The 63,527-nt window shown below is 36.2% G+C and overlaps 3 protein-coding genes and 1 long non-coding RNA gene across 6 annotated transcripts; 1 reads left to right on the forward strand and 3 right to left on the reverse strand.

Annotated features, from left to right (window-relative positions):
* Positions 1-220: 220 nt before the first annotated feature.
* On the reverse strand, positions 221-8,514 carry LOC106131016 (uncharacterized). Its single transcript, XM_060952834.1, has 8 exons — positions 6,227-8,514; positions 4,136-5,983; positions 3,612-3,725; positions 3,082-3,192; positions 2,905-2,940; positions 2,159-2,224; positions 1,605-1,725; positions 221-672 (listed from the first exon to the last, which is right to left on the reverse strand). Exons 1-8 carry the CDS (start codon positions 6,510-6,512, stop codon positions 630-632), a joined length of 2,625 nt encoding a protein of 874 aa, XP_060808817.1. The 5' UTR covers positions 6,513-8,514; the 3' UTR covers positions 221-629.
* A 78-nt stretch (positions 8,515-8,592) lies between these two features.
* Positions 8,593-23,157, reverse strand: LOC106131015 (carcinine transporter). Of its 3 annotated transcripts, none has more exons than XM_060952835.1 (13): positions 23,009-23,157; positions 17,998-18,162; positions 16,593-16,812; positions 16,012-16,192; positions 15,553-15,682; positions 14,673-14,801; positions 13,976-14,168; positions 13,187-13,292; positions 12,248-12,495; positions 11,336-11,415; positions 10,222-10,397; positions 9,120-9,289; positions 8,593-8,784 (listed from the first exon to the last, which is right to left on the reverse strand). In XM_060952835.1, the coding sequence occupies exons 2-13, from the start codon at positions 18,080-18,082 to the stop codon at positions 8,760-8,762; spliced, it is 1,743 nt and encodes a 580-aa protein (XP_060808818.1). In that variant the 5' UTR covers positions 18,083-18,162; positions 23,009-23,157; the 3' UTR covers positions 8,593-8,759. The 3 variants fall into 3 exon arrangements, with proteins under 3 accessions (XP_060808818.1, XP_060808819.1, XP_060808820.1); XM_060952836.1 differs by lacking the exon at positions 23,009-23,157 and adding an exon at positions 18,545-18,668; XM_060952837.1 differs by lacking the exon at positions 23,009-23,157 and adding an exon at positions 18,397-18,419.
* Positions 23,158-27,363: 4,206 nt separating this feature from the next.
* Positions 27,364-57,313, reverse strand: LOC106130975 (organic cation transporter protein-like). Its single transcript, XM_013329938.2, has 12 exons — positions 57,181-57,313; positions 49,329-49,767; positions 37,582-37,774; positions 36,419-36,548; positions 35,183-35,311; positions 34,456-34,648; positions 33,782-33,887; positions 32,400-32,650; positions 31,163-31,242; positions 30,603-30,778; positions 28,883-29,055; positions 27,364-27,679 (listed from the first exon to the last, which is right to left on the reverse strand). Exons 2-12 carry the CDS (start codon positions 49,709-49,711, stop codon positions 27,469-27,471), a joined length of 2,025 nt encoding a protein of 674 aa, XP_013185392.1. The 5' UTR covers positions 49,712-49,767; positions 57,181-57,313; the 3' UTR covers positions 27,364-27,468.
* Positions 27,441-29,945, forward strand: LOC132903792 (uncharacterized). Its single transcript, XR_009657486.1, has 3 exons — positions 27,441-27,516; positions 28,945-29,061; positions 29,827-29,945. It is a non-coding gene; the product is annotated as an uncharacterized LOC132903792 (long non-coding RNA).
* Positions 57,314-63,527: the final 6,214 nt, after the last annotated feature.

A 63,527-nucleotide genomic window follows, 5' to 3' on the forward strand; every position in this document is an offset into this window, starting at 1 on the left:
TCACGCTGTTTCTTATCCTGTTAGTAACACCGATCATTCTTCTTAACGCTCTCATTTCTACCGGATTTATTCTGTTCTTCTATACATTAATTTTGGGACGAATAATACGATAAAATTATGGAGACAACAATTATAATTCAAAATTTGTTTCTTATCGTTTTATTGTTTATAATACATTCATTTAAGAAGTAAATAATAACAAAACTCTTATTTTGTTCTATATACAGCTACTTAAATTACTTAAAAAGTAACATTATTTATTGCATTTGATGTATGTATGATAAAAAAAATTTGTTAATACATTTTATTTAACATATTGTATAAAATAATGCATTAGCTTTTTTGATTTTAACCTAGAGTTGACCAAAAATCGATAATTTTGATATCGATATACATAAATTACTAGTAATATTATTCAAAATACTATATAAAAAAACGCAGTAAAAATATTTATTTTAACATTGGTTCTCTATTTTAAGGTAAAATGCTACCTTTTAGTCAAAATCAAAAACCGATCATTTAGCGAATCAATACCTAACTACAATTTTTCATAGGTCCTAATTGAAATATCTTTGGGCATTTTATAATTGTAATGTAATTTTATACAAATATAACTAATTGAGGAAAACTTATACTATTCCTATATGTTTCTTCTGTGTTATATCGTTCATTCTGTAACAAATAAATGTAAACATAATCACTTTGCCAATTTGGTCCAATACGGGTAAGGTTCTCCTGCAAAGGTTTCGGAGGTAAGACGAGAGCCTCTTTGTGTAAAAACCTACATACATACATATGGTCACGTCTATAGACCTTGTGGAGTAGACAGAGCCAACAGTTATGAAAACCTGATAGGCCACGTTCAGCTTTTGGCTTAATGATAGAATTGAGATTCAAATAGTGACAATTTGCTAGGCCATCGCCTAAAAGAAGAATCCCAAGTTTATAAGCCTAACGAGATGGAGTGGTCCTATTTTTTTAAAAATAATAACCAATTTATCATTTCTGAAGTAATTCTTCTCTGAATAAACTTAGAATTCATCTTGTAGGCGATGGGATAGCAACCTGTCACCATTTGAATCTTTAAGCTAAACAGGCGAACGAGACATTTAAATCTTTTCGAGACTATTGTATCTGTTTACCCCGTAAGGGATATAGACGTGATTGTATGTATGTAGGTATTAGGCGATGGGCTATTAACCTGTTACAATATGAATCTCAAGTATATCAGAACGTGGCCTTTCAGTTTTTTCGAGACTGTTATGTTAATTGTATCTGTCTAGCCCGTAAGAGATAAAGACGTGTTTTTATATGTATATGTATCACGACGACTACCAATATACATACATACATACATACATAAAATCACGCCTCTTTCCCGGAGGGGTAGGCAGAGACTACCTCTTTCCACTTGCCACGATCTCTGCATACTACCTACTATATAAAAAAACTCAGTAAAAATATTATTTTAACATTGAATCTCCATTTTAAGGTAAATTTTAACTTCTCCTACTACTATCAATATGTAAATAACAATTGCTTTAGAAATTCAAATGACTCGAATGTACCTATGTATTTATATAAAGAATTTACGTTTTTTTTACCTTCCAACCGAAGAGAGTCTCATCGTTCGAAGGTCGAAGGTCAGGGGGTCAGTCGCCGTCCTGGAGTGGCTGTCTACTCCCGGCATGATGTCTGAAAACCCTTCATCACTCTCTCTATGACCTGAAGAATGGTAAAATATCTATTAATAAACACATCTCTTCTACACATGCGCTTTGGAAGCGGTAGAAGTTATAATTACATTTAAGTGATGTGACGTCAATAAGTGATACCTTGTATCCAATTTTGAAAATAAATCTATTCTTTTCTATTCATCCGGACTCATTGTTCACCGCGCGACGCCGTATTGATGCGCTAAAAACTATAGACGTTTCACTTTTCATTTTATTTTTATGGTGTGGTGCAGCGGTAGTAAGTACGCTTGTCTATGACACCGGAGGTCCCGAGTTCGAATCCCGGCCAGGGCATTTCAGTCTTTTGAGACCTTTTTACTGAAGCTGAAACATTTTTACTGTTGACTGACTGTTGGCTCTGTCTGCCCCGCATTGGATATTGACGTGACTATATATATGTAGGTATGTATTATATAACTTACCAAGAACTTCACTCGCATGTAAGCTACCTTCGTAGAATACTGTGCCTTCATTGTCAGGTTTTATTACTGAAAACAATATAATTATTTAATAAATAAGAACAAATTATTAGTGTCGTGTAGTTTCTGATACATTATTAAAGGATATTACATGTCTTTTCCATGGTGATCGTAAAAGGCGAGTAAGGGAAAGTCTAATAAACTTGAGATTGGGGACGGGCTATGGCATACATACATAAATACATACATAAAATCACGCCTCTTTCCCGGAGGGGTAGGCAGAGACTACCTCTTTCCACTTGCCACGATCTCTGCATACTTCCTTCGCTTCATACACATTCATAACTCTCTTCATGCAAGCTCGGCGGTTTCGGGTACTTTTGACCTGACCCTTTACCAGGATGTCCTTAATATGATCAAGATACGTTCGTCTAGGTCTTCCCACTATATATAGGGCTATAGCAACCTGCCACTATTTGAATCTCAATTCCATCTTAAGCCGAACAGCTGAACGGTGCTTTTCAGTCTTTTCAAGACTGGTAGCTCTTTCTACCGAAAAGTCTAAAGGCACACCCTGGGCTCCTCTCCAGGTAGATGTGGATGTAACCAGGACTAACGCCACGAGGAAGAAAGTTTATCATCTTTAACATACATACATAAAATCACGCCTCTTTCCCGGAGGGGTAGGCAGAGACTACCTCTTTCCACTTTTTTTTCTGATTTAATAAGAAAAAAAATTAAAATCTCACCATATTGCTTGAGGTTCGCTTCTAATTCGTCATTATCTGTGAAAAAAATAAATATATACTAGCTGTGCCCGCAATTTCTTCGCGATTTTTAATTTTTTTTAAACTAGAAATTACTTATAAGTTATTTATATGGCAAAACAACGTTTGCCGGGACAGCTAGTGTATGTATGTATGTACCTGGGAAGAACACTAAAGACGTCGATTTTGAGGTTACACTCGGAGATGTCTTCGGCGCTTTGGTTGGTGACACTGTCACCCCCTGAACTGACACAACAGCCGGGGTAGTCACTGTAAGTAAGGAAAAGTGGGTTCAGTTATGTATGTTTAGATTCTATGCTTATTCTATGGTCCCGGTTTCGAATTCCGGTCAGGGCATGATGGGAAACGATCTTTCTCTGATTGGTCTTGGATGTTAATCATACACACATACATATTGTCACGTCTATATCCTTTGGGGGGTAGACAGAGCCAACAGTCTTGATAACACTGATAGGTCACGTTCAGCTATTTATCTTAATGATATAATTGAGATTCAAATAGTGACAGTTTGCTAACACATCGCCTAAAAAAGAATCCCAAGTTTATAAGCCTATCGCTTAGTCGCTTTTTACGACATTCATAGAAAAGAGATGGAGCGGTCCTATTCTTTTTTGTATCGGTGCCGGGAACCACACGGCACAACTTACTTACGGTAGGCAGTAACTTACCGGGACTTATAGCGGATAACGATGGGTTTGTGATCGGCGTCTGGACGGCGATCGGCGCATGAGTCGATGTCACAGGCGCGATCTGCTGTAGCGTTGCCACTTTTGGTATTGTTTCTGGGGGAATAACAAAACATTTCAAGTAAATCTTTATGGCCCGTAAATCCTAACTAAGTAATGGTACCTATATTAGTCTCACTATCAGTCTTTTTAAGACTGTTGGCTCTGTTTACCCCGCAAGGGATATGGACGTGATAAGTTAGGTTAGGTAGTTATGGACGTGTCGTGGCAAGTCAAAATCCATGATTAGGCCACATAGCTGAACGTGGCCTTACAAGCTTTTCAAGATTGTAGGCTCTGATAGAATAATATAGATTTATTTTCAAAATTGGATACAAGGTATCACTTATTGACGTCACATCACTTAAATCTAATTGTAACTACTATCGCTTCCAAAGCGCATGTGTAAAAGAAGCGGCGGAACAAACTACACTGCAGCATTTGTTTGTATTACTATTATTACATACCCATATTTTGCAGTCTTCTCAAAACTTTTTCTACGCACCAGCCAAGCATTAGTGGATTTTGATTCTGACCAATCTGGTTGCAAAAATTTGCAGCCATTGATGTAAAGGGGTTTAGTTGTCTCTCTATTGATTTTGACAATTTCTCCAGCGACATAAATGGATTAGCCATATTTGCTTTATCGATATTAGTTTGACCAATATTTGTTGGAACCATAAGTTCTGGCATAATTTTATTTTCAATTGTTGTCGGAGTTGGTGTATTTTTCTCTGTGTTTTCAATCAAATTATTATTAATGTTCGGATGAGAGGTTTTGTCATCTTTCATTTCATAATCGGCAGCAATTTTGCGATGTCTCCTCCTGGATTTACCTTTTGCATGATGGCGTATCCATCTTTTCGCTCTAATGTTATTTTTCCCTTCCATATCAGTTACTTTACTATCAATTGCATTATTATTCACCGGTATTAATATAGTTGATTTAATTTTCCTCGCTTCATTTCTCTTTGATTTTGCATTGCGTGTTATATATTTGTTTCCGTGCAAAAGTCCTGTTAGAATTTGATTCTTCATTAGTTTGTCTATGAAAGTATTATTGAAATAATACTTGTAGACTAAATCATCGACAGGATGTTCATCTTTATCTTTTAAAATTAATTTGTCATTATCTTGAAGGCGGACAGAATCCGATGATGGTATTGAAAACAAGTCTATCTTTACAGATTCCGTGACGAATGGTCTAGAAGTTGTAGTCACGGATTTTGAATCAATCTCGCTGCTGTTTACAATTTTAGATTGTGATTTAGGATTGTAAGGCGTTCTGTCTATGTACACTTGTTTAGCTTTCTTTAAGATTCTAGCAAAATTATTCTGCCGACGTGATATTTCACTCTGAGTTTTTGCAATTAAACTTTGCTTAGCATTAATCTTTTCATTTTGAGACAGCATTAGTTTCTGTATATTATAAAACTGACGTTGCTGAGTTAAGAATTTCTTTTGTTGATTTTCGAAATCCATCAGATTGTTGGACATTTCTGTTTCTTTGTTTTTTAGGTATTCCTCTTTGGCTTCCAATCTCATTTGTAAATCTTGTATTTTTTCATTGTATTCTTTCAAATCTGAATACTTAGCATCGAAATCTTTGAATTTGCTGATTAAAAGGGATACACTTTTGTCTATATCTTCCTTGCCGGAGAACATTTCAGCGTGTATTTTTTTGATTTCTACGTGCTGTTTCATTATCTTTTTGAATGTTTTTGTTAGAATCGAGAGCAATTTCAATAGACCTTTTTCTGAGACTACTGTATGCTCTTCAGATTTAGGTATAACTTTATATACATTGACATCTGGAGCTGATTGCTGCCAACTGCCCGGTCTATCATCAAATATGTTTCTATCATATTTTGATTTTGATTGGTTTAGGCCTTCGACTATTTCGATTTTCTTTATAACTTCAGACTCGTAATCTTTATTCATGCTACGCTTTGGCAGTTTTGTACTATTCAAACGATTTTCTGAATTTTCAACCAAAATTTCATTTGCCATGATTACTTCAAATGTTTTATTTGTTTGATTACTCTGATTCATCTCATTAGTTATATTATCAATTTGATTAACACTAATAGTTTCAGTAGATTTATCTATAACTTCTTCAACCATAACTTTGTTATTATTTTTCATGTTTCCGAGTAATACAGCTATATTATAAGGATAGACAGACAATACGGAAGGATCTTTTTTCTTTTGTAAAAATTTAGATTTTATTATAGGTTTATTATTGGCCATGTGTTTTTTGTTGCAATCTTTCTCTTTGCAATTTTTCACACTTTTTGGAAATCCTCTTTCGAGTACTGTAAAATCACAAAAAAAAAAAGATTTGACAATTATTTTTATGCGTCGGGAATTTTAGATCTTATTACTGTCAGCGATCAAAAGGCAATTTACTGCAATATACAGGGCAAGTGGACTGAATAATTTAAGATTACTTTGTCATCTGACTTACACGGGCTCGTGAAGGAAGCATTATATTTCAGCTAAAGATTTACTGAAAGTATGCGCTAGCTGAATTATTAAAGTGAATTATAAGAACTTACCATTCGGGGACCTCTTTGACCTCTCCATATAACCCGGAATAAACGGTACATCTTGCACGTGATTACCTCCAAACGAATAAAAGTCATCTTGAAACAAATCATCGACATTTACCGAGCTGGGTTTAAAAATGAAATCACCAAACGCAGCTTTATCGTACAATTTATCGCGATCCGTTTTAACCCAAACACCTTTATTCACAACATTATCTCTATGTCGCGAATAATCAGATTTGACTAAATTGAATATAGTTACAAAAATTGCCAATGTCGATATAATTTCTGACATCACTAGTGATTGTATGTCATTGGAGAATTGTGAGTTAGTGAGCGGATTATTAATGGTATTTGGAATGTATTTGAATTTGTAATCGGAGTAAGATTCTTTATTTGTAAACACTGTTTCGAGATATAGTGCTGTGGTCGTGTACCGTGTCGATGAAATTTTTTCACTGCATGGCTTTTTATCTGTAACTTTTTATTGTACATTTTCAACTTGGAAAACCCTTGTTTATCGTCTATCTGTCACGATTATTTCTCAGAAACGTTAAACGTTTCAGCATTAAAAAAATATTACTTTGGAGAATCTTATTACTATTTTGTATTTAGAAACAATTGAGGAATGTAAATATACGGCCCATGCCTTAACTTGCCCTTTTTATTAGAGGGTACAACTAGAACCGCTTTTCTTCAAAGCTCGGGGTTTTTAACACTTGGCTATTAATCAATCATCAATCAATATATATAAAATTCTCGTGTCACAATGTTCGTTCCCATACTCCTCCGAAACAGCTTGACCGATTCTCATGAAATTTTGTGAGCATATTGAGTAGGTAGAGAATCGGACAAATTCTATTTTTCATAGCCCTTAGTGATAAGGGTTGCCAACGCTAAACATTAATTTTTTTACTAAAAATTACTTATAAATTTTAATATAGCAAAACCACGCTAGTATCATTTAAAAAAGAACACGAGGTAGAAAATTAAAGTAAGATAAAAATACAACTTACAAGTGAACTCAGCGTCACCTTCTAACACATAAATATATATAATCACGTCTATATCCCTTGCGGGGTAGACAGAGTCAACAATTTTGAAAAGACTGATAGGCCACGGTCTGCTGTTTGGCTTAATGATAGAATTGAGATTCAAATAGTGACAGGCTGCTAGCCCACCGCCTAATGGTCCTATTCTTTTTTTTATTGGTGCCGGGATCCACACGGCATATAACTTATTGCGATGCAATAAACAGGAAACGTATAGTATAATCTTAGGCGCTTAGTTCACTTAAGCGTAGTGCTAACGTAGGCATTTCGATACTTCATGAATTTTATCGACACACCAACATCACTAGCCTTTTCCCGTTGTATGATTCTCAGTTATTGTTTACACTCATGGAATTTCTTTATTTTCTAATAATTGGATTCCTTTTTTTATCGCCGATAAGTTTCTGACCTCTTTATGAGTCGATAACGGATGTTATTGGATGAAAAAAAAGGTTTTGTCAACAATTTACTATTATATTTACTACGTATGGGCCGTGTGGTTCCCGGCACCATTAGAAAAAAGGAAAATAGGACCACTCCGTCTCTTTCCAATTTATGTCGTAAAAGGCGACAAAAGGATAGGCTTGTAAACTTGGGATTCTTCTTTTAGGCGACGGGCTAGCAACCTGTCACCTAAAAGATGGATTCACCCAATACAGTAGCCATCGTCAAAGGCGCACCCCGGGCTCCTCTCCAGAGTGGTGAGGATGCTACCGGGACTAAGGCCAGGAGGAAGAAGAAAGCTGATCCTTCAATGCTGGTAGCAAAGGAAATAATACATTGTGCCGTGTGGTTCCCGGCACCATTAGAAAAAAAAGAAAAGGACCACTCCATCTCTTTCCTACGGATGTCGTAAAAGGCGACTAAGGGATAGGATTATAAACTTGGGATTCTTCTTTTTGAATCTCAATCGTATCAACCGAAACAGCTGAAAATGGACTATCAGTCTTTTCCAGACTGTTGGCTCTGTCTACCCCGCAAGGCATACAGACGTGATTATATGTATGAACACGCGCGAATTTAACGCTACCTACAAAAGAATACAGGTTTTTCGCAAATCCCACGGAAAAGTAGTTTTTAATAGGATTAAAAGTGTGTGTATGAAAAGTATCTACGTACACATGTCGTTCTCTACACTCTTTTTACTATATTTACATTTTAAGAAGAAAGGTTCAGTAGCTAACGCGTGAAGACACAACAAATAAACACACAAATGAACTAACTTTCGCATTTATGATATAGATTGGGAAGAATTCACTTTAGAAAAAACAAAAAAAAAAATATTTGTCTCGAAAAATTTAAATTTATTAAAAAAAATTGTGATTAAAATCATTGAGTTTAATTAAAATAAATAAATTTGTTACAATATAATGAAAAAAGAATACTTTCAAATAAATAATACGTAAGTACATATGTTTAATTAAATTTACCAGAATAATTATAAGATATTAAATAATCTAAATTAAAATAATTCTATGTTCAATTTTTTTCTACGCAGTCACATCCTTTTTTTGTCTGTGAAATAAAATAAAAAATTTATTAAATCCATATCCTTTCCCATGGATGACGTAAAAGGCAATAAGGAAAAACTCATAAACTTGGGATTCTTCTTTCAGGCGATGGGCTAGCAACCTGTCACTATTTGAATCTCAATGCTATCATTAAGCCAAACAGCTCAACATGGCTTATAAGTCTTTTCAAGACTGTTGGCTCTGTCTACCCCGCAAGGGATATAGACGTGATTATATGTATGTGAGATCGTGGCAAGTGGAAAGATGTAGTCTCTGCCTACCCCTCCGGGAAAGAGGCGTGATTTTATGTATTTATGTGTATGTATGCAATTTACTTACTTAATACAAGGTATGTTCCAAAAGCTTTGGTCTCTGCCGTACTCCTCGCCATCTTCTATTGTCTGTGGCATATCTTTGCCCGTGGACTCTGGCAGGAAGAGGCATAGACAACCACCCAAAATTCCCAGCGCGCCGAGAATAAGGAGGGGTATTATTGTGTTTATTGTTGCCTGAAAAGAAATACAGACAAACATACACATAATCAGTTCTGTATCCTTTGCGGGGTAGACAGAGTCAAGAGTGTTGAAAAGACTGAATGAGACTAATCAATTTGAATTGAGATTCGAATAGTGACAGGTTGCTAGCCCATCGCCTATAGGAAGAATCCCTAGTTCATTAGCCTATCCCTTACTCGCCCTTAACAACATCCATGGGAATGAGATAGAGTGGTTGTTAACTTTGAGGCTTCACTCTTTTAAGAAATTTCAGGAGTTTTCAGGAAAATGAGATGCTTCGTTATTACTTTTGAATCTCAATTCTATCATTATGCCAAACAGCTGAACGTGGCCTAACTCTGTTTGCGAGACTGTCGGCCCTGTCCACCACGCAAGGGATATAGACGTGATTATATGTATGTTTAATATGTATTTACTTGTATGTATGTGTGGAGGGAAAGGTCGGAGTGGGAAGACCTAGACGAACGTATCTTGATCAAATTAAGGACGTCCTGGTAAAGGGTCAGGTCAAAAGTACCCGAAACCGCCGAGCTAGCATGAAGAGAGTTATGAATGTGGATGAAGTGAAGGAAGTATGCAGAGATTGTGGCAAGTTGAAAGAGGTAGTCTCCCCCCCCTCCGGGACCGAGGCGTGATTTTATGTATGTATGTGTGCCGTGTGGTTCCCGGCACCATTACAAAAAAGAATAGAACCACTCCATCTCTTTCCCACGGATGTCGTAAAAGGCGACTAAGGGATAGGCTTATAAACTTGGGATTCCTCTTTTAGGTGATGGGCTAGCAACCTGTCACTATTTGAATCTCAATTCTATCACTAAGCCAAACAGCTGACCGTGGCCTATCAGTCTTTTCAAGACTGGTGGCTCTGTCCACCCCGCAAGGGATATAGACGTGATTATATGTATGTTTAATATGTATTTACTTACCAAATAAACGATGTAAGGCACTAATATGGTCGCAACATAACCCATTATGTGTATAAACGCCAACCCCTGCGCTCTGACCACGGTCGGCAGGAGTTCAGCGGCGTATTGCATGCCAATGTTGAAGGAAATGTTGACGGCGAAGCGACCGACAATAGCTAGAGACGCTGATGGTATACCTGGGAATCGAAGCGATTAATTAAACATTATTCTTCTGTAAGCACGTCTATATTCCTTGCGGGGTGGACAGAGTTAACAGTCTTGAAGACTACCAGTCTTCAGCGCGCGCTTCCGCGTTCAGCTGCTAGGCTAAATGATAGAATTGAGTTTTAAATTGTGACAGGTTGCTAGCCTATCGCCTATTATTAAGCCAAACAGCAGAACGTGGCCATTCAGTCTTTTTAAGACTGTTAGTTCTGTCTACCCCGCAAGGGATAAAGACGTGATTATATGTATGTGTGTAAATACAATTAAAATCATCCACAAGAGGAATGTAATTCTGTATTAAGACGTGAATCAGACTGCATTATAGTATAGAAAAATAAATCAGTCTTTTTAAGACTTTTGGGTCTGTCTAGCCCGCAAGGGATAAAGACGTTATTATATGTTTGTTTGTAATAGTTACATTGCATAGAAATTTACACAGCAACAAGAAAATAGTACAAAGGTAGTTATAAAAGAAACAAATCACTTGCAACGGCGGACTTATCCAATGAAGGGATCTCTTACAGTCAACCGATGTATATGTATGTATGTATGTGAAATTGGTGTGTGTACGGATAGCGGCAAATTTTCGAAAATGTCGCTATGGAACTTACTACTACTTACTACTAATGGAGTGTCGTGTGGTTCCCGGCACCATTACAAAAAAGAATAGGACCACTCCATCTCTTTCCCACGGATGTCGTAAAAGGCGACTAAGAGATATGCTTATAAACTTGGGATTCCTCTTTTAGGCGACGGGCTAGCAACCTGTCACTATTTGAATCTCAATTCTATCACTAAGCCAAACAGCTGAGCGTGGCCTATCAGTCTTTTCAAGACTGGTGGCTCTGTCTACCCGGCTAGGGATATAGAAGTGATCATATGTATGTATGTATGTATGTATGGAACTTACCAATAGGTACCGCTGCGGCCAAGATGCTGAAGACACCGCTGATGACCATAGATCCAAATGACATCCAGCGACGACCGATCCTGCAATAACAACAGCAGAATAAATAAATAAATATATATATACGGGACAAATTACACAGATTAAGTTAGCCTCGAAGTAAGTTCGAGACTTGTGTTACGAGATACTAACTCAACGATACTATATTTTGTAATAAATTCTTATATACATAGATAAACATCCAAGACTCAAGGCAATCAGAAAAAGTTCGTTTCTCATCATGACCTAACCGGGATTCGAACCCGCGACCTCCGGTGTCACAGACATGCGCACTACCGATGCGCCATTTAAAAACTAATACATACCTACTCTGACCAAGAGTATATACTGTACAAGGTTCTAAATATATGAAGGAAAATTTACATCCATGGTCAAAATTCTTTTTCATCATGACAAGACCAGTTATTGAATCCCAACGTTACGGAAACCAATAAAGAAATAAGTACCTACACTTACATAAGGGGTAGGCTTACAAACTTGGGATTCTTCTTTTAGGCGATGGGCCAGCAACCTGTCACTATTTGATTCTTAATTCTATCTTAAAGCCAAAAAGCTGAACGTGACCTATCAGTCTTTTCAAGACTGTTGGCTCAGTCTACCCGCAAGGGATATAGACGTGATTACATACATACATACATAAAAATCACGCCTCTTTCCCGGAGGGGTAGGCAAAGACTACCTCTTTCCACTTGCCACGATCTCTGCACACTTCCTTCGCTTCATCCACATTCATAACTCTCTTCATGCAAGCTCGGCGGTTTCGGGTACTTTCGACCTGACCCTTTACCAGGACGTCCTTAATTTGATCAAGATACGTATAGACGTGATTATATGTATGTATGTCTGTACACTTACATATCCAAGCTCAGAATGAGCAGGATGTCAGCTGGGAACTCGGTAGCCGTAGCCACTGTGAACGTAACAAACATGTCCAGCCCCAAAGACCCGACATTCCTGACGTGGCCATCGAAGACCATGGCTATGGACATCCAGATGATGACCAGAAGAATGCTGTGGCGGCGCAGACGAGGAGTCTTGAAGAGGTCTGCCGCGGAATAGTTCTTGATTTCTCGCTCTGTTCTCGCTATTTCTGCGGCTGTCTCCTGGGTAATAAAGAGAAGATTACGTGGTATCCTCTTGTGGGCAACTTTAGTTGTAATTACATACATACATATAATCACGCCTATATCCCTTGTGGGAAAGATAAAGATAACAGTCTTGAAAAGACTGATACGCCACGTTCAGCTGTTTGGCTTAATGATAGAATTGAGATTAAAATTGTGACAGGTTGCTAGCCCATATCGCCTGAAAGGAGAATCCCAAGTTTGTAAGCCAATCCCTTAGTCGCCTTTTATGATTTGCATTTGATTCCCCTGATCTATGTGACAGGTACTTGAAGATCCAATGGAAATCACTTTGTGAAATTTACCGCATTACCCTTTTCTAGATCATGGTCAAAGACAGAGTCAGGGCTTCGTTCCAGGGGATTTTAACTAGAATAAAGACCAGGGGAGATGAGGTCAAATGGGAGTCACTTCGTGTAAAAACCTGACTCACCCAATCCAGGATACATGGTCAATGGTCTCCGAATAGTGAGGATGGAACCAGGACTAAAGCCAAGAGGAAGATCAAGAAACTCCTGAGGATGAGTTTATAGCTGAACGTGGCCATTCAGTCTTTTTAAGACTGTTGGCTCTGTCTACCCCGCAAGGGATATAGACGTGACCATATGTATGTATGTATGAGTTTACATTCCTGAACGTAATTTACCTTAGCACGGAAATGAATACTTACCCTGAATTCTTTTATAATTTCATCAGGTATTTTCTTCTTGTTTATCGTTTCAACCCTCTTCATAATTTTAATGGCTTCTTCGGTACGACCTTGAGAAATGAGCCACCTGAAATTAAAGATATTTTTCTTTACAAATGCAGTCTGATTCACGTCTTAATACAGAATAACATTTCCTTTTTTTGGGGGTTTAATTGTATTTACACACATACATTAAATCACGTCTATATCCCTTGCGGAATAGACAGAGGCAACAGTCTTGAAAGGACTGATAGGCTAAGTTCAGCTTAATGATAGTACTGAAATTCAAATAGTGACAGGTTGCTAGCCCATCGCCTAAAAAAGAATCCCAAGTTTGTAAGCCTACCCCATAGTCGCCTTTTACGACATCCATGGGAAAGAGATGGAGTGGTCCTATTCTTTTTGTATTGGTGCCGGGAACCACACGGCACAATGGACAATGCGATCAGCATTTTGGGCACGCCATCAGATTTCGAAGATCGTTTGACCTATCCTTGACATTTCATCTACTTCCTCCTGGCTCCTGGCAAAAAAGAATAGGACCACTCCATCCCTTTCCCATGGATGTCGTTAAAGGCGACTAAGGAATAGGCTTACAAACTTGGGATTCTTTTTTAGGCGATGTTCTAACAACCTGTCACTATTTCAATCTCAATTCTATCATTAAGCCAAATAGCTGAACGTGGCCATGCAGTGCTTTCAAGACTGTTAGCTCTGTCTACCTCGCAAGGGATATAGACGTGACCATATGTATGTTATGTTATGACTCACCTGGCACTCTCAGGAACAACCCAAGGTGTCAGAATAGCCAGTCCTAAAGGCACACTAGTGATGAGGGTGTAGACCTTCCAATCAGCGACAGCCAAGGCTATCCAAGGCAGCAGGCAGGCAGCGAATGTGAAGTAGACGGCAATAGACATATTGGCTACGAAGGTACGCCATTTTGGACCAACGTATTCGACAACTGTAATGATCAGAGATCGGAATAGGTAGATTTATTTTATGTACTTGCATCATGAATTAACATAGAAAGCATAACATGGATAAGCCTCTTTTCCGGGATTCCATTTCAGTACTTACACTTACAGTAAACTACATTGTCCGCGGGTGACAGGACTACAATTTACGTGAACGAAGTCGGGGGAAAACAGCTACCACTAATATACTATTCTTCATCCCACTTGTAAAAATTCCGAAAAAAATCTTAATAATTTACAAATCCCGCAATCCCGGACGAGGGTATGTCCATATTAATATATACGTTTCAGTTCATTGACCCCAATTCAATCTACCTATTAAGATTTTTAGTAATGATAGATAGATAGATAAAACTCTTTATTGCACCATAAGAGTAAAACATACAACTTATTTTAAAATATGGAAGTGAAAAAAAAAAAAAAATTTCTAAAAAAAAAAAAAAATTAAGAAATGTTTTTAAATTTTGATTACAGACAGTTAATAGTCTTACCGATGATGTACATGATGATGAAACAGTTATCATAAGCTATGCCCACTAGGAACCGGCAGAGGCAGAATGACCAGAAACTGTTGCTGAATGCCGTCCCGACGCCCGCGGCGAATCCAATCAGGTTCGTTCCTGTCAAAAAATATTTTACTCATACACCGTTTATTATAGAAAATTCTGATAAAATTTCGCTATATAAAAATATAAATAATTTGTGAATTGTAAATATTGTTTGATGTACCCTACTCATCTCATTTTAAGTGGAATGTAATTTCTTTATGAGAATAAAGTTCTTTAAACCTAACCTAACCTAAAGTCCTTCAAGGTCTCTGTCTCTTATTCTGTCGTATCTAATTCAGAAGAGAAATACTGTCGTAGCTAATTCAGAAGAGAAATTCTGTCGTATCTAATTCACAAGAGAAATACTGTCGTAGCTATTTCAGAAGAGAAATTCTGTCGTAGCTAATTCACAAGAGAAATACTGTCGTAGCTATTTCAGAAGAGAAATTCTGTCGTAGCTAATTCACAAGAGAAATACTGTCGTAGCTATTTCAGAAGAGAAATTCTGTCGTAGCTAATTCAGAAGAGAAATTCTGTCGTAGCTAATTCAGAAGAGAAATTCTGTCGCAGCTAATTCAGAAGAGAAATACTGTCGTAGCTAATTCAGAAGATATTTTTAAAAACTATAATGTTAAACTTGAGATTCCTCTTGTAGGCGATGGGCTAGCAACCTGTCACTATTTTAATCTCAATTCCATCATTAAGACATACAGTTGAACGACTGAACGTGTCCTTTCACACTTTTCAAGACTGTTGGCTCTGTCTACCCAGCAAGGCATATATACATATAGAAGTGACTTTTATGTATATTTAATTATCTTACCCAGTAAAGCAGGAATCCTCCCATATTTGTCAGCAATCCATCCGAATACCAGGCCCCCGACTATGGCACCTCCAAAGAAAACAGACTGAGCGGTCGCTGGATAGTTGTCTCTCTCGCACACCCATCCTAACTGAGGGCGAAAAAGCGAGAAGAGATTGAAGCAATATTCTTAGTAACATTATAAATAATAAAGGAAGTTTTAATAAATAAATATATATAGAACAAATAACACAATAAATCACATTCAAATTTTTGTTTGCATCATATAAGTACAACAGTTAGTCTCGAAGTAAGTTCGAGACTTGTGTTACGAGATACTAACTCAACGATACTATATTTTATACTAATACTTATACAGATAAACATCCAATACCCAGGTCAATCAGACAAAGTTCGTTTCTCATCATGCCCTGGCCGGGATTCGAACCCGGGACCTCCGGTGTCACAGACAAAACTCACCTGTGTAGCTATAGTTTCGTATGGTATATCAGTGAAATTAAACTCCCAGGATTCACATTTCTTCACTGGCCAGGAGTCATCGGGTGCCGATATACCTTCGTTTAGAATTATCTTCCAATCCACATCATACACGTGACACTTATCGTACATGCCATTGGTTCTAGGGATAGACAGATGACGTCTGAAATTAGAAAAGGTATATGAAAAATTAAAGCGTGTCTGAAAAAGCGACTAAGTATAAATTTTTCTAGCTAGCTAGCTAGTAACCTGTCACTTTTTAAATCTCAACATACATACACATGGTCACGTCTATATCCCTTGTGGGGTAGACAGAGCCAACGGTCTTGAAAAGACTGATAGGCCAAGCTCAGCTATTTGGCTTAATGATAGAATTGAGATTCAAATAGTGAAAGGTTGCTAGACCATAGCCTAAAAAAAAGAAACCCGAATTTGTAAGCCCATCCCTTAGTCGCCTTTAACGACATCCATGGAAAAGAGTTGGAGTGGTCCTATTCTTTTTTGTACCGGTGCCGGGAACCACACGGCACATTAACTTGAATTTGAACAAAAGTCTATCTCACCTTTCCTCCACGCTAAGATTCTTCAACTCTCCGACATAGCACCAGTGCTCGCTCGGAACAACTGTCATGAAAATCTGAGCGAAATAGACGAAAGCGAAGAAGAACGAATAAGGTATCATCATGAGGAACAGGAGGCGCTGGTACCAGCCGAAACCGCCCACGTAAGGGAGGAGGTCGTCCAGATCTTTGATTTGCTGTTTGGATGGTGGAACACCGTTTTCTGGAAAAACATACATACATACTAGCTGTCCCGGCAAACGTTGTTTTGCCATATAAATAATTTTTAAGTTATCACTACATATAGTATAAAACAAAGTCGCTATTTTAGTCTGTTTGTCTGTATGCTTAAATCTTTAAAATTAATTACGCAACGGATTTTGATGCGGTTTTTTGTAACAGGTAGAGTGATTCAAGAGGAAGGTTTTTATGTATAATTTCCGAATTTTGCACCCGTGCGAAGCCGGGGCGGGTCGCTAGTTTCTAGATAAAAAAAAATGTCAAGTGTGGACAACCCTTATCAATAAGAGGTATGAAAAATAGATGTTAGCCGATTCTCAGACCTACCGAATATGCATGCCAAATTTGGTTAAAATCGGTAAAGCCGTTTCGGAGGAGTACGGAGACAAACATTGTGACACGAGAATTTTACATATAAGAAGAAAGATAGTCACGTCTGTCTCCCTTGCGGGGTAGTCATAGCCAACAAACAGTCTTGTAAAGACTGATAGGCCACGTTCAGTTTTATGGCTTGATGATGGAATTGAGATTCAAATAGTGACAGGTTGCTAGCCCATCGCCTAATAGAAGAATCCCTAGTTTAAAAGTTTACGACACGTTTACGTTTTTACGACATCCATGAGCAAGATAAGGAGTGGCCCTATTATTGTTTTTTATTGGTGCCGGGAACCACACGGCACTGGAAAAAAGTGCAACTTCTATGATGGAAATTAAAGGGAAAGGCTTATAAATTTGGGATTCTTCTTTTAGGCGATCTCAACTCCATCATTAATCCATCCAGCCTTTTCGAGACTGTTGGCTCTGTCTACCAAGCAAGGAATATAGGACGTGATTATATAAGTATATAGTGTTTTTGTCTTTCTAGATCTTTTTTACATACATACATATAGTCACGTCTATATCCCTTACGGGGTAGACAGAGTCAATAGTCCCGAAAATACTGAATGGCCACGCTGCTCGGTTTAATGATAGAATTGAAATCCAAATAGTGACAGGTTGCTAGCCCATCGCCCGATCCAAAAGGATCGCAATTTTATAAGCCTATCCCTTAGTCGCCTTTTACGACATCCATGGGAAAGAGATGGAGTAGTCCTATTCTTTTTTGTATTGGTGCCGGGAACCACACGGTCTTTTTTATTAAGAGGATATACATAAATAAAATACTTACGCCCATTTTCATTTCTCAGTTCCAAGGTCGAGGTCATCGTGTCACAGACTGCACCGACCTTTACCTCCTTCTCATGTGATTCCATTTTCAAATTGGGTTTTCCCCTTAAAAGACACTTTTCCCGACGTTTTTACTATTTCGTAAAGGCGACAAGGGAAAGCTGATCTGAAACAAATGAATAGAAATTTTAGTTTGAAATTGTGTTAGGTTAGGTTATATGTTAAGTATTATTTCTGATCATTCCTGTGGGAGTTATGAGTAATTCTCTCTTAAAACATGTTCTTCAGAAACTTAATACATCACAATTTCTAATATACAGATAACATTTTTTCTTAATTTAGTATTTTCTGTAAATAAGATGTACATTTTATTAAATCATAAAACACATTTGAAACATACTATAAAATACTTATGTTTTCCACAAATTCATTATTTGATACGATCACATCAAATAATTTATATATTATCATCTTAAATAACAGATTCCACATTTTTAAGGTTAAGTTTTAGCAAATCGAGAAGAAATTATGATAAAATAAGTACCTACCCTCTTATATTAAAATAATTTTGAATGTCACTATTAAATTAACTTCTTGACGTGTTTTTTTATTGTAATAACGAGATATCAAATTTGTAAGACTGAATGTATTTTATTTGATGAGTTAAATCTTTTATATTAATTATATTTGCCATGATAATTGAGATGAGAGATAAGTTATCACAAGATGTAAACAATAAGACTTATAATAAATATGTTGCAATACACATTTTACATAACTCATTCTATATAGTGCCATGGTTACCGGCACAAATAATAAATTATATGACCATACTTTATCTCTTTCAATGGCTGTCGTAAAAGGCGATGTAAGGATAGAGTTTTAAACTTGATATCGTCTTTAAGGCTCACTATTTCAATTTCATCTCTCATCATGGAATCTCAGTTCTATCTTAAAGCCAAGTAGCTGAACGTGGCCTGCCAGTCTATTCAAGACTGTTGGCTCAGTCTACCCCGCAAGGTAATATAAACGTGACTACAATATGGAATAATAATATAATAAGTATATAGGTATGAAGATAGATTTAAGGTTTACTTGCATACATACCTACATACATACATATAATCACGTCTATATCCCTTGTGGGGTAGATAGAGCCGACAGAGATTCAAATAGTGACAGGTTCCCAAGTTTATAAGCCTATCCCTTGGTTGCCGTTAACGACATCCATGGTACCGAGATGGAGTGGTCCTATTCTTTTTTTTTTGTTGCCGGGAACCACTCTAAGTCACGCCTCTTTTCCGGAGGGGTAGGCAGAGACTACATCTTTCCACTTGCCACGATCTCTGCATACTTCCTTCGCTTCATCCACATTCATAACTCTCTTCATGCAAGCTCGGCGGTTTCGGGTACTCTTGACCTGACCCTTTGCCAGGATGTCCTTAATTTGATCGAGATACGTTCGTCTAGACCTTCCCACTCCGACCTTTCCCTCCACAGTGTCCTTGTATATCTTGTATGAGCACCTTAATAAAATATATCAATCAGGCTTTTTCTGGTTTTGACTAACATTCAACAGTATTTATAATTACTTATCTAGAATTGCTCACTCAATTAAATTAATGATAACTAGTTAAATCTGGTATGACGCAAGTGATTTTAATTACTTTTATAATACTTTCATCTTAACTGGTCTTAGTATGTGCCTACAGAAGATTTACCTATCCTTTTCATTCATATATTCACGTCTATATCCCTTACGGGGTAGACAGAGTCAACAGTCTTGAAAAGACTGATAGGCCACGTTCAGCTTTATGGCTCGATGGAAGAATTGAGATTCAAATAGTGACAGGTTGCTAGTCATCGCCTAAAAGAGGAATCCCAAGTTTATACGCCCATCCCTTAATCGCCTTTTACGACATCCATGGGAAAGAAAAGGAATGGTTCTATTATTTTTATTAATTATACATGTTATACTTATATTATATACATATTATCACGTCTCTTTCGCTCACGGGGTAGACACAGCCAGAGTCTCAAAATATAGTGACAGGTTGCTAGCCCATCGCTTAAAAATAATTGTTGATTTATTTAACCTTTTTATAGCTATACTAGAATAGTTAAGTATAGTTTCCATTTTTTCTTCGCTCCTCATAGTTGCCGCGTGTTGTTATATAGTCTAAAGCCTTCCACGATAAATGGTCTATTAAACACAAAAATATTTTTTCGATTCGAACCAGTAGTTCCTGAGATTAGCGCGTTCAAACAAACAAACTCTTCAGCGTTATAATACATACATACACATACATACATAAAATCACGCCTCTTTCCCGGAGGGGTAGGCAGAGACTACCTCTTTCCACTTGCCACACCCTTTACCAAGTCGTCCTTAATTTGATCAAGATACGTTCGTCTAGGTCTTCCCACTCCGACCTTTCCCTCCACACTCTCCTTGTATATCTGCTTAGTCAAGCCTTCATTCATCCTCTCCACATGACCGAACCATCTTAACATACCCTTTTCTATTCCTGTAACTACATCTTCTTTCACATCACAACATTCCTTTATCACGCTGTTTACGCTGTAGCTTTATAATATTAGTATATACCTATTCGGAATGGTAGAATAAATGTATACTTATCTCTTGGATAGATAGGTATGTAACAAGTTAATCTTCATCGTCATTTTAAATCAGGCCAAAGTAATGACTTTATAAACGGCTATAGTCCATTTCATTAAGCTCTGAATTTATTTAAACAATATTGATACGTCTTTTTCGATCATGAGAAAAAAAGCAAAAATAAAAAAATAAATTATTATAATAATATCTAACAAATTATTATTGCTGTTACCCAAACTGTTTTTTACAAATGTATTTTTGGTTACAAGCCTATTCCTCAGTCACCTTTTACGACATTCATGGGATGTAGATGGAGTGGTTCTTATTTTTTTTTCTATTGGTACCGGCAACAACATTGCTTTCTCATGGATATCGCAAAAGGGATAGGATTATAAACTTGGAATTCTTCTTAGGCGATGGGCTAGCAACCAGTCACTCTTTGAACTGCAATTCTAAAATTAAGCCAAAATCTTTTCAAGATTGGCGGCTATGTCTACCCCGCTAGCGATACAGACGTGATACGTATGTATTTTCTAATTAAAAGACATTTCAAGATTACATAACCTTACAGTACCTACCTATCTAAAAAAATGGAAAATTACCTATTTCAAGATTCACCTGTTACATTTATGTATATTTTATATACCTACATATATATATATTTATACATGTATACACATGAATATATATATTATTAATATATATATTATTATTATATATATACATGTATACATATATGCTTTATTATATTATGTATACTATGCAATATATTTTAATATACTAGATAGACAATGTATGTTTGTTTATCTGTATGTTTGCGTGGCGCACGTTGTTATTTGTAGAAGATTATATCATTTTATTGCAGCTATGTATGTCATAAAAAACATTGTTCTTATATATAACACTAACTGTTAACCGCAGCTTCGCCCGCGTGACATTAGCGCCACCCACGGAAAGCGGCGAAATTCGCACTACCTACAAAAAGAAATAGACGTCACCTACAAAAGAATACGATTTTCGTAAATCCCACAGGCGGAAGACCAGCGTCGTGTTAAAATGCCACGACAAAAACTGGATGGATGTCGGATTAGTAAAATAAGAAATAAATAAATATATACCTACGGGACAAATTACACTGATTGAGTTAGCCTCGAAGTAAGTTCGGGACTTGTGTTACGAGATACTAACTCAACGATACTATATTTTGTAATAAATACTATCAGAAAAACTTCGTTTCTCATGCGCCACAGAGACTGTTTAGTTAAGTATTACAATTTAGGCAACTGTTCTTTTTTTACTTAAACTAATGTACGATTTAGTCCTACTAATATTATAAATGTTTGTGAAAGGTTTGTGAGAAAGAGTAACAAACATCCATAACAAACATGTCAGTATGGATGTTTGTTACTCTTTCACGCAAAAACTACAGAACCGATTACGATGAAATTGGATATGTAGGTAGCTGAAGACCCAGAATAACACATAGGCTACTATTTTGCTGCATGCTATTTTTATCTCGTAGTTCCCGCGGGATTGATTGTTACGTTATGATAGGGTTTTAAAGCGGACGAAGTCGCGGGCGGCCTCTAGTGTAAGATATGTTTGTGTGATGCTAATAATCTTTTATTCATGCGTTTATTCATTCAACTATAATTTTTACCGGGAATAGATGCACCCTATGTCCTTCTCCAGACTCTTTTTTATAAAGACATAATATTTCAAAAATAATTCAGTAATCCGTGAACAGGTAACAAACAAACAAACTCACTAAATTAAATTTTTTATATAAGTTGGCATATAATGTTTCCTTAGGCCATTTTTTAATTTCGGAGAAAAGTATGCGACAGATTTCATTTAAGACACTTCTTCCTCCTGACTTTCAGTCCCGGTTTCATCCTCACCACTCTGGGGACAAGCCCGAGATGTGCCTTTGACCATGGACTCTGGGTGGGTGAGTCAAGTTCTTACACGAAGCGACTCCCATCTGACCTCCGTAACTTCCTTGCATCAGGGGAATAAATCCAATTATATTTACGTGGATGAAGCGAAAGAAGTATGCAGAGAGCGTGGCAAGTGGAAACATTTAGTCTCTGTCTACCCCTCCCGGAAAAAGACGTGATTTTATGTATCAATGTGTCGATATTTAAAAGTAATTAATTAAATTTTTTGTAAAATTTTTTTATTAATTAAAATTAAGTTAAAGATTTTTTAATTAGGTAAATTTATTATTATAATACTTCAGAAATAGTAATAGTCATTATAAGGTGTAATCTATTATATATATTTATGTAATGTTATGAATATTAATTTGTTTTCTGGTCTAAATAATAAATTAAAAATAAGTAAATCATCTTTCAAAAAAGAAATTAACACTAATATATCAGTCACTTACCAATATAATATTTATCTCTCTCAAAAAGACGGCAAATGCAGATCACGAAATGATCTAAATTGTAACAGGGCTGCGTGCGCGCAGAACAATTAACTAAATACAAGTGTCGCTGTTTCATATCGGCCATTGTGATTCATTTTAATTATCGTCAATATGGTCAATTAGGGTGACTGGAGATGAACGACTATTTGTCGGCACGCTTTGTTTTATAATAGTGATGTCATCGTTACAACTTAGTTACGAACAATTACAAAACAGTTATTGGATTAAGAAGTATATGTACAATGGCGGACTTATCCCAAATGGGATTTCTTCCAGTCAACCAAAATGTAAAGGAAAATCCATAATTAAAAGGATTACTATTGATTAAACAGCGCACATAAAAAGCATTGAGGATGCGTTATAATAAACAATACATTTCTACATAATTAAAGATAAACATACATAAATTATATATATATATATACATATACTCATATTTATGTATATATATATATATACATAAATATGAGTACACTCAATCGTTAGATGCATCAGAATACAGTCTTTTGATTAGTGTTTTAAAAGAACTAAGGTTAAGAACAGATATCGTATTCAAATTCAAATTTTTTTCTAAATTCAAATAAGCCATAACTCCGAGAATAATAAGGAGGAATAAGTAATTTAAGATTGTTATGAGATCTGATGATGAACTTTATGAGTCATCATAATTTTTTTCTTCCTTCAATTTAGATTCCATCTTCATCTCTCGCCCGGAGCCTTGAGCGCTGCTGATGATGAAATGACTTTCATATTTTTTTTATCTTTATCTTTCCCTGATGCATTTGTGAAGAAAATAAATATCTGAGAATGCATTACTTATACTCTGTTACGCCGTGTGGTTCCCAGAACTTTAGAGTAGGACCACTAAACTCTCTTTGCCATGGATGTTGTTAAAAGCGACTAAGGGACAGGCTTAATAACTTGGGATTTTTCTTTAGGCGATAAGCTAGCAACCTAAGAGTATCATCATTTTAATTTCAATTCTATTTCATTGAGACAAACAGCTGAGCGTGGCTTATCAGTCTTTTCGCGACTGCTGGCTCTGTCTACACCGCAAGGGATATAGACGTGATATTTTTTTTTATATTTATTTATCCAAATGTAGTCTATCTTAACATTTTGAAACCAACGCGATAAACCAGTTATATGTATACGTATGTATGAATGTGACAAATAGGTAGGTACCTACCTAATTTTTAAAACCTGAAAATCGAACCCTGGACTTTTGGTTGGAATGTGTGTAACCTGCCTTATTTGCAGTCTGCACGTGTTCCTTTTAAGGGCAATCGGGTTGTTACTGAACGATGGGCGATGATTGGAAAAACATACGGCGTTATATGAGACAATATGTACATACATACATACATATGGTCACGTCTATATACCTTGCGGGGTAGACAGAGCCACCAGTCTTGAAAAGACTGAATGGCCACGTTCAGATATTTGGCTTAATGATAGAATTTCAAAAAAAATTTCAGTACACTCTGTACATAAATCTTTTTAAAATTGGCAATCCATAAAATATATATATATATATTTACATTCAGTCAGAAAAGTATCGGGAATGGATTATTTATTTATGGTTCCAAATTCAAATTTTTGTTTTTTTTGTTGTTGTTAGATTGGCACAACTGTTTTCCATTTTGGCGCGGAGTTTGAGTTGCATCTGTTGTTTACATTAAATACAGTGCTATTTTTAGTTATATCATATCTAGTGTGTATTGCTAATTTCAAAATGGATAAAAACATCGAACAAAGAGTTTGTCTATAATTTTGCATTGCCAATGGAATATCGTGTTCGGAGTCACTGAAAATGTTACAGAAGGCTTACGGTGAATCGACTTTATCAAAAACTCGTGCTTATGAGTGGTACAAAACGTTCAAAAGCGGTCGAGATGTGATGGAAGATTTGCCTCGCTCTGGTAGGCCATCAACGTCTGCAACTGAAGTTAACATCGCAAAAGTGAAGGAAATAGTGACTGAAAATCCTCATCCAACTTTGAGAGAGATAGCCACCGAACTTTCTGTATCTCACGAGTCGATCCGTACCATTTTAACTAATAATTTGGGTATGAAACATGTTGCCGCTCGGCTAGTCCCAAAAGACCTGAATTTTTTTCAAAAACTCAATCGCATGAGAGTCGCTGAGGACATGCTAGAACGAGTCAATTCCGACCCAACATTCATGAAACGCATTGTTACTGGTGACGAGACGTGGGTTTACGAGTTTGACATGCAAACTAGTCAACAAGCTTCGGAGTGGCGCCTTCCAACTGAACCGAAACCGAAAAAACCACGCCAAAGTCGTTCAAAAGTCAAAGTCATGTTGACTGTTTTCTTTGACAATCGCGGTGTTGTGCACTCGGAATTCTTGCCGGAAGGTCAAACGGTAAATAAGGAATATTATTTGAGTGTTATGCGGCGTTTAAGAGAGCAAATCCGACGAAAAAGGCCAGATTTGTGGAAAATTCTTGGATTTTGCACCGTGATAATGCACCTTCGCACAAGGCCATCATTGTGAACGAATTTTTAACCAAACACTCAACAAATACCATCGAGCAACCACCATATTCACCAGATATGGCTCCAGCCGACTTTTTTCTTTTTCCTAAACTCAAATTACCACTTCGTGGCACCCGTTTTCAATCGGTAGAAGACATAAAAGAGAATTCGCGGCGAGAACTGACCTCAATTCCGGAAACAGCGTTTAAAAAATGTTTTGATGATTGGATTATTCGTTGGCGTAAGTGTATCGTTTCTAAAGGAGCATATTTTGAAGGTGATAAAATAAATTTTGATGAATAACAAACAGTTTGTGTATTATTGATCTTTTCCTGCTACTTTCTTGACAGAGTAGTATATATATTTATATATATATTTATATATATATATATATATATATATATATATATTTATATATTTTATGGATTGCCAATTTTAAAAAGATTTATGTACAGAGTATATGTATATGTATGTATATATATATATATTTCTTTTTTCAATATTAAATCTCATAAATATATAAAATTAAACAATGTATTCTCTCGTCCACATTCTATTCTAAGTATTCTAAGTATAATTTAATATTGTGAAGTTGACGTTGTTGAAGAAAATGCTGCAGTGCAGTTTGTTACCGCTTCTTCTGCACTGACGCCTTGGAAGCGGCAGTAAACTTAGTTTTTAAGTAATTTATTTGACGTCAACCAATGTTGTTAAACCATACGACAATTATTAAGCGATATAATAGTATCCTAAAATAATGAATAAAAATTTTGAAGTTTTTTTTGAATTGAGATTCAAATAGTGACAGGTTGCTAGCCCGTCGCCTTGAAGATGAATCCTAAGTTTATAAGCATGTTGCACTAGACTAAATAATTATTCCCTTAATCGTCTTTGTAAATTTTCCGAAACATTTAAATTACAATTAATAATACGTATATTTTTTTATTCTTACATAATCACAGGGTCTGAAAAAAATACGGCATGTTTATGTATCAATATTATCATTTAATTTTTTATCACAGAAATTTAATTTATATTCACAATTGTGAGATGCTCATTCTAAGATGGCAACATAAAAAATACTGCTACTTTCAATTTTCGCAATTCAAAATCAATAACTTATAATAAAACTAATTAATTCAAAGTAAAACTTAAGTGTAACTTACTATTACTATAAATTAAACTTAAAAATTATTTTTGTTAACTTAAATGCAACCTAATTAAAATTACCTTACATATTTTTATTAACAGAACTCACAAATCAAAATTTAAATTAAATAAATATTTTTTTAAGAATTATCATAATTATTTTTTTTTTATTTGTGTGAATGAAAGATTTTTATTTATATAACCTAATTAAAATCAAGTTGCATTTTGAACACATAAATTAAATGAGCAAAGATAATAATTTACGCACACACAAGCATAGACCACAAAAAAGAAAAATGTTGCCAATAAGTTTATTTTACAGAAATTGTTTTTTTTTTCTGACATATACAGTATGAATAAAGACACTATAGTAACTTAAAAAATAAACACTAGGCATGACAAAATCACATTTTTTTAAATTATCTGGTATTATTATTTTTGTACTAAACATTTTATAGGAGAATTTGAGATTAATAATTATTTTTAAAAAGTCAATTAATACTATCCAATTTAAGTACACAATTTGCACAATATATCACAGTAATTTTTCGAATACTGTCATTAAAAAAAAACATTTAATTTTGTACTCTTATTAACATCAATTTCGCATTTACAATAACATTAAATTTTTCATGAAATACACACAGCCATTCACATTTATCTCCAGAACGAAATGTCAATATTTCAACAACATCATGACAATGTCAAAGTACTTAATTTGACATTGTCAAAATTAAACACAAAATTCAAAATGGCGCGTGCACTTTTCATACGACATTTTCGCTAGTTTCGCCCCCATTCACGTCTCTATTTCGGTAAGTGGACCTGTTAGACCTGGCTGAGGCCCTGATGGAAGCCCTAAATGAGGCCCGGGACCCTATGGCACTTGGGGCAGCCCTCAAGAAGTTATCCTGATCCGCTATCGACGCCCGTTTGACGTAACGTCCTGGATTTTCTTCGTCTTCCTCTTGTTTTTTCCTGAAAAAATATTATAAATAATACAAACATCCATACTAATATTATATCCACACTAATAATATTATAAAGCTGAAGAGTTTGTTTGTTTGAACGCGCTAATCTCAGGAACTACTGGTTCGAATTGAAAAATTCTTTTTGCGTTGAATATACCATTTATCGAGGAAGGCTTTAGGCTATATAACATCACCCTGCAACTATTAGCAGCGGAGACATAAAGGAAAATGTGAAAAGAACGGGGTAAATTATTCATCCTTGAGGGTTTCAATGATGCCCAAAATGTGTATTCCACGCGGACGAAGTCTCGCAGGCACAGCTAGTATGTTATAAAAGACCAAATTATACAAGAACAATTTCTTTCTTTATTTAATTACAATGTATCTTATTAGCTCCACCTCACTTCTTTTTTTAATAGCTTCCACCAAAAAAACGCGACTAATTCTAAACGTCAAAATCAAAATCTGTGTTGCCAACAAATAAAAATACTATTTTTTATAAGTAATGTTAACACATATAATCAAGTCTATAGCCCTCGCGAGGTAGACAGAAAAACAGTCTTGAAAAGACTGAAAAGCCACGTTCACCTGTATGGTTTTTTGATGGAACTGAGATTCAAATAACAGGTCGCTGTATCCCATCGCCTGTAAGGAGAATCCAAAATTTATAAGCCTTTCCCTTGATGGACTTTTACAATCTGCACGGCAAGAGACACACAAACGCACTCGCTTTATTTATATTCACTAATAAACCAATATGGAAGCATACACACGAGAGAGAGAGAGAGAGAGAGAGAGATTTTTTCACTAGAGAATTGACAGCCTGTGTGGCGCAGCGGTAGTACGCTTGTCTGTGACATCGGATCTCCCGGGTTCAAATCCCGGCCAGGGCATGATGGGAAAAGAACTCTTTCCGATTGGCCTGGGTCTTGGATGTTTATCTATATAAGTATTTATAATTATAATAAAATATAGTATCGTTGAGTTAGTATCTCGTAACACAAGTCTCGAACTTGCTTCGAGGCTAACTCAATCAGTGTAATTTGTCCCGTTTCCCGTATATATTTACTTTATTTATTTATTTAAATGTGGTTCTATTACCTCAATCGCCTGTTACGACGCCCATGAATAAAGATATCTAGTGGTCCTATTCCACAGTGCCGGAAACCACACGGCACTTGCCTGCTAATGTCAGAAGCATTCCACTTACTTAGGGAAACAAGGCATATCCCAGAACCTCTGGTCCTTCCCAAAGTTCTCTCCATCCTGCAGGGTCTGGGGCATCTCCGTGTCCATAGTCTCTGGTAGGAACAGGCACAGCAACCCCCCGGCAATACCCAGGGCACCAAGAATCAGGAGTGGAAGGTCCTGGGAGATGTTCGCCTGGAGGTGGAACAGAAATTGTTTTAACCATGAAATTGTAAACGATGTGAAACTTTCGCGTTACATTATACATACATACTTAAAACACGCCTCTTTCCTGGAGGGGTAGGCGTGGCAAGTGGAAAGAGGTAGTCTCTTTCCCCTTGCCACGATCTCTGCATATTTCCTTCGCTTCATCCACATTATACTATTTATTATTACATTCTACTATTTGTTTTTATGTTTGTTTGTAATATCTTTATTACGCAGAAACAAGACAGTACTCGTACATAGTTATAAAAGGAACAACATACATACATACATACATATAATCACGTCCATATCCCTTGCGGGGTAGACAGAGCCAACAGTCCTGAGCGGACTGATAGGCCACGTTCAGCTATTTGGCTTTAAGATAGAATTGAGATTCGAATAGTGACAAGTTGCTAGCCTATCGCCTAAAAAAAGAATCTCAAGTTTGTAAGCCTATCCCTTAGTCGCCTTTTACGACATCCATGGGAAAGAGATGGAGTGGTCCTATTCTTTTTTGAATTGGTGCCGGGAACCACACGGCACTAAAAAGGAACAAATAAAAGGAACAAATCACTTGAAATGGCGGACTTATCCCATGAAGGGATCTCCTCCAGTCAACCGGTATTATCTATACATATAATAAAAGAATATAAATATTTGTAGTATTTTCGACTGAAATGAATAGATTAAATTTTTTTTTGCCCAAATATAAAAAAGGCAAAAACAAAAAACAACTACATTACACAATCTTTTTGACAGAACGAGGTTTGTCGGATCTATAGCGGGAACGATGATTCGGCTCGACCGCCACCAAAGGTAAGATCTTCCGCCAGGCTGGTGTGATGTCTGAGGAACCGCGCGACAGACGATGTTGTGTCGGAGGTTGTATATATGCTCCAATCCGTGAAATCTTTGCTTGCGCGATTTAGGTTTTTCGCTGTTTTTGACTGACAACGTCGCGTGATTTTATTTTTTATTTCTGTGATTTCGCTAGGCCGCTAGTTTTAAATAAATTAAGCTCAAAGATTCCGTTACATACATACATACAACCCAAGCTAATAAAAGCGTAGTAAAAAGGACACATTTCACATATAATCACGTCTATATCCCTTGCGGGGTAGACAGAGCCAACAGTTTTGAAAAGACTGTTAGGCCACGTTCAGCTATTTGAGTTATGATAATAAAAAAATAATTAAAACTGTCCCAATTTAAAAAAATAATTAAAATTTATTACCTCTCCAAGCCTTGCTAATTTGGTATATATTGTATTTACTTTATGTAAGTTTATTATTTTGTATTTATATTATGTATTTTATTATATTTTATTTATGTATTTGTTTATGTATGACTATTATTAGTTGTGTGAGTGGAGTGCACGCCTGTCACCCTTTCCATCATGTCTCCTATCTCGGGTCTGCTGGAAGAGATTTCTTTTGAAATAAGCAGAACCTTTGTAATTTTGTTTCTTGTGTTTATCAGTCTCGATGTTTTCTGTGTACATAAATTAGTAAATAAATAAATAAAAAAGTACCAACCAAATAAACAACAAAAGGTGCGACAATAGAAGCCACGTAGCCCATAATATGGATTAGGGCGACCCCTTGAGCTCTGACCACGGTGGGCAGTAACTCCGCGGCGTATTGCAGACCAATGTTGTATGATATGTTGACAGCGAAGCGACCCAAGATGGCGAGCGACGCTGATGGGCCACCTGGGAAGGAAAATAATACATACATACATACATAAAATCACGCCTCTTTCCCGGAGGGGTAGGCAGAGACTACCTCTTTCCACTTGCCACGATCTCTGTATACTTCCTTCGCTTCATCCTCATTCATAACTCTCTTCATGCAAGCTCGCCGGTTTCGGGTACTTTTGACCTGACCCTTTACCAGGACGTCCTTAATTACATAATATAGTAATACCTATAGTAATATAGTGATATACCGTGTGGTTTACGGCATCTCCATCTCTTTCCCATGGATGTCGTAAAAGGCGACCAATTGATAGGTTTATTAACTTGAGACAGAACTTCAGACATTCAAAATTTGGTCCTTGAAAGTGAAGAAAGAAAAAGAATGTTAATGATATTTACCAACTGGAACAGCCGTGGCCAGTAAACTGAAGATTCCACTGATGACCATAGAACCACAAGCCAACCACCTTCTCCCCCATCTGTGAAGAAAGAATAAATAGTTATATACATATTTATACTGACTATCTAATATTATACAATGAAATAAACTAAAAGTGCCGTGTGGTTCCCGGCACCAATAGAAAAACAAGAATAGGACTACTCCATCTCTTCCCCACGGATGTCGTAAAAGGCGACTAAGGGATTGGTTTATAAACTTGGGAGTCTCCTTTTAGGCGATGGGCTAGCAACCTGTCACTTTTTGAATCTCAATTCTATCAAAAAGCCAAACAGCTGAACGTGGCCTTTCAGTATTTTCAAGACTGTTCTCTGTCTACCCCGTAAGGGATATAGACGTGATGATATGTATGTAAGTAAACAAAAATAAATAAATCTATACTAATATTATAAATGCTAAAGTTTGTGAGTATGTCAGGATGTCAGTATGGATGTTTGTTACTCATTCACGCAAAATCTACTGAACCGATTACGATGAAAGTTGGTATGTAGGTAGCTGAAGACCCAGAATAACATATAGGCTTCTTTTTATCCCGAAGTCCCCGCGGGAATGATTCCACGCGGACGAAGTCGCGGGCGGCCTCTAGTAAGGCATAATTATGTGATCTGGGCCTCTGTGGCGCAGCGGTAGTGCGCTTGTCTGTGACACCGGAGGTCCCAGGTTCAAATCCTGGCCAAAGCATGAACTTTTTAAAATCTTTTTAAAATTGGCAATCCATAAAATATATATATATATATATTTTTCTTTTTTCAATATTAAATCTCATAAATATATAAATCTCCCGTGAACAATGTATTCTCCCGTCCACATTCTATTCTAAGTATAATTTAATATTGTGAAGTTGACGTTGTTGAGGAAAATGCTGCGGTGCAGTTTGTTACCGCTTCTTCTGCACTGACGCCTTGGAAGCGGCAGTAAACTTAGTTTTTAAGTAATTCATTTGACGTCAACCAAGTTGTTGAACCATACGACAATTATTAAGCGATATAATAATATCCTATAATAATGAAATAAAAATTTTGAATTTTGAATTTTTTTTTGAATTTTTGAAGATAAAAAAACTCAATTCTATCATTAAGCCAAAAAGCTGAACGTGGCCGATCAGTCTTCTCGTGACTGTCGGCTCTGTCTACCACACAAGAGATATAGACGTGACCGTATGTATGTTCAAAGACTCACCTATCCAGAACAGCAGTTAAGAAAGTGTCAGCGGGCAATTCCGTCGCCGAAGCGATGGTGAAGGTCAGGAATATATCCAAACCCAAAGATCCGACATTCCTGACGTGGCCATCGAAGACCAGGGATATTGCCATCCAGATGATGATCAGGAGGACAGCGTTCCTCCTTAGTCTGGGAGTTTTGAAGAGGTCCAAAACGGAGTAGGTCCTGCTTTCCGCTTCGCAATCTTTGATAGTTTTTAAGGAGGATTCCTGGACGAAAATTTGTTGGAAGTTAATAGAGTTTATTACCGGAACGAGTTCTAATCATTATAGTATATGATGCCTTGGAGATGGCCATAAATCTATCGAATACTCTCATATCTCTGTAGGTGTGATTTGTAATACCCTCAGCGCTAACACTAGGGGGCTAAGGTCTGATCTTATACTCAAGATTCGACGAAATATTCGTATTGAATTAGTTTTACATTCATTCATGTTTTTTATATAGACAATGTGAATTCGTCCACGATTTAGATTTAAAAGATCTATATTTGTTTATTGACGTAGTGTAGTTTGTTCCGCCGCTTCTTCTACACATGCGCTTTGGAAGCGGTAGTAGCGGTAGTAATAAGTGATAAATGTAATTTTGAAAATAAATCTAGTCTATTCTATTCTCGATCAAACAGCATTTTGCCCAGAATGTCGACTGCGTGTACGAAAAATTCTTATTTGATTCCCGTTCCAATTTTGAGATGTCCAACTTAATAAGTTTTCTTATATGTTCTCTAAGAATTATGCAAATTTCAATTTCTTATAGCTAAGTGTTTTGCCTGTATGTTGACTACTTCTTCTTCCTCCTGGCTTTAGTCCCGGTTGCATCCTCAACCCTCTGAAAAGAAGCCCGGGGTATGCCTTTGACCTTGGATCCTGGATTGGGTGAGTCAGGTTTTCACACGAAGCGACTCCCGTCTGACCTCCGCAACCTTTGCAGGGGAACCTAACCCGTATTGGATCGATCATGGTTACACATCCAATTGCCTGAATGTGCGGGTTCCCTCACGATGTTTTCCCTCACCGTAAGAGCATCGGTTAGTATTCAAACTAATGTATATAACTTCGAAAATAGTCATTGGTACATAGCCAGGTAGGGCTTCGAATCTGTGCCTTTTGTGACACGCATTTTCACTGATTGCCTTACCGATTCGACCAACAACGCTACAATTTACCTGTATATTGACTGTCAATTAGGATGAAGCGAAGGAAGTATGCAGAGATCGTGGCAAGTGGACAGAGGTAGTCTCTGCCTACCCCTCCGGGAAAGAGGCGTGATTTTATGTATGTATGTATTTAGTAACGGTAGAGTAAATTTTATTAATTGATCAGATTAATCGTTTTATTTACCGTGAACTCGCTGAGCACCTTATCTGGTATCTTTGTCTTGTTTATCCTCTCGAACTTCTTCATGATGGTCAGCGCTTTGTCGATTTTCCCTTGGGATACCAACCATCTGCAAAAATATGGATATAAATATTAAGAGGACTGCCGTGTGGTTCCCGGCACCATTACAAAAAAGAATAGGACCACTCCATCTCTTTGCCACGGATGTCGTAAAAGGCGACTAAGTGATAGGCTTATAAACTTGGGATTCCTCTTTTAGGCAATGGACTAACAACCTGTCACTATTTGAATCTCAATTCTATCACTAAGCCAAGATGTTTGGCTTACTGATAGAATTGAGATTCAAATTCGATTCAAAAGAGCGTGGCCTATCTGTCTTTTCAAGACTGGTGGCTCTGTCTACCCCGCTAGGGATATAGACGTGATCATATTTATGTATGTATGTATTAAGATGGAGTAGAAGTCATGGTCTATTATTAGCCCGTCGCCTAAAAGAAGAATCCCATGTTTATAAGCCTATCCCTTAGTCGCCTTTTACGACATCCATAGGCAAGAGATGGAGCGGTCCTATTCTTTTTTGTATCGGTACCGGGAACCACAAGGCACGTGCTACATTCGACTTGAACATGTTTATAATACACCATCCTTTTCTGAATTAACCTAGTTTCTCGACCCACCTGGCACTCTCCGGAACCAACCAAGGTGTAGCTGCAGCCAAGACGAAGGGTAGACTGGTGCCAATGGCGAACCTTCTCCAGTCATCAGCCCACAACGCAATCCAGGGGAGAAGAGAGGCGGCCAGGGTGAAGAACAATGCGATGGACATGTTAGCGACGAATGTACGCCATTTCGGGCCCACGTATTCGAGGACTGTAAATATATAGATAGATATATAATTTATTTATCGACATACTTACATACAATCTTGTTTTAAAAAAAAATCTTCCTTTTTTTCGCCTAAAAACGATCTCAAGTGAGTAATGATGTAACGTTATACATATACCTAAACGCATACATACATACAGCTTCTTCTGTTTCTTCATACATACATACATATGGTCACGTCTATATCCCTTGCGGGGTAGACAGAGCCAACAGTCTTGAAAAGACTGATAGGCCACGTTCAACTGTATGGCTTAATAATGAAATTGATATTCAAGTAGTGACAGGTTGCTAGTCCATCGCCTAAAATAAGGATCCGAAGTTTAGAAGCCTATCTTTTAGTCGCCTTTTACGTCATCCATGAGAACGAGATGGAGTGGTCTTCTTTTTTTTTATAATTCTTACACTTTTCCTAAAACATCTTTCATGATTCTCCTTAGTTCTATTACCTCTGACTCTTAGCCTCCGAATGACAGAGAGATGATGAGAGTTATTTCCCCAGGACAGAGAAAATATACACACCCAGAATGTACATCATTGTGAAGCAGTTATCAAAAGCCAGGCCGACGAGGAACCGGCATAATGCAAATGTCCAAAAACTGTCGCAGAAAGCGGTGCCCACGCCAGCGGCAAACCCAATTATATTTGTTCCTGTAATGAGAATAAACAACCTTTAATTTCGTCGTCTTTTTTAGCCATGAACCAGGATTCTGTGGTCTCACACAGGCACACGCTATATTTTTATTCACTACTAAACCAATATGGAAGCATACACACGAGAGAGAGAGAGATTTTTTCACCAGAGAATTGACAGCCTTTGTGGCGCAGCGGTAGTACGCTTGTCTGTGACACCGGAGGTCCTGGGTTCGAATCCCGGCCAGGGCATGATGAGAAACGAACTTTCTCTGATTGGCCTGGGCTTGGATGTTTATCTATATAAGTATTTATTACAAAATATAGTATCGTTGAGTTAGTATCTCGTAAAACAAATCTCGAACTTACTTCGAGGGTAACTCAATCCGTGTAATTTGGCCTTATATTTATATATACTTTCGTTAATGGTTACATATTGAGCAAGCCAGATGCCCGAACAAAAAGCGTGATGCACAAGGAAGTACAGGTTCAAATCCTACCACGGCCAGGCAACAATGACTTGAATATCTATCTATCTATATATATAAAAATGAATTGCCGTTCGTTAGTCTCGCTAAAACTCGCGAACGGCTGAACGGATTTATCTTATCTTGGTCTTGAATTATTCGTGGAGGTCTAGGGAAGGTTTAAAAGGTGAGAAAAATTCGAATAATTGCCGGGAAAATCCTCAAAACAGCATTTTTCTATTTGCCATACAAACGTTTTCTAACTAATACGTACAGTCAATTTTAACTTTATTGCTAATAGATAAAGTTCACTGTTGTCTAAGCAATGTTGGTCTAATAGATCGGAACAAAAGACTGTCATATTACAAATTTTTTTCCAAGTCTGTCGGGTCCTCTAGTCAGCAATAAAATTATGGTATAGTTTGACCATACAACGAGGGGTTAAATGGAGAGGTAACCTGCACATTAAAACAACTAGATGTGCAACCATGATCTCAAATTATATTTAACAGCCTATTTGGTGCAGTTGTCGGATTCCCGCCTCTGAACTATAAAGTCATGGGTTCGATCTCCGGCCAGGTCATGATGGAAAACTGTCAATCAGTGTAACTTGTCCTGCAAAGATGACGGAGACTTTGTATGCTATGATCATACTTACCAACCAAGGCTGGTATCCTGCCATACTTATCAGCTATCCATCCGAATACGAGACCCCCCACAATGGCGCCGCAGAAGAAGATAGCCTGAGCCGTTGCTGGTAGGTTGTCTTTTTCGCACACCCAGTCCAGCTGTAACAGGTTATACATACATACATAACGTCGGGGATAGTGCAAATCCGCGAATCTACCATACGTAAATGTGCGTATCTGCAATAGATCCAGTTTAACAGGGGAAGGTTAAAACTTAATAACTTTATTAATTCAATTAATTTTAGGCTCATTTTTACACAAAAAGTAATTAGTAATGTGTTCTATCTCTTGGTCGAAATGAACTAGTTTCAAGTCGGTGGCAGCCTATCAAGATTTAGCGTGAATTTCCCGCGAAAACTTAAAATGGCTACATTTGTCATATACGCGGAATTATCCAATGCTAGTTACGCGGATTTGAACTATCCCCGACGATAAGTAACTCTTTCCCGTAGGGGAAGGCAGATACTATATATTTCCACTTGTAAAGATCTCTGCATAATTCTCTCGCTGAATCCACAATCATAACTTTTTCATACAAACTCAATTTAATTATAACTACTACCAATTCAATCTTATTATAACTACTACCGCTTCCAAAGCGCATGTGTAGAAGAAGCGGCGGAACAAACTACACTGCAGCATTTTCATCGGACGTCAATGTACAAATATAGATCTCTTAAATCTAAATTGTGGACGAATGCAACGATCTCTGCATAATTCTCTCGCTGCATCTACATTCATAACTTTTTCATGCAAGCTCGTCGGTTTCGGGTACTCTTGACCTGACCTTTTGCCAGAACTTAAGTGAGTGAGTAAATGATTTATTGTTCACTAAAGGAGTACATTACAAATAAAAACAGTACAGTACAAAGGCGGGCTTATCCCTAAGTGGGATCTCTTCCAGCCAACCTGACAATAAGAGGATCATATACAAAATTGTGGCAAGGGTGAACAACAGTTCTTTTACGAGTATTTTACGAGAAAACTTTTACGAACTTACTTAAAAATTATTTATACGGCAAAACGATGTTTGCCGGTACCTACAGCTAATTAAACATAAAAATAATTTTCTGCCGGGACAGCTTGTAAAACATAAAAATAATTTCAATTAAAATGTTATTGAGAATCAAACCTGGGACGCTATAGTTTCGTACGGCACATCGCTCATGTTGTACTCCCACCCGTGGGTGCAGGGTACGATGTCCCACTCGTCGTCAGGGGTAGACCTGCCCTGGGCTAGGGCCGCTACCCAGTCCGCTGAGTACATTCGGCACCTCTCGTGGGAGAACAGACCTTCAGACTTTGGGGGGATGGCAAGGGCTCGTCTGAAAAAAAATGGTAGGTATATATGCTAGATTATTTTTTATTATTCTGAGATATAAAATATATAGAATAGAATACATACATATATACATACATATGATCACGTTTATATACCTAGCGGGGTAGACAGAGCCAGTCTTGAAAAGACTGATAGACAACGCTCAGCTGTTTGGCTTAGTGATAGAATTGAGATGCAAATAGTGACAGGTTAGAATAGAATAGATTTATTTTGAAAATTGGATACAAGTTATCACTTATTGACGTCACATCACTTAAATGTAATTATAACTACTACCGCTTCCAAAGCGCATGTGCAGAAGAAGCGACGGAACAAACTACACTGCAGCATTTTCATCGGACGTCAATATACAAATATAGATCTCTTAAATCTAAATCATGGACAAATGCACATTGTCTACATTAAAAAAAAAACATGAATGAATGTAGAACTAGTATATACGGAACAAATTATTCAGATTGAGTGAGCCTCCTGTGCCGTGTGGTTCCCGGCATCAATAAAAAAAAGAATAGGACCACTCCATCTCGTTACCATGGATGTCGTAAAAGGCGACTAAGGGATTGGTTTATAAACTTGGGAGTCTCCTTTTAGGCGATGGGCTAGCAACCTTTCACTATTTGAATCTCAATTCTATCATTAAACCAAATAGCTGAACGTGGCCATTCAGTCTTGAAAAGACTGAATGGCCACGTTGGCTCTGTCTACCCCGCAAGAGATATAGACGTGACCATATGTATGTATGTATCGTTTTTCGCATTAAAATTAATTAAAGTGTAAGTGTTGTTACACAACATTAATTAAATGACAATCAATAAGTACCAACAAGCTGTAAATCTCTGATAAAGTTAAATTCTGACACCATTATTGTCACCGGCTAAATTAAATTTGACGTTAACTAAAACCAGAGCTTTGCATAATTCGTCAACGTAATTCTGTGCCTCGGGCAAGCATAAAAACTGGCCAAGTGCGAGTCGGATTCGCACGCGAATGGTTCCTTACATTCCATAGATATTCAAGTGGGAATTAAATCAAAAAAAAATTACAAGAAAAAAATTACGTTTTTTATACGAGACGGCCTTTAATATTTAATTTTTTTTTTAAGTACTTCTATGTTTTTGTAGCGGCAACTATCACGGTTCATGTGAGAGCCTGATGACAGAGAAACGGATAGCAAAGTCTTAGTAATGGGTCCCATAAATAAATATATACGGGACAAATTACACGGATTGAGTTAGCCTCGAAGTAAGTTCGAGACTTGTGTTACGAGATACTAACTCAACGATAATATATTTTATTATAAATACTTATATAGATAAATATCCAAGACCCACGCCAATCAGAAAAAGTTCTTTTCTAATAATGCCCTGGCCGGGATTCGAACCCGGGCCCTCCGGTGTCACAGACAGCGTACTACCGCTGCGCCACAGAGGCCGTTTATTACACTTTGGGTACGTAACCCAAAAAAATATTCTAATTGCCCTGACAAAACCAGATCTTTCACTTCCAAGTTGACACAGATTTTGACATTGATCTTGTGTGGTCGTTAAGGTCATATTTTGGTCAGAATAATCAATAAATAAATTAAAACAGGTTCCCGACCAAGGCTAGACTGAGAGGAACCCTAAAATGGATAGTTTTCGTGACTATTTTGACCTCTGAAAGGCCGAAGTACTTCCTGTTTTTTTATATATAATTTTTGGCTCAAGCAATCAGGAACATGAATGTGTTAACAAAAATAAAAATATACACTATGATAGACCCACAAACATACATACATATATCACGTCTATATCCCGTGCGGGGTAGACAGAGCCAACAGTCTTGTAAAGACTTTTACCCGCGCTTTAGTAGTGAAAACGGAACAGACAGACAGATTTTTGCATTTATAACGTAAGTATATAATAATTTTGTCCCATATATATTTATTTATTTATTTATTCCTTATTTAAATTTTGAAATCATGCGTGTGAACAAAACACAAGGTATCTATTTGAGCATAACATAATACATACATATAGTCACGTCTATATCCCTTGCGGGGTAGACAGAGCTACCAGTCTCGAAAAGACTGTAAAGCCATGTGCAGGTGTATGGCTTCACGATGGAATTGAGATTCAAATTTTTTTCAATTCTATTCTATTCTATTCTAAGTATAATTTAATATTGTGAAGTTGACGTTGTTGAAGAAAATGCTGCAGTGCAGTTTGTTACCGCTTCTTCTGCACTGACGCCTTGGAAGCGGCAGTAAACTTAGTTTTTAAGTAATTTATTTGACGTCAACCAATGTTGTTAAACCATACGACAATTATTAAGCGATATATAGTATCCTATAATAATGAATAAAAATTTTGAATTTTGAATTTGAATTTTGAAATAGTGGCAGGTTGCTAGCCGATCGCCTACAAGAGGAATCCCAGTTTCATAAGCCTATCCCTTTGTCGCTTTTACGACATCCATGGACAAGATTTTGGGTGGTTGTATTGTAAAGTACCGTAAATCGCGCGGGAAACTTAATACTTACCAAACAAATACAAATGCTAAATCGCGCAAGCGGAGTTGCAAAAAAACATTGCACGGTTTACCAATCATGGCGGAAGATCTTCCGTTTGGTTGCCCAAAACACGCTCTTGTTTCAAAATATTAGTACCTATGTAAGACTTATGCCGTGTGGTTCCCGGCACCAATACAAAAAAGAATAGGACCACTCCATCTCTTTCCCATGGATATCGTAAAAGGCGACTAAGGGATAGGCTTACAAACTTGGGATTCTTTTTTAGGCGATGGGCTAGCAACCTGTCACTATTTGAATCTTAATTCTATCTTAAAGCCAAATAGCTGAACGTGGCCTATCAGTCTTTTCAAGACTGTTGGCTCTGTCTACCCCGCAAGGGATATAGACGTGACCATATGTATGTATGTATGTAGGTATGTTTATTCAGTCATCACCCACACCTATCATCGCAAAATATTGACTGTTGACCTCAACAAAAGGTCATCAAACAATAGAATAATGTTGGTTAACAGGGTCGTAACAAATCGACCAAATAATGAATAATATCATTCTTTATTATTATAACACAATCAATTTTATTATGTGATTGAAAAAACATTTAATAATATTTTCCGCATAAGTACAATGCGTGAAATTCGATTGGTTTCGCGCGTTTTTTTGACCGACTGCGTTAAAAAGGCAGTTAGGTAGGAGGGGGGGGACCTGATTATTTTTAACACTAGGTAAGTAACTAAGGGAAAGGTCGGAGTGGGAAGACCTAGACGAACGTATCTTGATCAAATTAAGGACGTCCTGGTAAAGGGTCAGGTCAAAAGTGCCCGAAACCGCCGAGCTTGCATGAAGAGAGTTATGAATGTGGATGAAGCGAAGGAAGTATGCAGAGATGGTGGTAAGTGGAAAGAGGTAGTCTCTGCCTACCCCTCCGGGAAAGAGGCGTAATTTTATGTATGTACTAGCGACCCGCCCCGGCTTCGCACGGATGCACAGCCGATACTAAATATATGTATCTCTATTAGAACTAACTAAAGGACCGCCCGCAAAGCGGCTAACTAAGTCTTGCTCCCGGCAAAAGTGTCACTTCTGCCTGCAGTCCCGGGCCGTGCAGCAGAAATCGTAATATTTTAATTTCACCACAACTTTAAAACCAAACGTCCAATTTTAATCATTCAAACACCAAATATTATCGACATAAACTGTACTTATTGATGAAATTATTTATTTTGATAAGGATTAATAGCATGAGTAAAAAAACGCGTTTAAATGTAGACCAAAAAAATTCAAGATTTTTAAATAAAAATGTGGTTGTTGTGCCTCACTCGACATAGATAGGTATAGTGTGTCGCGGACTTTTTTGTAGATATTTATAAGATCTACAATTAATTATAACATTTTATGGTTCTATCTTTTGTAGTTTAGGCAGCGTACGCAAAATAAGTAACTTTTTGGTTGATTTTTTACAGTTTGTGTCCGAAAAATCCAAATATATTACGGAACCCTATTTTTTTCCAAAATAAAATATAATCAATGTTACTCGTGGATAATGTAGCTTTCGAATGGTGAAAGAATTTTTAAAATCTGTCCAGAAGCTTTTGAGCCTATTCATTACAACCAAACAAACAAACAAACAAAGTTTTCCTCTTTATAATATTAGTGTAGATGTAAGTAACTACATATATAGGAACTTTAAACGTTCTTGAAATGAATGATAGAAAATTCAAAAAGTACATTAAAGATGAGCTTTGTAGGAAAGTGTATTACAGCACGGAGGATTATATTAATGATAAACATGTGTGGCCCGACCTTGACATAATGACCTCTTAAATGCTTGTGCATTTTTGACATGGTGTTGACATAATTTGTACAGAGTGTACATATTTTATTTTATCTCTATCTTTATTTATTTGACGAAATATTCGTATTGAAATAATACGTTCCACATTCATTCATATTTTTTAATGTAGACAATGTGCATTCGTCCACGAATTAGATTTAAGAGATCTATATTTGTAAATTGACGTCCGATGAAAATGCCGCAGTGTAGTTTGTTCCGCCGCTTCTTCTACACATGCGCTTTGGAAGCGGTAGTAGTTATAATTAGATTTACGTGATGTGACGTCAATAAGTGATACCTTGTGTCCAATTTTGAAAATAAATCTATTCTATTCTATCAACAATAGATCACTTGTTAATCCAGTTGACAGGACTACGGCAAATTTTGGATTGCTACTTCTGTGGACTAAAATCACCGAACTTTTATTTATTTGTTTAAACTTTATGCACGTGCCGTGTGATTTCCGGCACCAATAAAAAAAAGAATAGGACCACTCCATCTCTTTCCCATGGATGTCGTAAACGCGCGACTAAGGGGTAGGCTTATAAAACTTGGGATTCTTCTTTTAGGCGATGGGCTAGCAACCTGTCACTATTTGAATCTCAATCCTATCTTAAAGCCTAATAGCTGAACGTGGCCTATCAGTCTTTACAAGACTGTAGGTTCTGTCTACCCCGCAAGGGATATAGACGTGATTATATGTGTGTATGTATGTTTATGCACGTAATATGTACAAAAGGTGGACTTAATACCTCAAGGCATTCTCTGCCAGTCGAACCTTTGGACCGAACTGAGATGGAGTGACTGATGTCTTTTAAAATTCCAAAGTTTGCAAAAACCTTACAACTCACAAACCATTTCCGACCTTTTTTTACCGGAAATCCCAAACAGCATTTAAATCAATTAAAAAGAAAAAAAGATCCACGAGTCTTCTGAAATCGTGTCAGATTTTATCAGCTTTCAATTTTTTTTGTTGAAAATGCCGTGTTTTTGTTAACAATTGCGTTTCCTGATGCTAATTTGATACAAGTTGCTCTTTTTATGTACACGATTTGATCTATTAACCCAAGCTCGGAGCTTGAAGGCTCTGTGTGAACGACATTTAAATCAGTTTTATGCAAAAAAAAATGTAATTATTCAAATTATAATATAATTAACACGTAATAATCATCACTTTTTGTAAGAAGTAGTTACAACACTTAGTATTTTTTTTTGGTCAGAATTATAGTGAAGGATAAATTGATAAGGCAGTTCTTTATCCTACCTACTAGCTGTGCCCCCAACTTCGTCCGCGTGGAATAGGTAGTTATTTTGGGCATTATTGAAGCACTCAAGGATGAATAATTTTCCCCGTTTTTTTTATCACATTTTCCATTATTTCTTTGCTCCTTGTTTTTCCTTATTTGCTCTATTCAACGCAAAAATAATTTTTCAATTCGAATTCTTGAGATAAGCGCGTTCAAACAAACAAACTCTTCAGCTTTATAATATTAGTAGGTATAGATGTTATTAAATATGAAAGTTTATAGGGATGTGTGTTCGTTAATCTATTACGAAAAAAAAATATATTACCTATAACATCATGTATGGTACTTCTTACACCGAAATTACTAGCATATTCCGAAGTGGAAAAAGGTAGTCTCTGCCTACCCCTCCGGGAAAGAGGCGTGATTTTATGTATGTATACCGAAATTACCACGGTTTTGGAGCCGCGGGGCGCAGCTAGTGAAATTAAAATGTTATCCACCTCCTGTCACAAGTCCCGGTTGTATCCTGACGTCTTTGGAGTGGAGGATTCACCTTTGAACACGATCCTGAAGGTAATAGTAAGGTTTTAACAATTTCTAGATCCAGTTATTTGAGCTCTTTATACTTTTACTTTTTAATAACAACAGGTTCCGGCCTAGTTTGAGTCTCTAGGACTCCAAAAAGTTTTTGTAATTGTTTTCTCTATTTTACTATTAATGTGTTATCTATTGTGTAACTTGTGGAGTTAAATAAAATATTTTTGAATTTGAAATAACAACATGACACTATGAACATCAAGTGGGGAGAGGCTGGTATACTGAGATTCAAGCTCTGCTTAGTTTAGGCACTAGTCTCTCACAATCTTAAATGTAATTTTAATTTTCTCTTAGTCTGTCAGTCAGTCACTTAGTAATGGAAGTATTTTATATTTTACTAGCGACCCGCCCCGGCTTCGCACGGGTGCAAAATTCAGAAAAAATTATACATAAAAACCTTTCTCTTGAATCACTCTACCTGTTACAAAAAACCGCATCAAAATCCGTTGCGTAATTTTAAAGATTTAAGCATACAGAAAAACAGACTAAAATAGCGACTTTGTTTTATACTATGTAGTGATAGTATTACTTAGATTATATAACTAACAAAACATTGACCTTGTTACCAGCAAAGGCGGACATCCGAAGTCGGAAGGCTGCCGGAAAAGAGCGTTTAGATCTGTCCGATATTACTTATTTGCAGAAATAGCGCCAGTGGTCTAGTGGCTCAGGCGCTGACGGAGCAGGAGTATGCTTGTCTCGGGTTCGAATCCCGGCCAGGGTATAATGAGAAACTATTTCTTTTTCAGATTTTCTTGGTTTTTTAACTATCTACATAAGTTTTCGTTAAATATAAAGTATCTTTGGGTTAGTATCTCGTAACATAAGTTTCGAACTTACTTCGAGGTTGAGCGAGTCGATCTGCGTACCTTATTTGTCCCATTTAAAGGTACCTACACAAAAAACAAAGCTTGCGCGATTGAGAATTTTCACTGCGTATGACATGACATACCATGCTGTGATTGGCTGATGACGTGTGACGTAGAGATGTCGTAATAAGCCAATTGTTAATAGGGTTGACTCGTGCCCTTCCCATGTCACTTTGATTTTTATTTTTAGGGTTCCAAAGAACTTATTATTAGCCGAAAGCTAAATTATTCTTCTGCGTTACAGTACTAATTGCATTTTTTTACAACTAACTTTTACCCAAAGCTTCACCCGCGCGAATTTAATACCTCCAAAACACGCGAATTTAGCGCCATCTACAAAGTAGGTACTTATTTAACAAATTCCACGAGAACTATGTATATATATTTAACATACATACATAAAATCACGCCTCTTTTCCGGAGGGTGAGGCAGAGACTACATCTTTCCACTCGCCACGATCTCTGCATACTTCCTTCGCTTCATCCACATTCATTACTCTCATCATGCAAGCTCGGCGGTTTCTTAACCGGGATAAAAATAATCTCCTTCTCCAGAATCTTTACACGCAAAATTCCAAGAAGAATTGGTTCGTAAATAACAAACAAATAAACAAACTTACTTTCGCATAAATAAAATTAATTAGGATATTGGCATTGCACATGACCACATAACATCATGTGCACAAAACAAAGCACACCGCCTCGGCCGGCATTTTGCTCTGTGATCACGCACTTTGATAACAATCTTCTAGATTTATATCAGAACTAACCAATAAAATGTGGATTTGCCGACGTTTAATTGATGTAGCCTTCGCATAAATATGAGCGAGGGCAGTTCATGCTCCTGACAACAAAGCGGTAGGCGATGGCACTGTGTGGTTTTAGTGGGTTCAAGCCCCACATAACCCGTCCGGCTTTCCGTAGCCGGCTGAGTAGATGACGGACTTTCCTGACTTAAAAAAAAAGCCTTCGCTTACATTTTGATACGAATTCATTCAGTCGTTCATATAATTACGTCTATAACCCTTGCCAGGCAGACAGAGCCAGCAGTCTTGAAAGACTGACAGGCCACGTTCAGCTGTTAGGCTTAATGATAGAATTGAGATTTAAATAGTGACAGGTTGCTAGCCCATCGCCTAAAACGAGAATCCCAAGTTTATAAGCCCATCCATTAGTCGCCTCGTACGACATCCATGGGAAATGAGATGGAGTGGTCCTATACTTTTTTTATGTTGATGCCGGGAACCACACGGCACATTACCTGTGTTTTTTAATTCTGTTTTTCTTTTTCTTATGGTGCAATAAAGAGTCTATCTGTCTAACTATTGTTCTAGTCTAGAGTTGTACAAGAATTTAATTGCGCACAGATAATTGTTTGTAAATAATGAACCCTTTGTTCCTATTCATGTTCCGGTCGCAACAGCCAAGGGCGTGAAATTGCTTGTTGAGATTGCAAGTTCTATTTTTGGCTCTATCTACCCCGCAAGAGATATAGACGTGACTATATGAATGAATGTAATGAGGTACAAAGGCGGACTTATCGCTAAAGCAATCTCTTCCAGTCAACAGAGAGTGAAGGACGCCTTGGATTAGCTTATAGAGAAATAGTCTTTATCTAAAGACTTTTTTTTAGGTTGGCTGGAAGAGATCCCACTAAGGGATAAGCCCGTCTCTCTCTGTTCTGTACTGTTTTATATTTGTAATGTACTCCTTTAGTGAACAACTAGCTGACCCGGCAAACGCTGTTTTGCCAATAATTTTTATATATTATTACGGAACCCTATTTTTTTCCAAAATAAAATATAGTCTATGTTACTCGTGGATAATGTAGCTTTCGAATGATGAAAGAATTTTTAAAATCGGTCCAGTAGTTTTTGAGCCTATTCATTACAACCAAACAAACAAAGTTTTCCTCTTGATAATATTAGTGTAGATTAAGCATTTACTTACTTACATACATACATATAATCACGTCTATATCCCTTGCGGGGACCCAGGAGAGCCAGGGGAGGGAGAACAGTCTTTAAAAGACTGATTGGCCACATTCAGCTGTATGGCTTAAGATGTAATTGAGTTTAAAATACTTATAACAGGTTCCTAGCCCATCGCCTAAAAAAGAAACTCCTTTTATATAAGCCATTCCCTTGATTGATTGTTACAGTTTAATTTCACGTGAACTATAACCAAACGGCCTCTGTGGCTCAGCGGTAGTGCGCTTGCCTGTGACACCGGAGCTCCTGGGTTCGAATCCCGGTCAAGGCATGATGAGAAAAGAACTTTTTCTGACTGTCCTGGGTCTTGGATGTTTATCTATATAAGTATTTATTATAAAATATAGTATCGTTGAGTTAGTATCTCGTAACACAAGTTTCGAACTTACTTCGAGGCTAACTCAATCAGTGTAATTTGTCAAAAAAAAAAATTTTGAATGAAAATAAGAATTGCACATTAAGATCGATTTACAAAACAACTTATTAGATAGATATTTCTTAGAATCATTACTATAATAACACCTCTATTTATTCAAAATACTTAAGATTACTTGGAATCTAATAATCTATGACAATCATCATTACACGATCCAATGATTTTTATTCATTAATACATTCTTCACCAACCGCGTTATGAATTAAAAATGGGTTGATTAAAATCATTAAATGTTGGTAGTTTTATATAACTGCACAGGGTAAGAAAAAAAAATTACTTGCATACATATAGTCACCTACATATCTACATAAAATAGGCGGTACCTTCTTCTTTTCCAGCTAAAATTGTAAAAGACGATCAAGGAAAGATCTAATAAACTGGGGATTTTTAAACTTGGGATATACATTTAATCACGCCCATATACCTTGGGGGTAGACAGAGCCACAATCTTGAAAATATTGAAAGGCCACGTTCAGCTGTTTGGCTTACAGATATAAGAATTGAGATTCATGTAAAGTGACAGGTTGCTAGCCCATCGCCTAAAAGAAAAATATCAAATTAATAAGCCTATCCCTTAGTCGCCTTTTACGACATTTACGGGAAAGAGATGTAGTGGTCCTATTCTTTTTTCTCTTTGTGCCGGGAACCACACGGCACTGTTTGTTGTACATAAACATCTTGTTGCGTTTTTCATGTATACGAACGTAAGTTAATCAATTATTATAAGTTTTTGTTACTGTAAAAAAAAACGGAGGCCTTTATTGGAATCGAAGTCTTTCAATCTAACCGGACCTTTGTGTTTTTTTTTTGTTCAAAACCACATCATATTACGCACACTAAGAATAACTATGTTAAAAAAATATGGAAAAGCGTGTTAAAAACCTATTAGGTATAACCAAATTAAATAGAATTGAATAACATTTGTCTTAAAAAAAACCTGTAGGTATATCAGAAAATGGCATGTAAATAATTTAAGTAAAAAAATAAACTTTGTGTTTTTTATCTGATTTGCCCAGTCATTATCTATCTTCTTCTATCTTCTATATATATAAAAGAAAGTCGTGTTAGTTACACCACTTATAACTCAAGAACGGCAGAACAGATTTGGCTGAAAAATGGTAGGGAGGTAGCTTAGAGCCAGGAGACGGACATAGGATACTTTTTATCCCGTTCGACAGCGTTCCCGTGTGACTTGACATGAAACGTCAGTCACTATAAAACGTGTTATAACAAAAAAGAATCAGACTTGGAATAACAAAACGCAAAAGACAGCTATGTAATTGACGCAAAATGACAGCTATGTAATGACGTATGGATGTAAATTTGTATGAAATTTCGTCAATTTTAACGTTGGGCACATAAAATTTTAGAATGTATGAAATAATCATTAAAACATTGGATTTTAAAAACTGCATCTCGAAGGCGAAAAATAAGGGTTGGAAGTTTGTATGAAACTTCGTTTTTTGATAGGTGTCGAAGTGCGAGAAGTCTTAAATATTGGTTAGTAAAAAATACGTATCTGTTGCGGAAAGCATACATTTGCGCGGGCGAAGCCGCGGGCAAAAGCTAGTAGAAAATATAAAGAAGATCGCGTGAGAGGAGACACGTTTAGATCATGTACATAATGAAGACGTAACGTAGGTATCGTTAGTTAGTTAGGGCTAACTCGACCTGCATCATTTGTCCCATATATATTTATTGATAAAATGTTATTAAAGGCACAAAAAATAATCTATCTAATGTAATATATTTAAACGAGCAATTCTTGTATATATATAATCAGGATCTCGGAAACGGCTCCAACTATTTTCATGAAAGTTACAGATTAGGGGCTTTTCGGCTCAAGGAATCGATTTATCAAGGTCCTAGGTTCGAGAAAAGCTCGGTTCCCAAGATATATAAACATTTTAAAAACCGCGTTTTAAGAAACTATATCAGCGCCATCTCTGGTAGACCGAGCAAAGCTCTGTCAACCGGGTACTAAAGAATAATATAATTAAAGTCTTATTACTCACAAATTATATTTTATTACATAATTAAAGTCTTCTACTCACCTTTCTTCGACGGTTAAATTCGCTAACTCCGGCACCCAGCACCAATGCTGTTCTGGCACAATTGTCATAAATATTTGCGAAAAATACACAAACGCAACGAAAAATGCAAATGGTATCATTAATAGGAATAATATTTTCTGATACAGTCCAAATTCTCCTACATATGGCAATAAATCGTCGAAATCTGTTGCTTTCTTTCTTTGTTCATTTTCACTTCTGTTTTGGGTAATTTTTGTACTGGCAACATCGGAACTGTCATTTGAATAGCCTTTGTTGACAAATCCGCCGGCTAAATCTATATTTGCTAGTTTGTTGTCTATGCTTGTGTTTTGGCGGGAATCGTCCTCTTGCTCGCAACAAGGAGATCGCTCTTGTGGCGCCATCTTGTCGGTTTTGAATTTAGAGGTCTTGGTGCATGCCTTTTTTAGAATTGGTGAATCTGAAACAAGTAATAGACCATCTTTAAGTATACATACATACATACATACGGTCACGTCTATATCCCTTGTGGGGTAGACAGAGCCAACAGTCTCGAAAAGACTGATACGCCACTCTCAGCTATTTGGTTTAATGATAGAATTGAGATTCAAATAGTGACAGGTTGCTAGCCCATCGCCTAAAAAAAGAATCCCAAGTTTGTAAGCCTATCCCTTAGTCGCCTCTTACGACATCCATAGGAAAAAGTTGAAGTGGTCCTATTCTTTTTTGTACTGGTGCCAGGAACCACACGGCACTTTAGGTATCTTTTAGTATACACACACACACATAAGGATTTCCTTCTTAACCTGATGCTAGCTCTGTTACATTCGAATTACATCTGGAGAAGAACCCAGGGTGCACCTAAGATCATGGGTAAAGCAGGTTTTTACACGAAACTTATGTATTTACGGAAACCAATACTAATGAATCATAGTTAAGGTAATAGATTTCTGACTGTACAGGTTTTCTGACGATGTTTTTCCTAACCGAAAAAAAACATTAGAACTTAAATTTCATAGGATTTCTTCTCCAGCAGACATAAATCTCAATGGCTTAACATCTTACATTGCGAAACAATGCCTTGTTTGGTGCGTAAGCGATTAATAATCTAAGCATGTATCTAACTAGACTAGATGACTTAGTGAATGTGCGTGTATGTCTCAAAAAGAGATACTACTAAGTATTAAGTCGCAATTGGCTACATATTTGAATTTATCTTTTTAGACTGACATTTTTGTAGATTATTTCAAGAGGAATAATTCTTTCATACATATATTTTTGGTATCTTGAACCGTTTTCGGTACAGTTTGCAACGGAAGCCCTCAAGGATAAATAATTTTCCCCGTTTTTTTTCACATTTTCCATTATTTCTTCGCTCCTAAAAGTGGCAATGTGATGTTTTATACCCTAAAGCCTTCCTCGATAAATGGTCTATTCAACACAAAAATAATCTTTTAATTCGAACCCGTAGTTCCTGAAATTAGCGCGTTCAAACAAACAAACTCTTCAGCTTTATAACATTATTATAAAATTATAAATATATAAATATTATAAATTATAATTATAATTATATATGGTTAAGTATAATAATACATATATAATCACGTCTATATCCCTTGCGGGGTAGACAGAGCCAACAGTCTTGAAATGACTGATAGGCCACGTTCAGCTGTTTGGCGTTATGATGGAATTGAGTATAATAATAGTTACTCATAATAGTTTTATACTTGAAATATTCCAAGGTAATGACAGAGTAGGTTGTTAGCAGAATTGTTCGTGTTTTGTGAGATAATTATGTGACTTGGCTGAATCCTGCACATTTAGGTACCATGAGTAATGAACATCAGGATCTTTAATAAATTGGACGATGAGCTAGCAACCTCACACTATTTGAATCTCAATTCTATCATTAAGCCTTACAGCTGAACGTGGCCTATAATTTTTTTCAAGACTGCTGCCTCTGTATACCCCGCAAGGGATATAGACGATATGTAATGGCGTTATTAAACGCGGGCAAAGATGCGGGTAAAAGTAGTATAAAAAAACAATCATGTTAAAACTAAAAATAAATGAGTACAATAAGTCACGGCAAAATTGAAAAAAAAAATTAATCATGCACAAATTACCCCAAAATGATAAATATAAGATGTCTATGGTGAATCTATGGTATGATGTGACTCGGCCGGGCTTGTCAAATATCCGTTATCTATTTACCGCCTTTTCAATCTATTGTGTTCTGCCGCATCAGATCCAAGGGTCCAGTCCCCGATCAGTAAATTATGGAAAATTAACTTTTCCAAATTGACTCTTCGTTATTTTTTCACGGTAACAAAGCCGGTGGCAAAAATAGAAATGCGCGAATCTAATATAGATTTATAGATTTTACGAGGATATAATAAACATATAAATAAATAATAAAATAATAAATAAAAAATACTTCCGCAATAGTAGTATGAATGTTAATACTTAGGTAGGTTATCTCAGTTCTTTTACGAACAACATAATAATAAGACAAATTCAGGTTATTAAAAAAAAATAAAGTTCTTTGTTTAAAAAGAGCTGGTTGCATAAAATTGTGAATGTAGTTCGTATGACATTTTAAATTAAAAAAAAAAAACAGAAGTCACAACCATTTCAAATCTCGAACGTACATAATTTAAAAGGTAATTAATGTTTTCATAATGAATTTTAATTGCGTATTTAGTTGGTACCTACGTGACAAAATCAACACTGATTATAGTGATAAATTATAAACTTACTTAAGTTTGAACACGAACTCTTAAAAGTAATCATTGATGCAACGCATAGCTCTTTGTTTACCCAACTACACAGAAATGAGGTGTTATGTTTTAGGGTTACTCTAGAAAACTAAATAAATATCTATATAGAGAAAATAAATTGAATAATATTAGTTATATAACAAAAGGACGTCCTTTAAAGGGCATGAAGAGAGTTATGAATGTGGATGAAGCGAAGGAAGTATGCAGAGATCGTGGCAAGTGGAAAGATGTAGTCTCTGCCTACCCCTCCGGGAAAGAGGCGTGATTTTATGTATGTATGTATGTAACAAAAGGTTGCAGAGATCAGACTGTAGTCGCATCTTGAAAAAACCGGACCTAATCCAGGTAGGTCAAAATGCGCACCCCGGGCTCCTCTCCAGTGAGGTGAGGACGCAACCGGGTCAAAACCTAGAAGGATTTTAAATCAAGTAACTAAGTAATTGAATGTAGGACCTTCGAGCCATCGGCTAATTATGACTGGGCAAGGAGGTCATTGCCACGGACTTTAAACCTTTAATGAATACAAAATACACACGATTTTGAACTCTATTTTCGTAGCATTAAAAGTCACACGTCAGTTTTCAAAGTGTACGATTCATTTTGTAATTTGAGTTATGAATGAAGGTGTTCCATGTTTAAACTGTTTTCAGTTTTTTGACGGATTTTAAAAAGGAGTTTTTGTTGCATCATGATCTTTTTTTGTTTTTATATATCTATTCTCCGATACGAAATACCTTCCTAGGCACAAAATAAGAAATTAAAAACAAAATCGAAGAACAAAAGAAATTATTTCCTATTTGGCCATCATCATCATCATCATCATGTGATCATCAGGTCCAGTCCAGTTTTATTTGGAAAAATACCTAATTATTTTGTATGAGCATTTAAAAAAGTACTGGCTGGTTGTTTTTTTTTTAAATATTTTATCGATATTAATTTCAAAATTAATTTTAATTCCATAAAGCAGCTGTAAACAAAGAGCATTTTTGGCAATTGGTATTTTTGCACGTTCTCTAAGTTTACTTTTCTAACCCAATCCTTTTTCTTTATTCCGTTCCGGTAAGGTAAAGATCTATATGTTCTTTATTTGAATAAAACTTAGCTGTGAAAGATCTGTATATTTCTTTAAAAAATTTAATCAATTTGTTTTTTTCCTTATAAAAAGACGTCTAAAATTTCTTGTATGAGTACGAGTAGGTAAGTATTTGGGTGATTTAGCCGCTTAATATTATTTTTCCAAAAAGAATAACTAACGATCCGAAACTTTTATATGTACATTTGTGAAGTATTTATTCCTAAATAATGTGAGTACTTAAAAATAAACAATCAATAACCTTCCTATTTGTATTTTAACAGAATAACGTATCTTATTTCGTGCTTAATAGGTACAAAAGAATTGTAACTAAGTAATTATGACGTCACGGCACGAAAATTTACATAACAAATTAAATCGCCTACAAGAGTCAATCCCCAAGTCAATAAGCCTATCCCTGAATCGCCTTTTACGACATTTAAAGTCGTTTTTTTTATTATTATAATTTAATCGCAAAAAAAGTGAACTTAGCCAAACGGCACATAATTAATTATGGCTATTTTTTGCCAATTACGAAATTATTCGGAATTTTATAAACTTACAATGAATACCGTTATTTACTACTAAGTAAAGTACTTAAAGATAAACAGTGATAATGATATTTTCTTTCTCTTTCTAATCAATTCGATGACCTCATGTCAGTGACCTTTCTCCATTGTTTTTCTAGTATTTAGCTACAGATTGAGGTCAGACCGAAGTGGAACGGACCCTAGACCCAGAAGGATTGCAACGGAGGGTGCAACAGGGAACACACTAAAATGAGAGAGAGGTGCAACTGGGACATACATACATACATACATATAACCACGTCTACATCCCCCGCGGGGTAGACAGAGCCAACAGTCTTGTAAAGACTGATAGGCCACGTTCAGCTATTTGGCTTTAAGAAAGAATTGAGATTCAAATAGTGACAGGTTGCTAGCCCATCGCCTAAAAGAAGAATCCCAAGTTTATAAGCCTAACCCATAGTCGCCTTTCACGACGTCCATGGGAGAGAGATGGAGTGGTCCTATTCTTTTTTCTAATGGTGCCGGGAACTACACGGTTAAATTTTCTTATTAGATAAATTGCAATTGGGACTACGCCAAGATTCGTTAGTATTTCATTATCACAACATAGTATAAAACAAAGTCGCTATTTTAGTCTGTTTGTCTGTATGCTTAAATCTTTAAAATTACGCAACGGATTTTGATGCGGTTTTTTGTAACAGGTAGAGTGATTCAAGAGGAAGGTTTTTATGTATAATTTTTCCGAATTTTGCACCCGTGCGAAGCCGGGGCGGGTCGCTAGTATTACATAAAAATCAGATTACAACCACATAAAGATAATGAGGAGTTAAAATGCTTCTGTCTGAATAGTAATTCATAGCATACGTGTGAAAATCATAACCCTCCTTTTGCTTCGCTGTCGGGTAAATGTGTCTCAAGGTAGAAATATGTAAATGTATGACCCCTATATTATAAATGATCTAATATTCAAATAAATAAGTGCATTGATATTGAGCCTTGCCCATGATATTTCTATTTATTCATTGTAAAAAAAATCATACATATTTATTTGCTAGGTATACATTCAAATTCATAAATATTATTCATTATTACGGGTCATTACAAACATCACTTAATAATTGTCATATGCTTTGTTTTTTAAAAATTGATTGACATGAAATAAATCACTTAAAACTACGTTTACTGCCGCTGCCCAAGCGTCAGTGCAGAAGAAGCGTAACAAACTGCACTGGAGCATATTCTTCAAAAACGTCAACTCCACCATTATTCTAACTTATAGTTAGAATAGAACTCAATCGTCTACCACTACATACGAAATTCAACAAATTAATCTGACTGAGTGAACTTCTGAAAGTACATTCATAAATCACGCCTCTTTCCCGGAGGGGTAGGCAGAGACCACATCCACTACTCTGATCTTCCTCCTGGCAGTCTCGGTTGCATCCTCACCTCTCTGGAGAGGACCCTGGAGTTTACGTTTGACCTTGAATCCTACATTGGGTGAGTCAGGTTTTTACACGAAGCGACTCCCGTCTGACCTCCGCAGCCTTTGCAGGGACACTTAACCCATATTGGATCCATGGTTACACATCCAGTTGTCTGAATTAACAGGTTTCCTCACGATGTTTTCCCTCACCGTAAGAGCGTCGGTTAGTATTCAAACTAATAGTAGTCAACAACCCCTCAGGGTAAGAGGCGTGATTTTATGTATGTATGTATGTATTATGTTCTAAAAGTATGTTTTATGTTCTAAAAGTAATAAAAAACTTAGCCAATTACATGAACATAAATTTTTTTAACGAGATTTCATTTACGGGCCTTTTAAACCAGAAATTACTTAAAACATTATCTTATCTATGTAGGAAGCTAAATTTATATTGAATCATAGCGTTTTAATATGCGCATGATTAACTAAGGTCATGATTAAAAGGGAAAGTAGATTAACTACCAGTCTCTGCCTGACGATTACAGTCCTAGGTTCAAATCTATACACTTATAATACTACACTGGACGAGATTTTAAACGATAGTAATATTAATATTTAAATTATATTTCATTGCTACATATCATTTTATTAATTAAATAAATCTTATAATTTTTTAATTTATTTTAAATGACGTTGAGTTAGTATCTCGTAAATACAAGTTTCGAACTTACTACGAGGCTAACTCAATCTGTGTAATTTGTCCCGTATATATTTATTTATTTAACTCCAAATATACTCGTAATACAACGATTTTTATTATTGTTATAAGTATTCAACATAACAGCCGACGTAAACCTGCCCGCCGTTCCATATTATTTTAAAATTGCGACACCCAACAGGGTTCATATTGTACCTATTTATAAGCAGTAAACTGTAATTCAACAGATGAACAATATGCAATAAAGATTTTTAATTGATTTGAATCTTGAATCTTGAATCTATTTGAATCTCAATTCTATCTTTTAAGCTTAATAGCTGAACGTAACCTGTCTTTCAAGACTGCTGAAACTGCTACTCTGTCTACCCAGAAAGACATAAAGACGTGATTAATGTGTGTAGTTAATAACGCACAAATACGCGGTAGACAGAGCGAATATCCAACTTCACTTAATTCATACATTCCAAATAATTCATACAACTGAAAAAGCATTTAGAAAGTTTAAGAATACGTGTGTAATAAGTACAGTGAAAAGCAGAAAAGTGACAACTTCTTCCATACAACGTCAACGTTAAATATACAACATCATACGGAAGTAGAATTATTATCATGGCTCGGAGTACATCCTACATTGCCTTGCGGGGTAGACAGAGCTAACAGTCTCGCAAGAACTGAAAAGCCACGTTCAGGTGTTTGGCTTAATGAAAGAATTGAGATTCAAATAGTTACAGGCTGTTAGCCCACTGCTTAAAAGAAGAATCCCAAATTTTAAGCATATCCCTTAGTCGCCTTTTACAACATACGAGGGAAAGAGATGGAGTGGTTCTATTCTTTCTTCTATTGGTGCCGGAAACCACACGGCACACGACTCCGAATGGGTTTACGTATAATCGTTCTAGATAGAGTAATAGTGGAAAGAGGTAGTCTCTGCCTACCCCTCCGGGAAAGAGGCGTGATTTTATGTATGTATGTATGTATACAGAGTCAATACATCGATTAAGAAACTTTAAATCGGTGTTTATATTTTAGTTTGCGGGTATTTTATCATGAGCGTTTCAAAAGATCCGCTTAAAACAAGATCGGAAATGCCTCATTTATCTGATTTTGCAAGTCTGCATAGTTATTTACCAAAATAATTAGTACATACGTGATCATTACATTAACTAAGTAATTAAAAAAAATAATTTGCATAATCACGGCACGGTATGATATATTATAGATGAAATTTAATTTCATTACTTGGCTGAATCATATAAAGAAAAAAAATAGATAACAGTCTGTAAATTAAAAAAAAATGATAAGTGTAATATTATATGAATTGATTGAATAAAAAATTGATAATCTTACCTTCGTTCCCTTTTCGAAAATTCAAAATGGAACTTCACAACACACCACTAGTATTATTTCAATGGCAACGCAAATTTTGAATTTCGAACCAATCTAAATAACACTAAACACAAGTACTATACGATTTCGCGCGTAAAATTACTTGTTTTTTTTTTAATTGATAGACACAGAGGCAAACGCGGCTCATGCCGCGTCTACTGCAACTGAACGTGCGATAATAACCTTGCTTTTTAAATAACTGCTAAAGTTATATCATTGGACAGTTACCTTAACGTAAACCGAATTTAATTGACCTCCCGTTGTGTATTTAGAATTAGGTTATGGAGGTCTATTGTTTTTTGTCGGTACTGCATCCTGGTCTAATGATAAGTAGTGTGTGAGATAGAAACACATTTAAAGTTGGATTAAATTATTATTATTTCTTAAAACTTATTTAAATTATTATCAACCGGCTTAATGCACCAGCATTCACTATTACTGTACAATCTAATTAAAAGAAAAAAACACAACAGATAAACTTTCTCAGCAAGTTTTTTTTTTCACAATTATTTATGAAGATCAACTTTTTAAATTGCAAGGAGCAGGAATTGAATGACAGGAATAGAAAAGGGAATACTAAGGTGCATGATTTAGTCATGTGGAGAGGATGAATGAAAGCAGATTTATTAAGCAAATATACAAGGAGAGTGTGAACGGGTACGATGTAGTGTAGGGATCGTGACACGGGTAAACATGTACCTAGTCTGTGCCTATCCCTCCGGGTAAGAAGTGCGATTTTATGTACATTGTACATACGTGTGTAATGTATTATAATTGAAAATTACAATATATTTATAAAATGTTACTTTTAAAAAAATCTTTCTTTTAATTTTTCTTGGAGTCTCACTTTTGTCATTTAGCCAAACAAATAAACGAGCCTATCAGTATTTTTAAGACTCTTGCTCTGACTCCTCTCCAGAGTAGTGAGGATGCAACCGGGACTCAATTCAGAAGGAATAAGTTAATTTTCAAAGAGTTTTAAAATGCTTTTAAATCATAACATGTGTATTTAAATCATCGGAATTTAAAGTTATATGACTCCTTAGTGTGAAAAGTAAAGCTAAAATTTCAAGGAAATCGGTTCAGCGGTTTTGACATGTAACCCCGGAAACGATAAAAACGTCATAATTATATGTGACATAAGTCTTATCTAGATTTAAAGCACTCCAAGGTTCATCACGTGCCAAAAAGGCCTCAAATAGAGCTGTAGGCTATGCCAACCCCGCAAGAACTGAACCTAGTAACTTTAATCAATCATTGAGCGAGGTGAACCGCTTACCTAAACTCTAGGAGTGGTCTTTAGGTATTTTGTAAGTGCCTGCATTTACTCCTAAGTATATAGACATAGATTAAACTAAATACTGATCCGTTCAAATTAAATTCTAACGAAATATTTTGTTTTTTTTTTCAAAGATTAGATAGAAAAGAAAGATAAAAATAAGATAATAAAAGATACCTACTTTTCTACATTAGGTTTTTCTACGCATCTAGACTTTGGCAATGGAAAGCCTTAAAAATTGATTTTCCAAAAAAAAAACAAACACGCGAAGAAAACCGCGAGCAGTAACTTTAAGAGATAATTTTTGCCAGTATCTAGTTTTAGTCAGTCTTCATTGTAAAATATTAATCTTTAAATGGTCGAGTAATAGCGATGGACACTTCGCCCTTTCTCGGGACCTTTTTGGGACAACAAAAGTCATCAAATTCAACACTCATGCTTCTTGCAAATACAAAACTAACAACATTAAGTTTGGGTTCCCGCCTAAAAGTCAAAAAGTAGTACAAAAAAAATATAAAACAGCATAAATTTTGCCGCCATTAAGTCTAAAAACAAACAATTTAAAAAAAGAATAACGTCAGCCATGGCTTTCCAACCTCGAACCCTTTGAATACGGAACACGAAAAAAACATAAAAAAGTACACACATGTACTTGGGTAATAGGAAATTACGTCACGAAAAATGAACGCGTTTGACGCAGGCGCCCTCGAGGGCAGCCCTGCTTTTTTTTACATTTATTGCGATAAATGAAAGTCTTATATATAATGCCATGTAGTTCCCAACACTGTAGAATAGGACCACTCAGTCTCCTTACCATGGGTGTCGTAAAAGGTGACTAAAAGATAGGCTAATAAACTTGAGATTTTTCATTTTAGCGTTGGGCTAGCAACTTGTCACTATTTGAATCTCAATTCCACCATTAAGCTAGATGTGATTATATTATGTATATATAAGTACTGATGAATAATCTTAGTTTCGTCTTGAATTGAAAGAAAACACCCCGGGTTCGATCCGTGGTCAGAACATATCGAAAAAAGTTAATTTTTCTGATTAGCGAGCAAGGCTGGCAACCTGTTACTATTTTTATCTCAATTCCATCGTAAAAACCATATAGCTGAATCTAGATTTTCAATATTTTAAAAACTCTTTACTCTTACTCCAGTAAGCGATAGAAACGTGATTCTATTTTGTATTTCTGTTTGTATGCGCTTATCTCGGAAAGTTGTGGACTAAGATGGTTTTCTAAGTAAGGTTCATATTTATTAATGCTACTCAGGACTGGTCGCTAGTCTATAATAAAAAAAAAAGTTAAGACAACCTATACTTCCAAGGGAAAGAAAAAAAAACAGAGATTTTTACCAGCGCAGCTGTGCGCTTATTACAACTTGTATTTTTTCATATGAAAAAAATAAAAACCACGTGTAACCTAACCATGAGTATAAAGCATGAAGGTCGTGTAACATTAATTAAGAGCTAAAGACCTAACCTAATTAAATTTTGGAGATTTCATAGCAAAAACTGATTTATAGGACAAAGCAAACGGCGTGAAGTTATGGCTCGATTGTCAGAGGCTGAACGAAAAAACTATGTTTCTAGTGACGTTGCAGTGGATTGGCATTTTGTTGCCGGGCGAGAGAAACATTATGGTCATACACCACATACCACAATCACGTATATATCCCTTGTGGTAGGTGGAGACAGAGCCAACAGTCTTGAAAAGACAGATAGGCCACCAATTTGAAGTTTTTTTTCTGTTCGGTCAGCTGGTTGACTGGTAGAGAATGCCAAAACGGCATTAAATCCGCCTTTTGTACATTTTTGTTTTTGTGCAATAAAGTTTTAAATAAATAAATAGGCCACGTTCAGCTATTTGGTTTAATGATAGAATTGTGATTCAAATAGTGACAGGTAAGCTACCAGTCACTATTTGAATCTCAATTCTATCCATCGCCTAAAAGAAGAATCCCACGTTTATAAGCCTATCCCGAAGAGTTGGAGTGGTCCTATTGTTTTTTATTGGTGCTGGGAACCAGACGGCACTGCGTCGGATTTAGATGTAGTTTTTTAATAGTGAAGCGATTCAAGAGGAAGTTTATATGTATAAAATGTAAGAGAGTTCAAAGTTGATGCCAATGTTCATTGTCAGTACTATAACACCTAAATTACATACTTTTTGTCAATAAATAATAGTAGTTTAACTATTTCGCATTGTCCAGGAAACGTTTTTGCGTCAATTACAATAATTAGAACAAAAACTGTTAATTTTAATTATTTGAAAAATTTATCGCTTCATTATTTGAAAAATTTAAGATGTTGGCCTTGTCGCTTGTGAAAAATTTAACTTGTATTTTTTTTTTCAAATTGTCCTTCCATGAAGGATGTAATGAACTTTGATGTTATTTTTTAATGTATATAAAAAGGCCCCTTGTTTAGAAACGTATTACTTGGCGTCCGACAAATTTAATTAACCAATTAGGTATTTGCCAAAATTAAATTAAATTAAATTTTAGTACGATAAAATCATGATTGTCGATATAATTTAGTCAATCGTGTCCCATTCTCACGAATATATTCTTTGGTCACGTAACTGGGGCATAGAGCATCACGTATTTATAATCTGTTACGTTTGTCGTGCGTAAAATAAAAATAAAAAAAAATCGTTCAGTGACCTGAGGTGGCCTTGAAATTGAATGGCATTTATTTTAGGCCTATGCGTTTTGGTTAGTAATCAAACTAATGTATTCTATAGATACGTAACTCAGAAAAGAGTCATTGGTACAAATCCGCGGTAGAATTTAAACCTGTGCATGCTACTCTTATTTATTTGGATACTTTTACTGCTGGGCTCTTCATTGGTCCTTAAATAAGTACTCTTTATCGGGCAGGGAGAGGGTTCTCAAATTTCTACATAACATACATACATATAATCACGTCTATATCCCTTGCGGGGTAGACAGAGCCAACAGTCTTGAAAAGACTGATAGGCCACGTTCAGCTGTTTGGCTTTATGATGGAATTGAGATTCAAATAGTGCCGTGTGGTTCCCGGCACCAATACAAAAAAGAATAGGACCACTCCATCTCGTTCCCATGGATGTCGTAAAAGGCGACTAAGGGATAGGCTTATCTTAAACTTGGGATTCTTCTTTTAGGCGATGGGCTAGCAACCTGTCACTTCTACATAACTAATTCCATTAACACTGCAATCTCTTCATTTATTTTTTAAAATGCAAGCGTTGAGATTGGTAGTTTAACCGCTCGACCAACAACGCTGTTCTCTCGTTTAAAAAAAAAACTTGTCAAACCAAAATGGCGTCAACCGATTGACAAGTTTAGCACGTAATAATTATAATCTTGTTTATGTAACAATGGCGAACCTGGCCTTAGTCTCCAAGGATAGGAGATGAAAGTAGCTCGGATAAGTTATTAAAATAGTATTTTTAATGGACGCCGGTCCCTTCTCTTTTGTCAATTATAACAGACAGATATCGGGTCGTCGTCATGAGATAAATAAGAAGTTAAAAATATTTACAATTCCGATTTTAATTATAAATGAAATAAACACGGATTGAGTATGTTTTAAAAATAAAAACATATAATCCCGTTTTTATCCCTTGCGGGGTAGACAGAGCCTACTATCTCACAAAGACTGAAAGGCCACATTCAGTTATGGTTGAATCGAGATTCAAAGAGTGACAGGTTCCTAGATCATCGACCAAAAGAAAAATCCCGAGTTTATGCCCATTAGTCGCCTTTAACGACATGCACGCGAAAGATATGGAGTGGCCCTATTCTTAAACTCAAGGCAAATTTAATTTTTTTTCTTAAAATTAAAAGTATCGATAAATAGTATTATCGATAAATGTCCAACACTACGCGTCATAACAATTTGTCACTAATTCTATGTTGATTTTGATCGAACATTACTTGGCAAGGCTTCGACGCCTCCTACATTAGTTTAAACATTATGTTAAAGGGAAGATGTATCACGCCACCAAAAAAATATAAACTTCAATATCACTTAATAATTATTACGAACACACTTCGATCTCAATTCCACGATGAAGCCATGAGTTGGCTAATTCTACCCCGCAAGGGATGTAGACGTGACTATCTATATGTATGTATGTATGTTAAGTAGGTAATATATAGTAGCCATGAGAATACAAAATAAAATAAAATATTTTTTATTATCATCAATTTCTTTTAACCATATTTATTTATTTTAGAATTTTTAAATATATTTCACAATTTTTTAAACTATCTCAAGAGTGGGCTATTCTTTACTAATATTAATATTTCATCTTTACTAACAAATTATTCGTAAGTTCGAATATTAATTTACATTAAACGTAAGAACATCGTCGCCTTAAACGTGACATTAAAATTTAATCAGATTCATAATTACTGCTGGCAAACAGAACTTAATCATTAGTGACATGTTCAGATTAAACAAAAACATACATACATACGGTCACGTCTATATCCCTTGTGGGGTAGACAAAGCCAACAGTCTTGAAAAGACTGATAGGCCACGTTCATCTATTTGGTTTTGTGATAGAATTGAGGTTCAAATAGAGACAGCTTGCTAGCACATCGCCTTAAAATAGAATTCCGATTTTGTAAGCCTATCCCTTAGTCGCCTTTTACGACATCGTGAAAGGCGACTAAGGGATGGGAAAGAGATGGAGGAGTGGTCTTAATCTTTTTTGTATTGGTGCCGGGAGCCACACTGCACCAATTAAACAAACAAATAATAAGTTGTACATTTATAGGTACCTAACTACATTATTTTTACACTAGATTACGCGGAGTGGTCAAATTCTTGTGTGCTGAAAACCACAGCGCAAAATTAGAAAGGGTAATGGGACGGCCATTATTAATAAATCTCATCTTTTTCTTACGACAGACAGACATCTTAGAATTTTTTAATTTAGCACGATTTAAATTACTTATAATAATGTAACGTGTGGTTCCCGGCACTAATAGAAAAAAAAAAATAGGACCACTACATCTGTTTCCACAAAAAA

The sequence above is a fragment of the Amyelois transitella genome, chromosome 30 (genome assembly GCF_032362555.1).
Source record: "Amyelois transitella isolate CPQ chromosome 30, ilAmyTran1.1, whole genome shotgun sequence".
Classification (NCBI taxonomy): domain Eukaryota; kingdom Metazoa; phylum Arthropoda; class Insecta; order Lepidoptera; family Pyralidae; genus Amyelois; species Amyelois transitella.

Coding starts and splice junctions, on each gene's coding strand:
- LOC106131016 (XM_060952834.1), bottom strand. CDS start 6,512: ATGTCAGAAATTATATCGACATTGGCAATTTTTGTAACTATATTCAAT. Junction 3,726..4,135: donor GAGAAGACTGCAAAATATGG/GTATGTAATAAT, acceptor TTATTCCCCCAG/AAACAATACCAAAAGTGGCA. Junction 2,941..3,081: donor GTCTTTAGTGTTCTTCCCAG/GTACATACATAC, acceptor TTTTTTTCACAG/ATAATGACGAATTAGAAGCG.
- LOC106131015 (XM_060952835.1), bottom strand. CDS start 18,082: ATGGAATCACATGAGAAGGAGGTAAAGGTCGGTGCAGTCTGTGACACG. Junction 14,169..14,672: donor CATCATCATGTACATCATCG/GTAAGACTATTA, acceptor TGATCATTACAG/TTGTCGAATACGTTGGTCCA. Junction 10,398..11,335: donor GGCCGCAGCGGTACCTATTG/GTAAGTTCCATA, acceptor TTCGATTCCCAG/GTATACCATCAGCGTCTCTA.
- LOC106130975 (XM_013329938.2), bottom strand. CDS start 49,711: ATGGCGCCACAAGAGCGATCTCCTTGTTGCGAGCAAGAGGACGATTCC. Junction 33,888..34,455: donor TTGGTTCCGGAGAGTGCCAG/GTGGGTCGAGAA, acceptor ATATTTTTGCAG/ATGGTTGGTATCCCAAGGGA. Junction 30,779..31,162: donor GGCCACGGCTGTTCCAGTTG/GTAAATATCATT, acceptor TTTCCTTCCCAG/GTGGCCCATCAGCGTCGCTC.